We start from the raw sequence: 58,207 nt of genomic DNA, 5'->3' as shown, positions 1-58,207 counted from the left end.
CTGAATCATGGTCTTTTGGCAATGCCGGTGAGAAGGACTTGTAACTGGTTTCCTTTGGTGGTCACATTTCCTCCAGCCCTCCTTTGGCTCCAGCTGCCATCTCCAAGGATTTCCCTGCTTTTCTCATCACCCCTTTCTCAGCACCCGTCTTCCAGGAAGCCAGGGGCTTTTTCCAGTGTCCGGATAGTCCTGGCTTGCTGGCAAAGCTTTTCTCTGCAGGGATTTCTTTGTTTCCTGGTTTTGGGGATGCCAAGCTTTGACAAAGCTGGAGACAGGGAAATGTGATCCCATTTCCCCAGCAGAGCTTGGCCAACCCGCCAGATTAGGCACATCCTGAGCTGCTCCTGCATCCAAAAAGGTGAAGGAACAGGAGAAAAGGGTGATTACAGACACATTACTATGTGAGAAGAGACAGGAAATATTAGGACTGTTTAGTCTGGAGAGGAGACAGGTCCGTGGTGGCACGAGAACAGCCTGTGAGCCCTGCAGCATCGACAGTCCTCTGGTTTCTCCATTTCTCATCCCAAAAAAAGAAAAGGATGTGCAGACAAGAGCGGATGCAGGGGAAACATTCTCCCAGCACGGTGTGTGGGTCTCTACAGAGAGATTTGAAGGGAAATCCTATCCTTTTGGGGAGAAATCCCTCCTTTTGACTGGGGGAAAGCAGTATGAGACCATACATCCCAATTCATTGGGAGATGCCGAAAAATTCAAACCATCTCCAGAGCTGTGGGCTTCACGCAGGACGTTTGGAGCAGCACCAAACCCTGTTTTCTGTGACTTCATTCCCCCGTGGCAGAGCCCTGATGATGCAATGATGCCCCAGGCTGAGCAGCACACGTCACGAGCGCCAGTTCTCCCAGCTTTTCCCATGGGGAACAAGACTCCAGGGAACACAACCAAGAGGTCTCGGCTCCCTCACAGGGAAGAGGGACTTTGTGCAGATTAGGGTGAAAGTAGATGTTTTGCGTGACTGAAAACCCCATGCAATGGAAAGCAGCAGGAGCCAAGGAAGTGAGTGTAGCTGGCAATTATATAGATATATAGTTTGGAGAAGTGTTTTGACTAACCTGATAATAGAGCACAAAATAGCACGGCTCTGACATAAAAAAGGCCTAAGACCCTGGAGGTAGGGCCAAGATTTTTGATGGTGACTTGCCATCCTTCCCAGAGCACACAGCCAGGGGTAATTCTGGTTGGATGGCACCCCTGGAGGTCCCTGGTCCAACCTCTGTCTCCAAGCAGGGATAACTTTGAAATTACATCAGGTTGCTCAGGGCTGTGTCCAGGCGAACATTTGCTGTGGGCTTTTTCCTCTCAGGACATGGGGCTGCCTCCAGGGGACGCCTTCAAGAGCCTTGATGCTCCCCCAGCTTGGTGGTGCCAGCAGTGGGTGCAGACTTTCTGCTCCCCAGCTGCACCCTCCTGTCAGGGAGCTGGAGAGAGTGAAAAGGCCTTTTCCAACCCTAACAATCCCACGCTTCCGTGACCATCTCTGCAGCCACAAGCTGAGGCTGCTCCTTCCTCACAGATGTGCAAGCACAGCCAGTGCTACAAGAGATTAAAGGTGGCCTGGCAGTGTGTCAGCTGTGCCCCCGAATCAACCCCGTGTTCACAGCTCGGGGTGGAACCGGGGCGATTCCTGCGCAGGGAACGGACGCACGGAGGAGGAGCAGGGCAGCCAGGGCGATGCCACCGACCGCGAAGTGTTGGCTTCTGCTCGGGGGCTGCTGATCCAATTAAAAGGGTTAATCCCAGCAGTGCCCCGCCGGGAGAGCGGCCTCTCGGAGGGGAAGGAGGGCAGGCTCCTGGCCAGCCTGGGCTTGGGGTGTCACTGACACCACTGCAGGGATTGCTCACTGCCCACAGCCTGTCCCTCTGCCCCGTCGCAGCCACGTGTCACCAGCAGCGCTGGGACAGAGCTCAGTCACAGCCCATGTGGCCCTTGTGTGTCCCCAGTGCTCCCCGGATGGTCCTTTGCAGTCCTGGGGGACTTAGAGGGTTTCCCCTGGCCACGGAGCATCCGGCAGCATCCACCACCCTCCTAGCCACGGCAGAGGAGTTCTGTGTGTAAAGCCCTCAGCTCAGTTACACCCAAGAGGTCTGTCTGTGTCTGGGCTCAGTACAACCTTTCTGGTCTCAGCCTGTATGGGCTCAGCAGATCCCTTCAGGAAACCTCACCTGGCCTGGGCAGTGCAGAATTTGTGCTGGTTTCTCCCAGCCTTCTCCACGAACCCACCGGAGCAGCTGCATTCCAAACGCCTGCCACTCCTGGTAAATGAGCACAAATTGGCCCTCGGCTCAGCTCCAATGAGATCACGCAAGGGCCAGTTAATTAGGCTGGCAAGTGAGGGGTCAGGCTGTGCCCCAGGACTGGCAGCATCCCCCCTGCCCGCACGCAGCTACAGCCACGCAGGCAGCCGTGGGACAAGGAGGTGGCTCTGCCCCTCTCCCTTCACCTCACGCCATGGGGAGCATCCCTAATGCCCAAAGCACCACTGGGATGTTTTCCTGGGTAAACTTAGCCAGCTCAGCCCTGCTGTGTGGCCCTGGTGAGCAGTGCCAGCTCAGGGCTCGAGTCCTGAGCTCTGTTTCCAGCCCAAAGCCATGAGCAGACCATAAGCAAATGGGAAGAGGTGATCCCCTATTGCCAGACCCTCCCAGGGCCCCCCGAGCTTTTACACACCCTACAGGGAAAGGAGAACCACAACAGGAAGCTGAATCAAGAAGATATTTTAATCAGATTTGTCAGACATAGTTGGATCTCCAAATAAATAGATTTATCAAAACAGAATCAAACAAGAATCCAAGGATAAATACATGTACCAAAACAACCTGAAAATCCCCCAAAGCTATTTCCAAACAGGGGGAAGGTGATGCTGCTGCATGCCCTCCTCCCCTTGCTGCAGAAATGATCCTGTTCACCCTTTGGGAGATGCCCCTCCTGTGAGTACAGCCCAGTAGATATTATATAGGATAGATATAAATATATGGCATGATAAATGCTTAGTAGCGACCTTAGTGCAGTGCTCAGGGTCTCAGACCCTGCCAGCAGGTGGGTCCTCCCAAAACCTACATTTTCAAGCGACCTGCAAAGAAGGGAAAAGAATCGTCCCAGCTGGAAGAGAGGGAATTTTTCAAGAAACACCCTTTGAAGGGCATTCAGCCAAGAAACCCCTTTGCAGATTCCAGGGGCTCCGAGGAAAGAAAGATGGATGATTTTTCTTTCTTTGCAGGTCACCTTTGCACCGGCAGCTGGTAAGAAGCACGGTCATGTCCTGCTTTGCTGCTCGCTCCTGACTCCTGAGGAATGCTGGGGTGTCCGTGATGGATCCCACCTCCTCGTGTCGCACCAGGTCTCGCCCCTCCGCCGTCTCTCCCTCCTCCCTCTGCTCCTCCGACACCTTTGGGATAGCAGGAGATGACAGCCAACCTCCTGTGCTCTCCCACTGGAGAGAGGCACCAACGTGGCTGCTGCTTTGATGAGGATGGATTGGGATCGGTCTCTGGAGCTCCTGGAATTTCCACTAGTGTAACCTGTATTGCAGTGCCACTCTATTTAATAAGGCAGCTCTGGGGTTCGTATATATGTGTATGTGTGTCTGTGTGTAGATAATCAATAGTTACAGGAAAGTTCTTTGCTTTACAAGTTCTATGTTTCCTTCTCTGGGCTTTCTGTCATCCTCAGCTCCGATGTCTGGGCTCGAAAGATGTTCCAGTGACCTGGATGAGCAAAGACAAACACACATTAGCGAGAGCCTTGGAGCAGGAAAGCACAATTCCCCCATGTGTAGCACTCTTGGATTCTGCAGCCCCAATGTCATCACCCTGGGGGTGGAAGGAATATTTTCTATCTGTATTAATCTCCTGCTGTGAAGAAATCACTGGTCAGAGCTTTCCTAGAACTTGCATCCACAGCAATGGGATGGTTTCACAACAGGGTTATTCGTAAGGGGAAACTGAGGCAAGAAGAAGGAGACACATGCCAGAGACTCCACCAGGGTTTGAAGCCCAGCCTGGGAACAGGGACTGGAAAATTCCCCAGGGTTTGGACAAAAGATACTGTCTCAAACGGACTGGGGGTGAAAACAAGGGGCACTGGGAGTCCTGGTGTGCACCAGGCAGCGACACTGTTCCTGACTGACCCCATAACTGAGGGGTGCTGGACAGTGTGGGCACAGCTCTGATCCCAACCTATCCCCTCAAACTCCAGCCCAGCCCTGTGAGCAGGCAGCCAGCAGGAAACAGCGTGGCAGTTTTGCTCCACGCAGGCACTCCCGGCATGTGCGCCGGCATTCCTGCTCTTTGTAGTGTTTACGCACATCCCAGAGCATACAGAATGATCCTGTGAAATATTTCAATGGTTTATTTTTTTGCTAATCCCTTGCATCATTTTTTTTTCTCCCCCCACGCCCCCAGTAACACCAGATGGATTATATATAAAAATTAAACAGTTTTACGGGCTCTGGAGAGACAAAACCTCTGGATTTCACAAGAGTGCATCCACTTTTAGAAAGCTGGCTGCCCTTTCCGATATGATAAAGTGAAAATGTGGGTGTTAAGCAGGAGTGCTGCATATGGGTGTGAAGACAGGTCAGCCACAACCCAGCTATCCTTGCACAAGCATTTTCCCTATGGTTCAGCTCGCCACACTGTGCCGGGATTTACTCAGCCTTTTTGGAATGGCCAGAGCAGAGCAGGAAATCAAGAGGTTGTTTGGGGCAGGGAGTGCTGGAGGAGTGAGGAAATGGGATTTTTCTCTCCCTACCTTCATTTGTCCTAGTGATCAGCCTGAAGTTCTGTGCTTCCTGCTTGAATTCTTGTTTGCTGATCTTCTTGGTCTGGATCAGATGGAATATTCCTGCAGAGGGGTACACAGGGAATCAGACTCTGCGATGCCCAGTTCAAGGCTCACAAGGGTTTGGACTCTCTGTCCCCTCCTGACACTGTCTGCCTGGGGTCCTGGTTTGATGCAGGACCTGCTGCCAAAGCCTGGTGGGAGCTGGGAATGAATCCAGGGCTGGCCAAGGCCAGGAGACATCTCATTTGAGTATCAGATTAGGAGGTAGGAGATTAGGTATTAGGAGGAAATTCTTCCCTGTGAGGTGGTGAGGCCCTGGCACAGGGTGCCCAGAGAAGCTGTGGCTGCCCCTGGATTCCTGGAAATGTCCAAGGCCAGGTTGAAGCAACCTGGTCTAGTGGAAGGTGCCTTGTCCCCAGCAGGGGTGTGGAATGGGATGAGCTTTACAGTCACTTCCAACCCAAACATTTCCAAGATTCTATGGTTCTATGGAAACAGCCACTGCTGGTTAAATCAGGATGTTGCACCACAAAGCAGGTGAAAGCAATAGGATTTTGTTGCTCCAGAAAGCATCTTGCCCCAGAGGAGTTCCAGTGTCCCTTAAAATAATAAAAGAAACAAAGGTGAGAGCAAGGGGATGCTGTGATCCTTATCCCCTCTGCTCACTCTGGACTACCTCTGTTCCCTGATTGCAGAGACCCCTCCGTGCTCACATGATTTCCTTTCCTGGAAGCAGCTGGGGACCAAAGTTTTCTATCTCTTCATCAACAGCACTGAAACTCCTCCAGGACAGGAAAAAACACAAGTGAGCTCAGCAGAGGTTGATATTTCTGCCCCTGCCAGCATTGTCCCCTTAGTGGAGGTGCCTGACTCAGACATTTGACCCAGGCAAACCAGAACCTGCATTTAGCAATGGAAATGACCTTCCTGTGGGATTAGGGGTTACAGTATTCCCGCTCGCCTGCAAGGCATGACAAAGCAGGCAGGTATGCCTGGAATATCCTTCCCCACCTCTCAGGCTCCGGGAGCATCCAGCCTCTTGCTGCCAGCAGATGTGAGGGGCAATGTGGTCCCCCTTATTTGGTTAAGAGGCTTTCTGTGATTGCCAGCAGCAATTACACATAAAAGGAGTATGTAATGAGGGGGAAACGCCTCACAATCCATATAAATGAGATGTTATCAACTGTGGAAAATCAGTACAGGAAGTCAAAGGCATAGAAAGAAACAGATGGATATTTGGGGACTATTAATTAGTCCTTTCAGTGGCTTGGGTAAAGAGGTCCTACCAGTAACGAAAGAAGATACTGGATGGAGATAATAAAACAGTTATTGACGCAAGAAAGGCACAAGTGTTCAATAAATCCTTCTGGTCTATACTTAGCAAGGAGCAGGAGGGTGTGCTTACAGTCCCCAGGGCTGGTGAAGCACTTTCCAGCACATTAGTAACCAAGAGGATATTTTAAACAAGAGCTACAAGAGATAAACATCGTTTAACCAATGGACCCAGATAATGCTCCCTCAAGAGCTCTCAGAGAGCTGGCTGAGACCTTCAGCCCTCAGGATGGCTGCTTGTCAAAAACATCAGAAAGTCACTTTTCAAAACTCATGGTGATGTCCAGACCCCTAAAAAGACAGGGGTTGCCCACACTGCAACTCTTCTGGAGGCTGGTCATGTGCCACCAGCCAGCTGGTGTTTTGGCTGGCAGTTGGTGTTGGTTTCTCCTCCCAACTCCTGCTTTGTGGAGGAAACCATCCCAGCCCAGAAACAGATGAGCCCACGTAGGTATTGTGAGTCCATACAAAGGCAGATGGACGAGGTCCAGGTGTGACTTGCAGCCTCTTCAGTCCACACACGCTGCTCTGTCGGTGGAGTGATGGACCATGGAGAGGTGGAATCCATATGTGAGTGAGCTCATGCTCTTTCCCAATAATAACACTTCACTCTGCCAAGCAAAAGAGCTGTGTTGGCCTCAGGGACAAGGGCCTCCCCTGTCCCTGGCTGGCAGGGCTCAGGAGCTCCATGCAGACGTGAAGCTTTTGGCCTGGGAAGGTGCTGAGGAGGTTTGGGTGCTGCGCCGTGCCAAGGAGCTCGGGGAGGAAGCGGCGGGGCCCAGACAGCGTGGGCTCGGAGCTGTCCTCAGCCACAAGGTGCCATTGTGAGGAGCCCCACTGAGGTGGAGAGCAGGGCCAGGGGGGCACTGTGGGGCACGGAGGATGGCAGGGCCACGATGGAAACATGGTGGCAACCAGGGCTCTGTCTCTGGAGTTAATTCCTCGGGCTGCTGTCTGTGTGTGCCCAGTGTCAGCAGCTGGCTGAGGTCTCCCCAGGGAGTGATATGAAACATGGATGTACCAGAACACCTGGCTACGTGTCCAGCAGACCCAGGCTGAGGGTCACTGCACCCACAGGAAAGGTCCAACCAACCTCGAGCGCTCAAGTTGGTTTGGATAGAGCGTGTCCAGTAGAAACTCAGGACTGGGGCACTGGGATGCTTCCCTGGGCCCAAGAGAAACACAGCACAAATATCCACTGGACCAGGTGTCCCTGGACTCCTCTGGGCCACAGGAGCGAAGCTGAAGGCGTGGGGAGAGAGCAAGAGATTGGTGCCATTTGACAGCAGGTTTGCCTTGCTTTGACCCCTGGAGGACACACCAACAGGAGCATCCAAATCCACCCATCCCAAAAGTGGGCTGGGGACAATTCATCCCCCTTGCTGCCTTTGCAGCAGTTTTTCAAGCTGTAGGTGGACTGGGGTATAAAAAAAGAGCAAAAGCAAAACCACAGAATGACCAGAACATTTTTTTTGTTTGTTTTCTATGTGCATTTGGCATGAGAGCAGAGAGGTTTGGAGGAGCGGCCGCAAGCCCTTGTCTTCCTTGCCCATGTGCTGTGCCTCCAGATGGTGCTGCAGCTCGTGGTGAGGCATGGCGGGGCCAGAAGTGGTTTCCAGCCCCTGGTCTGCATGGAATGCAGGAAAAGTGTGTGAAATGGGGGAGTCAGAGAAGCCAGCCTGCTGTCAGCGCGTTTTGATTCACCACGCGAGGGGTGGAGCACCTCTAGAAAAGCCAGAAAAATCGAACAAAGCTTGGAAAGCATCAGGTTTCCACACACACCTCTTGCTCTGCTGGCTGCGTACATATTGGTGCTTACCTTTAATCAGCTTCCAGTTGTAGATTTCCACCTCTTCTGCCAGCTCCTTCTCGATGGCCATGGTCCTGAGGACCTCCTTGGAGGCCTCCGAGCGCGGTGGCACAAACATGTACACCAGGACACGGCTGGGGCTCTTGCCACACCGGGGAGTGACGATTTCATCCGTGGGTTTGACTCTGGTTTCTGAGCAAAAACAAGGACAGAGGTCATTAAACAGGGGCAGGAAGGATAATCTCAGCACCCAGGTCATGGAAAAGGCATGATGTGGCTTTGGTGCCACGTGGCGCAGTCACACCTGTCCCATGATCCAATCCCCAGCAGCAAAGGAGAGGTTAATACAGGACCTGTGCACCTCCTCATTCCCATGTTTTCCATTCCCCTGACCCTGTCAGCCTCTACACCAGCAGGGATGGGGAAGGGGGATTTTGTCCCTCTGGATTGCCCGCACTCTCCACAGTGACCTTGATGCCACCATCGCCACCAAGCACAGGCTGGATTCCCCACTTCCCACCTTGCTCCCACTGGAGCAGGAACATCGGGGGACCAAAGGGATGAGCCCACAGCAGAAGAGCCTGGGCACAGTGCCCGGCTCAGCCCCACAGGTGGGCTCAGCACCAGCCCCAGCACCCTACCCACTCGGGTTGCCACCACAAGGACATCCCCACTGGGCCCTACGTGACTTTTTCAGCATTCTTGGTAGAGGAGAGCTGCTAATTTTTACCTCTTTTTTTTTTTTTTTTTTTTAATGTATCTGGAGTAATTAAGAATCCCCCGTGGTTTTGGAAGGAGATTTATTGCCTTTGGTCGTGGTCCTTGGAACGCAGAGGAGCCCAGCTCTGCTGAATTTAGCCTTGTTCTCCCAGTCAGTTTGGATGCTGAAGCTTTTTACGCTACTCGAAAGAAAGTTTGGCTATAAATAGATGCCTGGGGTTTATTTTAGTAAGACAGTTATTTTAGGCCTGATTCTGCTCTCCCCCAGGCTTTCTGGGGTGGTCCTGAGCTCTTCTCTGAGAAGGGCTGGAAGTGCCAATTTAAAGGGAAGCAAAGCTTTTCAGCAAGCAGAGGAAAGGTGCTCAGCGCTGCAGGCTCAGCGTGAGGCAGAGGGGGCTGAGCACAGCCCAGCAGCCTCATCCATCCCTTTGGGGTCAGGGAGCAAGGAAACCTCTGTCCCACAGCCTTCAACGTCCCCTGCTCCAGGGCATTCACAGAAGCATGGAGTTGTTAAAGCTGGAAAAGCCTTTTAAGATCATGGAGTCCTTGATTAAAGCCTCACCTTCACAGCAGGAAAGGAACCCCAGGAATTCAACAGGAATTTAACAACCTGGGAGATTCACACCAGAGCCACTCAATTGCCCACAGCACTGGGGAGGAGGAGTAGCAACACAGAGGTTGTGGCCACCAGCTCTGCCCACAGCAGCTGCAGTGTTTCCCCATCCAAACAATGCAATTCCCAGGATCAGGATCCCTTTAGCAAAATCACCTAGTGTTCCCATCTAAGTTATGGGGTACAAAAGAGGAAGATGAGGACAGTCACAGAAAACACCTGGAAAAGTAAGCTGGGCAAAGCCTCCATGCAGTGAAGGGCAAGGATGTAACTTGGCTGGGCAATGTGTGTGTGTGTGATTGCTATCTGTGAGAACTGGAAAGCAAGAACAAAATCATTCTGGCTGCATCAGGGTGTTTAATTGGAAATAAAATGAATTCTAAACGGCAGACGAGAGATCCAAGCAGGGAAAGTTGTCGGCTTTAAACCAGAGAGACCCACTATAGTGGGAATGCAAGACTGAAAGGGCTCTGCTCAGTCATCACATCCCATTCCCACCAGGCACCACATCATAAATCCTGCCCATAAACATATCAAAAACCTTATTAAAACAAGCTGAGCTTCTGCCCTTCGCTCCCCCAGGGAGGCCATCCGAGAATCTCCTTGCTCAGGGGCTGGAAAGCCTTGCAAATCTCCACTCAAATGACTTTGCAGTCATTCCAAAATATGGCAGTGCCCTTTGCTTGTTCTCCTGGGTGAGACCCCTCCACAAAAACCCCTTGAAGATGCTGATCAGAGGAGATCCCGCAGAACCTGCTGCACCTGCAGCCAGGCTCAAACACACTCAGGTACCCTTCATCTCCCTAGGGAAGCAGTGGGTGGTCCATCAGCTGAACATCTCCTGATAAATGTCAGTACAGAGAGGTATAACCCACAAAACATTCTCCAGTGGGAGCGGGAGGAGACGTCACGCCCTGCCACATCTTTGCCAGGTCTGTGGTTTAAGGCAAACAGCTTTCCAAGCAGCAGCTGAGAGACCCTCAAAACACACTGAATGGGAAAGGAAAAGAGGTCTTCTCCACCATCCTGCCTCGAGCATCTTTCTCCAGACTTCATCCTCCCAACAGAGGGAACCTTTTGGAGGTCACTGCATCTTCCTTACCTTGGGAAAGTCCTGCTGCCCTCCATGACAAGCCAATGCTTCCATCAGTGCTTGCCCTGCTGAACTTGCCTGGTGTGAATCCCTACACGTCTGTCAGCCTGAGGCTTGAAACCAAGCTGAAGGAAGGAACTGGAAGGCAGCTACAGGAGCAGGTGGGATCCCACCTACCTGGACATACTTTACAGCATTTCCCATCTACTTTTTCTGGATATTCACACGGATACTCCTTGGGGCACGTGATCTTCTGGCAGTCCTGGACGCCGTCCCTGCACGTGCAGAGGATGCAGGGCAGGAGGCCATAGAGCCGGAACACAGGGTGCCACACTTCCCCGTGGGAATAGGTCTTCCCGTTGTAAACACAAGCTGGAGGAGAGAGAGACAAGAGCTGCTGGAGGAAATAAGTCCTCTTAGTAAACCCAAGGCTCGGCAGAGTCACTGCATTTCAGCACCTCAGCCATGGGTGGTCCTGCTGTGAGGAACGAGGTGCCCAAGCAGCGGATCCAGCAGCAGTGGGCACTGGGATGTCACAGCCACCACCCCCAGAGGTGCCATGGGACAGAGGGAGCAGGAGATGGATCTGCTGGGTTTGACCACCCTGGTGGGGACAGGGACGAGGGTGGGCAGGACCTCACCTGCCTCCCAACCTCTGGAAGCCCAGGGCCCCTCCGAGGCTGTCGCAGGAATGAAGCACAGTGAAGAGTGCCACCTGCTGACTCCTCCATGGAAATTTCTGGAGGTCCAAAATTTCCTCCAGGGCTTCATCTCCAAGGACCGGCAAGAGCCCTTCTGGAGGCACGATGGTGGGAGAGCCACCAAGAGGAGAAAGCACCTGTTATTCCCCACTTTGGATCAAGGGCCTTGCCTCCTCATCTCACTTCCCTAGTCTCTCCTCCAGGAGGAACACCTGGGACAGCACTGGGACAGCCCCAGCACTTGCACACAGCTACAAGGAGAATTATCCTTGTAACTGTCCTGGAGCTGTCCTGGAAGGTCCATGTGCAGTCTTCCAGCTGAGCTACTTCCTTCCCAAGTCCCAGATCTCCAAAACATTCCAGGGACCAATCTTCTTCCACCCCGCTTTGGAAAGAAATAGATTGCTGCAGTCAGGAGTTTGTGGGCACAAGGACTGAAATATGTGGGTGAGGCTGGCTGTGGAAGAGTGGGAAGCAGGACTTGCTGGTGGAAACCTGCTGCTGAATGAGATGCCCTGAAGAATTCCAAATTTTGGAGAAACCACGTCAAGCCACATACAGACCTCCTGGCCTCTCTGCCCCTTACCTTTCTTGTGCTTCTCTTTCAAGACGATCTTCACGGTGGTGCCACCTGCTCCCTTGGGTTTGAAGTTTCTGGGAATTAACTCCAGGGAAGAGCTGAGAACAGTGGACACAGTGGCTCCAGGTGGGTTCCTGCCCATCACCTCTCCCAAGCACTGGTCCTGTGAGTGTCTCTGTGAGCAGCCGGAGTAAAGAGGGGGTTCAGACCCAGGTAGTTAAGATGTTCTCACTCCAGAGCATGCTGGAAAAAGCCATGCAGTGTCCTGCACACCTTTCATCAGGAGTGGGAAGGGCAGAGACCACAGGGATAAGCAATGATCCACAAGCCATAGAAACACAGGAATCTTTAGGCTGGAACATTCCTCTGAGATCATGGATCCCAATCACTCCCTCAGCACTGCCATGGTCACCACTGCCCCATGTCCTCAAGTGCCACTCCACGCAGCTTTAAATCCATCCAGGGATGGGGACTCACCACTGCCCTGGGCAGCTGTGCCAGGGGTGGACAGCACTTGGGGGGAAGAAATTTTCTGTGACATCCAATCCAAGCCTCCCCTGGCTCAGCCTGAGGCTGTTCCCTCTCCTGTTCCCCAACACACACAGGGAAATGCGCTGCTCTTTCCCAGATGGCAAAATGAGGACTGGCACCTGTGAGACCCAAACAGGATCAGAAAGGTGAGAATGGGCCACATTCTGCTCTCCCACCTGGGAGGCACCAGGACAGCTGGCATGGGGCGGCTAGCCAGCAGGACTGAAATCCCAGGAACATCCCAGGAACATCCCAGGCTTCCAAGAGCAGAGTGCTGGGACAAGACACGCAGCACAAAGGGTCCCCTTGTGTCTATTTTGGAGGTTTTATAGGTGGTGGAGCAGTATGGAAAAGGGCAGAGCCAGGAGCTCAGTGACCTAATCCCGCAGAGCTGGCATGGCTGCCCAGCTCTGAAATGTCGCCATGAAGGAACCCTTGGCAGCCAGGGAGTCACTTTTTCCTTGCTGGGGCTGCTGATACAAACAGCCTGGGGAAGGCAGAGTGGTGGCCAGCTCCAGCACTGCCCTCCTAGGGGGAGGCAGGACACCTTCAAGCCCAAGGGGAGAGGAGACACCTTCTCCTGAAGGAAAAAACCCTCCCAAGAGAGATTTGGGCATCTGACTGTAGAAACAAGGGTCAGACCTGGCTGTTGGTCACCTCTGGGTCTGCTCTGACAATGTCCCTCGGCTGTTTAACCTGGCTGACACTGGCCAACAAGGGGGAGAAGTGTCCCAGATTTCCAGTCCCTGCAGGTCTTTTGCTCTTCCACAGATGTCATAGAATCACAGAATTGGAATCATTTAGGTTGGAAAAGTTCTCTAAGGTCATCGAGTCCAACGCTTTACCTGACAGTGCCGGGTCCACCACTAAACCATGTCCCTAAGATGCTTCAGAGGGAGTAGAAGAGCCTTTCCCTGGTGGCCTGAGGTCTCACCTAGGCTGACATCCCTCAGCTGGATTCAATTCCCTGGCGTGATTCACCTGCAAATAAGGTGTCCATGTGCTGTGCAAGGATCTGAGTTTCCTCCTACAACTGCTGGGGTGGTTTCTTTGCAGAGGACAATGTGCAAGGGCATTCTGTGAGCTGCTCAGGGGGCTGTGCTACAAGCAAGAATCGGAGTTTGAAAATGCAAATGTCACGTACAACACCTCTGTTTAACTGCAGCGGTTCCTCTTCTGTGGACTTCTCGTAGGAGCCATCTGCAAGGGAAAAACATTGTCCTGAGAGATGCTGTGGGGCTGAATGGAGATTTGCTGAAAGCAGCTCTCCTCCAGGTGCTGGATTCCCTGGGAGTCTGGAGAGACAGGAGCTTTGCACATGCAATTCATATGATCCACGGAAAAACCCAAGCCCTCAGTTTTCACTTCCTGGTGCAACCAAGAGGTAACAAGCAGCCTGATTTACAGCTCAGGCTTCCAAAATCCTGCTAAAGGATTTAAATGGCTCCTGCTGTTAGATGACAACCAGCTGGAGTGTCCCAGCCCTCAGTTGCAGCCCCATTACCTTTGCAGACCTGGCAGCAGGACTCTGGCACGGTTAAGGGAGAGGAGCACAGCAGCTCAGGGCAGGTCACCAAGCCACAGTAAATCTGGCCTTCCTGGGAGGGCAGGAAGGAAAAAACATTGTCAGTGTTATAAGGAGCTGCATGTCCCCCACGTTGGGCTGTCAGCACTTCAAACTGCAGATTAATCATTAATTATTGGGAAGGAATTCTTCCTTGTGACGGTGGGGAGGCCCTGGCACAGGGTGCCCAGAGAAGTTGTGGCTGTCCCTGGATCCCTGGCAGTGTCCAAGGCCAGGCTGGACAGGGCTTGGAGCAGCCTGGGATAGTGGAAGGTGTCCATGGCCAGGTGGCAATGGATGAGCTCTAAGGTCCCTTGACCTCAGTCCCACTTCAATCAATGAATTCGCACTGGTTTGTTGCAGCAATGAGTTTTTGCTACTTTGCTGAAGGGTAAAAAGGATGCTCAGCAGTCAGACCTTGACAGCAAAGTCCTCTTCTCCATGCGGCAAGTTTCTCTGGGGTACCCACAAGCTCCCAGTCAACCAAAACCAAGAGGTCAACTGAGGATATCCTTAGAAAACCAAACCACAGCTGCTTCTTCTCCCGCCAGGAAGCCAAAGCACTGTGCAAGGAGCATGAAGAGGATGGAGGAAGTTTGGTGAGGGACAGGATCTGGCGCAGATCACTGCAAACCAAGTCCTGCTCTCCACCTCGGGGAGGCCAGACCTGCCTCTTTCTTCCTTCTCCTCCTGACCAGCAGCTCACTGCAACGACCTGCCCCGGGCAGAAAGAGCCAGGGCCATAAAAAGCAGGATTCATCCCAGAGCCTCTGGTCTTGGGGCTGTTTTCAAAGAGGTTTAGACCAGCTGTTCACGCAGCTGTTCTAGCAGCTGACAACATCAGACACAGCCCAGGGAGATCCCCCCATCGAGGGCTCCACAGCCAGCCCTTTCTTTTCCCCTTCGTATCCAAGGCATTCCCCTGACAAATAAACAGAGCTGAGAGGGACACAGAGCTCCCTGGGCTCCTGGGGACAGTGGCAATGAGCACACACAGTCGGATCTGAGGGCACCATCCAGCTGGAGTCCCTGGGAGAGGAATCAGCCTCCAAAGCTGGGGAATTTCTACATGTCAGTTGTTCCTCGTGCCACCCAGCTCTGAGGTGTGCAAGCCCCAGAGGCTCGGAGCAGCTATTCCACTATCCCAGACATTGATATCACATATGCCCTGTCCAGCATCACCTGGTGCAACTCCTGTCTGTGTGCTCTCGGCATGACAGAGGGAGGTGGTTTGGGCTCTTTTGGCCCTTTTTTTTATTTCCTGGCCAAACTAGGTCCAACTGTTTGCTGCCAGCAAAACCCAGAGCTACAGAGCCTGGCCCATCCAAGGGCTGTGAGCCATGGGGGTGAAAGCCACATCTCCTTTTCCACGGCAGAGGCATCAGTGGGAACGAACAGCTCCCTGCTGAGTCTAAGTCCAGCGTCAGCACTTTCAATGCCCCTTCCTCACTCCATCTCGAGGAGGAGCAGAAGTTTATCGAGTTTATCTCCCGACCCTTGGCTCCTGGCACTCTGCACACCTCCCATCTCCCAAGCCCCGCAGCCCCAGTGCTTACGGAGCAGCTGCACTGCACACACTGGTTGGGCTGGCGGCCGGGGAAGAGCTCAGTGCTGCTGAACATCTCGCCCTGCTGGTAGGTCGTCCCGTTGTAGTGGCACGACTTGACAGGAGCACGGAGGCCAGACGGGGAATGTGGCTCTGGAAAAGAGGACGGGAAAGGAGAGGGATCAGAGGCAAATGAGTATATTGAGGTAAGCGGTAGTGGAGAGTTAAAGAAAACTTGTGGGTCAAAACTTGAGGTAAAGTGTACATTTTGGAGGAAAAATCTAAGGTAATCCACAGCACACGGAAAGAATATTTTGGTCAAAAATATCTGAGTTTTTCTGTGGGGGAGAGAACAAAGATTTTGAGGTAAAAATGAGGTAATGAGAAGTGGGAAAATAGTGAAAATTATGGTGGTAAAATCTTAGTAATCTGTAGCAGAGACAATGAACTTATGGAGGTAAAATGAGGCAATTAGTAGTGGTAAGGTAGAAAAGGTTCTGGGGCCAAAACTTGAGATAGTCTCCAGGGCAGAGAATGAAGTTGTTAAAAAGCTTCTATTTTTTTTTTTTATACAAGACATTTTGCTGGCAAACGACCAGATTAAAGTGCCAGCTCCTGTTTTGCCCTTGAAGTGTGAACTGACATTTTGTCCCTACAAAGCTCTTGGGATGAGGGGGACAAAGTGGTCTGGCAGAGAGTCCTTTTCCATCAAAATTACATTTTTGGAGGGAAAAACCACCTGAGCTCTGCAACCAGGGCCAGACCCAGCATCACTGCATTGCCACAAGCAGCAATGGTGGAGCTGCTGCCCTGTAGGACCATGGCCACCTTGTCACCCCATCCCTGAGGAATGTCCACCTACCAGGACAGCGCGGGCAGCACTGCTGAGGGTCTGTGACAGGGCTGGCACATGGCACAGCTGGGCACTGGATCCGGTAGCACCTGATGTTGGTGTTCTGGGGAGAGACAGAGGTGTGTTTAGTCCCCAGAGTGCATTCAGGTCACAGTTCAGCCCTGCAGGAGGAGGAAGATGTCCTCACCACAACATTATCACAACAAATGGTGCTGCTGTAACTCCCCGAGGATGTCTCCAACCCAGCCAGCTCATGGTCTCTCATCAGCAAAGACCACCTGACATCTAGCCACCTCCACCCACAGCCCACCAACCCACCAGAGGCAGAATCAGGGAATCACAGAATGATTTAGGGATGAAGGAATATCTAAAGATCTTGTTCCACATCCTGCTATGGGTGGGGACACCTTCCACTAGACCAGGCTGCTCCAACCTGGCCTCAAACACATCCAGGGACGGAGCAGCCACAACTTCAGCCTGTGCCAGGGCCTGCCCACCCTCCCAGGGAACAATTTCTTGGGATCATTTAATCTAAATCCCCCCAGGGACCCTGTGGACGCCTGGACGTGCCTCGGAGCAGCTGCAGCGGATGCAGTACATCAGCCCCTGGGGCTCCAGGTAGGGGTGCCAGCTCTCCCCCGGGCTGTACCTCTTGCCGTTGAAGTCACAGAACGTGTCTGGCCCTGAAAGTCAACAGGAGAAGCTATGTGAGGAAAGGGGCAGTCAGGTGATTTCAGGATGATGCTACAGGATGGAATTTCCCCCAGTGAGACCAGAATGGTTGGGAATGGTGACAGAGATGGGAGACCCTGACTTTGGGAGACATTTTCACTGTGACCCAAAAAAACCCCAAAACTGAAAAACAAAAAAAAAACCTAAAAGAAGAAAGGGGGGAAAAAACCCAAAACCAAAACCAAACAATTATGCGTAGAAGAACTTTCTGGCCTTTTGCTTTTTGCCATTCTGGCAAAAAAACCTTTTGCTCCCGCTAAAAGCTTCAGCTCATTCTCTCAAGGATCCATGGACAAGAATGGACTGGACTGCTTGTGCCATCCCACCTGTCTCAGCCCTTTGTCTTTACCTGGCTTTATGCAGCACTGGTCTGACTGAGTGACTGCTTTTTCATTTTTGGGGCTGTTCAGGGAGACAGCAAATCTACCTCATCCACTTTTCATCCCTAAAAGCACAAACATGTGCGTCTTTTCTTCCTTCTTGATCCTGTTATTGTGTCCCAGAAATGATCCAGGCATGGGTTTAACCTCACCGTGGCACAGGGATGAGATGGTGCCCAGCACGAGCAGTGAAGGAGATCCTCTTTGGACACGTCTGCCTTCCCCATATTTCAGCAGCTTCTTATCAATCTCCTTCATCCCCAAGTCCATAGTTACAAACCAATACTCTAGCAGGACAAGGCCAGCCTGCAACAAGAGCCTGTGGGAAAAGGCTTGGCCAGGATCACCATCAAACCCCTCAGGACTTTGGCCCAAAACCCAGTTCAGTCACCCTTAATGTTCACATCCACAAGCACCACGTAGTTCTGCAGGACTGAGCTCCAAACCTGGCTGGACCTGCAGGAACCCAGACCCTGTGACAGCCATGGTGCTGCTCCCACTTTCCCATGACGTGTCCTGAAGCCCTGACCCAGCAGAAAGTCACCCCAGCACCCAAGTTCTGTCTGAGCACACACCTGTCTGTGTGTGATTTTTGCATTTTACATGCTCACAGCCCCACTGAAAACTGAAGGCGATTTAAAAGGTTATGTCATCGAGGGAGTTTGAGGTAGTTTGGGTGATTGCATTGCCCGAAGGCAGTGGAGATATTTACAGTCCCTGAAGCATTTATGGGTCTTTTAAAACCTTGCAGCAGCCTGGGGATGCAGGAGAGGGGGAGAGCTGTTTTTCAAGGCATGGTGCCCACCTCCCACTGCATGAACTCAGGTGAGCCAGCAGGTGCTGACCCTGCTAGCATCCAAATTTCTGCTAGAGTGGGCTGCAGACCCTCCTCTAGCTCATGACCATCCTCAGGATGAACCCAGGTGATGCTCTACCATGGCCAGACCCTCTGGCCAGCAGAACAGGCAGCCCTGTGGGTCTACGAAGATCTTTATGGGTCTCTTCTAACTCAAGCCCTGCCAGCAGACTTGAGCCTCTCTCTGATGGCTTTAAGCACTTGATTCTCCAAGCTGTACCTTCACAAGTGGTGGCCACCAGCTGTGCAGACTGCCTGGCCCAGGCACAGTGGTGTGAGGCCACTGCTGAAACTGCAGAGGTGGAGGCTTGCAATAGCTTTGGCATGGATGCCACCAGAGGGACAGACTGAGGCATTTTCCTTCCTTTTCCCTCATTAGAACTTTGCATTGTCCCCACAGCTCCTGACAGGTCAGCAACTCCCTATTCCTGGCCATGCAGGTCAGGAGCTTACAGCAAACCACACAAAGCTGGTGAGCGTGTGGCTGGAAAATGCAGAAACCCAGAGGAGAGAGAAAACCCACAAAACTAAAAAAAAAAAAAATTAAAAAAAATCACAGTTTTGCAAAAGGGTGAGAAAATTACTTCATCTTTCCCTGCTTGCAGCATCCTCATGAATTATGCTGAGGGTGAAGAAATCGAGTTGCCTCGGTGTGACGCAGCCCCGCTCAGCCTGCAGGCTCCCATGCCAGTTGGCTGCTTCCTTCAAGCATTTAATCACAAGTGGAGCCCTGGTTTGGGTCCAGCCCTCGAAAGCAGCCTGATTCATGTCTGCAAAGGGCCTGCTGGTAAAATTAAAGCTGACTGGCAGCGCTGGGCAGCAGGAGATGCTTGTCAGCATCTCAGTAGTGCTACGCCGTGCTTTTGGCATGTTTGCTGGCATGTTTGGGCAAAAGCAAGCTGGAGATGGATGGATGGATGGATGGATGGATGGATGGATGGATGGATGGATGGATGGAAGAGGCTTAAAAGCTGGAGGCTCTAGACCATTTTTTCCCATGGCAGGCTAATAATTTCATTTTCAGAGGTCAAACTTTGGATATCTTCCCAATTCACTCGGACTGAAAAGCCACTTGTGGCAGTGAATTTCTCCTGTGCCGATCAGTCACCTTATTTACTGCACCTTTGGCAGCAGCACACTCAGAAAAGTTGTGTGGATTTACTTCTCACTGGATCTAGGGCAGGTCAAGAAGATGTGGGGGTGCATCTCATGGGTGGCTGATGTCTGAAGCTGCTGAGATACATCCTAAGGAGACATCCTCTGCTCATGGAGAGAGAGATGCATCCCAGGATGGGTTTCTCCACATCATTGTTTGTCCTCATGGACTGGTGTCTAAACCACCTTGTGAAGATGCTGCTCAGAGCTTCTGTGACAGCCTCTTGTGAGGTTTCAATTCCCTGGTAGCTGGACAGCTTCCCACAATACCTATCCAAAATCTCTAATGTCCTTTCCAACCCAAGCCATGTGACAGTCTCTGATTCTGTCTCTGGGAGTGTTTGGAGCAATTCGATGGCTCAACAAGAGGTTGTGGGATCTTGCTCATCTCCCCTCACTCCTCCCATTTCATCCCAAGGCTGAGGGGGGAAGGGTGGTCCTGCATCCCCAGATGGCAGCCCTGGAGCTCTCCTCAGAGCAGGGCAGGTCTGAGCTGGGCTGCCAGCCCCAGCAGCTCCTCTGGAGGTCACACACCTGCCAGCCGGGCATGCGGGAGGGAGCTCATGCAAACCAGTTTGTGACTTTTAAGAGCAGCCATAAATAAAGTGTAAAGAGCACTGTCTGGTACACAGAGTCCAGGCGCTCCTGTGACAGCTCTGTATTTATGAAGGGCTTAAAATGCAACTTAGCTGACTTTGAAGGGACTGGTTAAAACACACGGGGCCCTTGACATGCGGCATCCTAAAGACTCCACTCACATCCAGAGCGATCCCTACACTTGCCTGGCTCACTTCTGGGCTGGGAATATCTTCTTGGGACTTTGGGAGCCTGGAAAATTCTGTAGTTCTCAAAATGCAGCCTCATGAAGCATCTCTGAGTTCCTCAGGGTGGGGAAGCCAGGCAAGCTCCCACACTCAGAACATCTGCGAGCAGCAGACAGGGTCCTGCTTCCCCCACTCCTTCCCAAGGGAATGCTCCAGTACCTAGAGTGGGATGTGCAGCCCTCACCTCTCCCTTACCATGGATGTGGTAGCAGCTGTTTTTCATCGTGGTCCTTCCCATCTTCGAGCACCCAGTCCCTTCATCCTTGCTAGATCCAAATTTGTAGGACAGAGGGGTCCCAGGAACCCCCTTTCCTACAGCAACTATGTGAGACAATAATGAAACAGCCACCTCCAAGCTCCTGGGGAAAACCACTGCCCCACACTCTCCAGAGATGCTGGTGTTTAAATGCCTCAGCCAAAACATCATTGCATTCAACCATTGCCCCTGAATTACTCAGAATGCTGCACATTTGTCCCAGTAACCTGTGCCTCTGATATTTTTTTCAGCTGGGAGTGCAAATCCCCTAAAATAGCCTGTTTCTGTGGGCAAATTCTTCTTTTCTGACTTGCCTTCAAGCCCAAGCATTTCTGCTTCTCACCTATTTTTAGCCACGACACTGTAGGTCCCTTGGCTGATGAGCCTGCTCGTAACTAATTTATTCCTGTCTTCACTCTCCCTGAGCACTCAGCCCTGAGAAAAGTGTGAGGCTGCAGAGGTGGATGGTGGAGAGAAGTCCACAATTTGATGGTGACCCTGTCACCAAAACCACCCTGCCCTCAACTGTGGAGCAAGAGCTGGCCAAGCCCTCCACACGGTGAGATGTGCCCTGTGGCAAAGCTGAAGTGCTGCAGAGCTGGAGGATGATCCCAGACCTCCCTGCTCCAATCCTGCCTCTGTCCCAGAGCCACCAGCTCTTTATCAGCATTGCAAGTACTTCAAATGGGCCACAACACCCTCCCAAATCAGACAAATCCTTACTGCCCCCCATTCATCTTAGTTTCTGCCCAATTTAGGGGCTCTGTTGCCACCTTTGCAGAGAAACACCTCATCTAACACCTGTTTCACTTTCTGGAGATGTCCTTGTCCTGCTCCTAACCTGGGTACCACGGCAGCCCGGGTAGAGGCAGGGAGTCAGACCCACATCCCTTGCTCAAGAAACGGATGCTGTGGCCTGGGTTTGGTGGCTTTGGATGAGCCCAGGGAAGGAAAAGTAGCTGAATTCACTCAGATTTTGCTCTTCAGGGCTTTGCACAGCCCCATCCATCCGCCTGCCTTTTCCCCCCAGCACACCCCTCCGTCGGGATGAGCAATCCAGTGCTCATGTTTTGGGTCCACACTCCAGGAGGATGATTATTTGAGTGCCTAATGCACTGCTGGCAGCGAGCGAGTTGTAAATCACCCTGACGCAGCCACCGGCAGACTCCGCTGGGATTCCAGGAGATTAAAGGGAAGAATAAATGCGGGGACACAATAGGTCCCGCTGCAGTTTGCTCAGAGATCTGGCGGCTCTGCGGAGCCGCAGAAGTGCTCAGCACCCACTGGGGTCCCAGAGCTTTGCCCAAGCCAAACTCACCTCCTGGCTGAAACTAACACCTCCAGCACCCTCCAAGCTCCTGAACAGCTCTGGCCAAGTCCTTCAAGCCTTTTTGTGGGAAGTGCCAAATCTCTCTTCCCTATTCCAAACCCTCTCTGCCTCAGTCAGCCCGCTGGGAGTAAAAGTGGGAGACACTGAGGGATGAACTCGGAGATGGACAAGGGATGGACAGGGAGGAAAGCCCCCAGCTTTGTTTGGGGTGGAGGAGGCACTGTCCCTGTCCCTTTCCACCCTCGGAGGGGAGATGCGCCCGTGCAGGGTGGGATCTGTGCAGAGGAAGGTCTGTAAGGCAACCTCCTGCCCTGGGACATTTCTAGCCCATGAAAGGGGGTTCCAGAGCTTCCTGACACCCCTGGCAGACCCCGGAGCCCCCCAGCCCCTTCAGCATCGCGCAGTGCCGTGCTCAGTGCTGTCCAACCCTGCAGGGCAGTCGGGGACAGCAGCAGGTAGAAGGGGACACAGCCGCGTTCCCAACGGCGCAGGATGGGATGCCTGGCTGGTCGCATGGCCCGGGACATCTCAGCCGCGAAGGTCCAACACCTGCCGCGGCCAGGAGCCTCCCCGTGCCCCCAGCCATGCCCGCAAAGCACCACCGCCAATTCCCGGGGGCCGCGGCGGCGGGGAAACTGAGGCACGGAGGGGAGCGGCGCAGCCGTGACAGGAGCGGGGGACACTTACGAGCCCGGGCTCGGCTCTCGGAGGCGAAGAGGAGCAGGAGGCACCGGAGGAGGAAGGCGAGGGGACCCGACCCGGGAAGCATGGCAGCCCGGTGCTCGGCGCCCTGGGGCTTCGGTCCCGGTGCCCGGGCTGCGCTGCCCGACGTCGCGGCGATGTCTCGGAGTCTGTGCCGGCGGCTTCGCTGGTGCCCGGCGGGGCTGCGCTCTCGATAGCGGTGTCGGAGGACGGAGCGATGCCCGGAGGTGCCGGTGCCGGGGCTGTCGGTGCCGGGGCTGTCGGTGCCGGCTGCGCTCCGGTGCCGGTGGCAGGGCTGGCGGTGCCCGAGGTGCCCGTGCCCGGGGCTGGCGGTGCCCGAGGTGCCGCGGTGCCGATGCCGGCGGTGCCGGTGCCCGGGGCTGCCGCTGCCGGGGGTGCTGCCGTGCCGGCGGTGCCCGGGGGTGCCGGTGCCGGTGCCCGGCGGGGCTCGTATCGCTCCGATCAAAGGCGCCTCCTTTAGGGAGAGCCGAGGAGTTGTTTGTTGGTATTAAAGGCGGAGATGGGAGCGGGAGGGGGGATCCGGAGGGTGGGTATTTTATTTTCTTTTTATTATGATTATATTCCCACTTTTTTGGGGGGGTGTTTTAGGAAATTCCTCGGCGGCGGGAGGGCGGAGGGAGGGCGGGCGGGGAGGTGGTGCGGGACCGCAGGGTTAACCCCTGCAGCCCTGCAGCCCGGCCGGAGTTCTGCCGGGCTGGACCTCGTCCTGGGGGCGACGAACCAAGAGGTGACACTAATAAGCTGTATCACCTCCACAAACGAGGCCGGCCGCGCCCCTTCTCTCTGTCAAACGCTGCTTGGACGTCCGGCTCTCCCCACCAGCTGCTTGGCATTCCCTCGGCTGCACAAAGCCATTTAAATGGCCAGTGCAGCCCCTGCCTTCAGGACCCCCCCGGCCCCAGTCCGCAATCCCAAACGCTCCTCCTGCCGCCCCAGCAGCGTGGAGAGAGCAGTGCTCCCACCCAGCTGCCGTCCGGCTCTGCACGATGGACATGAAATGCCATCGCTTGCAAAGCCACTGGTCATGCAGTCAGCCCTGGAGAAGCCACCTGGCCTCCACACGACGCTGCTCCTGCTTCTGCTGCTCCCCAGATCCTGCATGAAGTGGTCCAGCTCTGGCTGCCAGCCCTTCTCTGCCTGTCTGGGGGGCTCAGCTTTCTACTCTCCAAGATCCACATGGAGAGGTTGGGCAGCACTGGATCCTCCCTCAGTGGCTGTGTCCCCTCAGCAGGGCCAGAGTAAGCCAGGGTTGCCAGTTCATTATGGAGGTGAATTCCTGCAGCCTCTTTAGACCAGATTTTCTGTGGTGTTTTACCCATTCTTCCTGTTCCACTGTCACAACTCACCAGGGTGCTCAGAGCAAGACACTCTTAGCACATGAAATACAGGCTTTAATGCAGAATGAACACCTTCATGCCCATGTTTCATCATTGGGAAGGTTTGCATGGAGGTCCCAGACCTTGCAGGAGCCCTAGGCTTCTTTGCAAATGCCTTCATGTCTACAACACAAGGTCTCTCTCTTTCCCCCATCTCCTTCATCTTCCTCACACCTGGGCAGGGTAAGACTGCCATCACATGTGATCCCTTTGGTCACTGGAGATCTCCTCCATCAGCCAAGCTGTTCTTTTTTTTTCTCTTAATTCAAGCTCAGCAGTGGGCTTTCCAGGGTGTGAGATCTTTGTGCCCCATGCTGCCCCATGCCACCCCAAGCACTTGTCTGCCAAGGTGTCCCCAAACCCCTTACCTGGTCACACCAGCAAGAGCCATGAGCAAACATGTTTGCAGGTGCCTGTTCCTGGAGCTGGATATGAGGGAAATCTTTGTAATAAGGAAGCTTTTAATATTGCTTTTAATATCACTTTAAATCACCAGCTTTTGTATTTTCTCTTTAAGCTGTGAGGAAAAGAAATCTAGATGCATTTCTGTGCCCTCATGTGCTGGACATATATTCTGGGAAGAAAGTGGGAAACACTGAATCCTGGTGCTGAAATGCAGGTGAGTCTTCACCCCACCTTGACTCTCCCCCCAGGGAATATCTGTGATCCCCCAGGAGCACAGCCTGGTGTGCAGGGCAGAAGACAGAGCTGAGACATCTGCAGGGATGGTCACAATCTGTTGTTTACCAGCTCCAACAACAATTTTACCACTCGGTATCCTCCCCTGGGAATTGTGAGTACAATTCTGCTGAACGACCCAGGAACTCCAGGGGATGTAGGAGCCCAGAATCCAGGGATGCTCTGAACATCATCTGGCACTGAGCCTCTACAGAAAGCACAAGCGGTGCTGTCGCATTCCAGGGCCAACCACAACCACAAAGGAGAATTTCTTCCCTGTGTTCCACCTAACCCTGCCCTTTGGCAGTGGGAAACCTTTCCCTGTATCCTGTCCCTCCAACCCTTGTCCCAAGGCCCTCTCCAGCTCTCCTGCAGCCCCTTTAGGCACTGGCAGGAGCTCTGAGGTCTCCCTGGATTCTTCTCCTCTCCAGATGAACACCTCCAGCTCTCCCAGCCTGGCTCCAGCCCTGGAGCAGCTCCATGGCTCCTCTGGACTCTCCAGCAGCTCCAGGTCCTTCTGCTGTTGGACCCAGAGCTGAAAGTTCTCACCACCTAATGCCGCTTCCCTTTTTTCACTGCTCCACTCCTTTCCAGCTCCCTGCAAGTTTTTCCAGCAATGCCCCTCTATTTTTCCCTCATGCCTGGATAAAGATATTTGAAGGGGTTTGGGTAAACACCAGGCTCCTTCCAGCTCCCACCAGGAAAAGCTGGTACCTCCTCTCCCAGCTCTTCCCTTGCACAGGGCAGACTTGAAAAGCCCATTTGTAGCACAGGTCTGTGGGCAAGTTATGAAAGTGCTTAGAAAAATGGGGGCACAAAGTCCAAGTCAATGAAGTTATTTTGTGCCTGTGCTGCAACAGCAACAGCTGAATTCAGGACTGTAGATCCTGGCCCCACATCAGGGCTAAAACTTATGGGAAAGTTCAGGCATGTCCTAAGTGCAGACCCAGGAAATAAAGGCAGGCCTTGTCAGGAGTAAGGTGCTGTGTTACATCTCTGTTGGGTCTCATAAAGAATACATTCACTCTTTGGCAAAACCGTGGCTCTTTATCTTCATCTGTGAAGGAATCTGTCTGACAGTTCAATACTGCCAACATCAATCCATCTGTGATCATGAATCAGGCTCCAAACACCATGGCATTGGCCTGCAAATAATAAAATGTGGGGTTTTTACTTGTCTTCTCGTTCCTGAGTCTATAGGTCAAACTAATTTCATGTTTTCTGGACAGTTGAGAAGACAAGACAATTCTTTTCCTTTTTTGAAATTTTTTTTATTTTGAGAATGAAAACAGAATCTCCGACAAACTACTGAGTAAACAGCATGGGCTCCAACAACATCCCCCACCTTGCAAGCCTTGTGGCAGGAGCATGAGCTGGCCAGGCTGTAAGCTGGAGGAGCTGGCTGCACATTGCACATTTCCTTGGAAGTTTGTAGCCCTGTGTCCCTGACATTTGATCCAGGGTGGGTGAGCAGAAATGCACACGAGAAGGCTGCCTGCTGTAGGCACTGGAGCTGGAAACCTGCAGGACTGTGAATTGCTGCAAGCTGGTCTAAAGAAATCTGACTGCAGGAGTAAGTCCTGTCGCAGGAGCAGAGGAGCTGCTGCCCTGCTTGTCCTTTATCTTTGGCCTGCATCTGAGGAGGAGTCACTGCATCCCACATCAGGTTGCCAGAGGTCCAAGCTACATCAGTGGAGTTGGAGATGGGCATTAAATGGAATGAGGCCTCTCTGCCATATTCCACAGGGTAGAGCTAAATCACACAAAATCCCTATTTTCTTCGTGCCATACCTTCACACAAGTCCCATCCAAAGCCTAAAGCCTCATGGGTTTCTTCTTCTCACCTGGGTATTTGAAAGCTAGAGGGCAGGGTTAGATGGGATATTGGGAAGGAATTCCTCCCCGTGAGGGTGGGGAGGCCCTGGCACAGGGTGCCCAGAGAAGCTGTGGCTGCCCCTGGATCCCTGGAAGTGTCCAAGGCCAGGCTGGACAGGGCTTGGAGCAACCTGGGATAGTGGAAGGTGTCCCTGCTCATGTCAAGGGGGTTAGAATGAGATGAGCTTTAATGCCCCTCCCAACACAAACAAGTCCATGATTTCCTGCTCCCATCCTGGTGGGTGATTAACACTGGCAACAGCTCTTCAGGGAGGTCTCCTAAAGGTGGCTGTATCTGGGGAATGTTCATTAGTGTTTCCCATGGAGCTCTTCCCAGTGTGTGAAACTCCACCTCTCTCGGGAGCTGGTGGGCTTTAAAGAGCTGTAAAGCCACAGCTTTTTGATTTTGGTTTAAGGCAGTCAGTGACTGGTGAGAATGAAAAAGATAATTTACCCGTGGAAGCCCTTAGTCCAACCTGGAATGGGAAATCTGGTCATTTTTTAAGACTCTGAGCATGTCACCAAGCACTATCATAAATACATAGTCTATAATCAGTACAAACCAGTGATACAGAGAGCACAGTGGGTAAGAGATTCTCCTCCAGGGATGGAGATCAGCAACCAAGTAAGTGTGAGGGGTGAAGAAAGGCTGGATAAAGCATGGGGAAAAGACAGAGAGGAAAAATGGGAGAGCACAGTGCCATGGGCCTGTCTGTATCCCCTGCATCTACCATGACACATCCCACCTGTACTCCATGGAAAGGATCTGTCTGGATAGGGCTCACATCAGCGCTGGGAGGACCATGAAGAGAAACGGTGGTGGCAAAACCCTGCCAGCTCCTCCAGAGAGGTGAGAAGCAGAGAAACATTCCCGGAGAGGCTGGGCAAGGCTGAGCTTTTGGCTGGGGATGGCAGGATTTGAGGCTGGAGCTTACACGGGCTTAGGATTCCCTCTGCAGGCCAGCGCTGAGCTCCGCACATCCCAAACTGTAGAACCACAGAGGGCTTCGGAGTGGAAGGGACCTTAAAGATCATCCAGTGCCACCCCTACCATGTGCAGGGACACCTTCCACCATCCCAGGTTGCTCCAAGTCCCATTCAACCTGATCTTGAACAGTTCCAGGGATGGGGCAGCCGCAGCTTCTCTGAGCAACCTGTGCCGTTTTTTTATGACCCGTATTGTAAAATGTTTCTTCCCAATATTCCATCTAACCCTGCTCTCTGGCAGTGTAAAACCACTGCCCCTTTTGGGGGTTTGGGTTGGAAGACAAGCTGGAGACACACAAACCAAGTTCTGTCCAGGGCAGGCTGGATGTGCAGAAGTAACTTGGGAGAACAGCTGGCAGAGATCCTTTTCCAAATCCGATGTCCCTAGGACTCCATAGAGAGCCAAAGCTCTGCACAGCTCTTTGTCCTACAAGTGGCTTTGGTGTGGAAGTGTTTCCTGTTTCCACATTCTCTGTCCCTCCCCGAGGGCTCCCCAGGGCCAAACTCTCAAGTCAGGCTGATCCCGGGGAGCAGCAGCTTTGTGGGGAGCTAGGGAATAACACACTGTCTGACTCAGGCCAGCAGCAGCATCTACAGGACAGACACACAAATTGCTGGACCAAGTCCAGTCCCAGCACCAAACCACTGCCATAATTCATCTTATTAGAGTCAGTACGAGTGTTTTGTTTCATGAGAAGGAACTTTTTTGTCAGCTGGCATTTCACGGAGCCCACAACAGCAGGGATCCACATACTGGTATCCTTTTAGTCGTTCAACAGCCAAAGACAACTAAAGATAGAAGTGTGGGTGAGATGGAAAGTTAATGATATCCCCCAGCAAGTTCCTGGCACATGTGCAGAGGCTGTTTCTCTTGGGCACGGATCATCCCTTCGTCTCTCCAGCCATGGAGAGAGGAGCCTCCTCAGGAAGGCTCAGAGGTGTAGGGCTTCACCTCTGTCTCTGCAGCCACATTTTCTTTTCTGGCAACCCAGTGTAGCTGAGACGCTTCATCAGAGAGAGAGGGTGCTAAAATATGATGAAAAGACAGATTGGTTTAGCGCCCCAGTAAAGAGATGAAAAGCAGAAGAGAAGCGCAAGAGATTTCCATAGCAACTGGTGCAGAGGCTCTGCCTCCTCTGGTTTGCTCTGAGTCACTGTCCGCGGTGGTTTAACTCTGGCTGGATGCCGAGTGCCCACCAAAGCCGCTCCATCACTCCCCTCCTCAGCTGGACAGCCGAGGGAAGACTGAAAAAAAGGCTGTTGGTCTGGATAAGGACGGAGAGACATCAGCCACCCACTGCAATCACGGGCTGTGAGAGCTGGTGGTGCTCACCAGGAGAAGGGAAGGATCCAGGGAGACCTGAGAGCTCCTTCCAGAGCCTAAAGGGGCTCCAGGAGAGCTGAGGAGGGACTGGGGACAAAGCATGGATGGACAGGACACAGGGAATGGCTTCCTACTGCCAGAGGGCAGGGTTAGTTGGGATATTGGGAAGGAATTCCTCTCGGAGAGGATGCTGACGCCCTGGCACAGGTTGCCCAGAGAAGCTGTGGCTGCCCCTGGATCCCTGGAAGTGTCCAAGGCCGGGTTGGACAGGGCTGGGAGCAGCCTGGGACAGTGGAAGGTGTCCCTGTCCCTGGTGGGACTGCACGAGCTGTAGGGTCTTTCCAACCCAAACCATCTGTGATTCCATGATTTGCCTTTCCTATCCGGACGCACGCCATCCCAGTCCCCACAAAGCGCGGGAAGCGATCCGGCGGCTCCTCCTTGTGCACACTAATGCATATTCATAAGGGGGCGTGGCCTGTGCGGAGGCGGGGCTCGCGCGCCTGCTCATTAATATGCACAGAGGGGGCGTGTCCCTCATGAATTATGTGGAGTGGGCGTGGCCGCCGGGGCCCTTCAAAGTGTGGGAAGATGGCGGCGGCGGCGGCGGGCGCCGGCGGCCGGGCCGCGGTGCGGGGGCGGCGGCGGCGGGGCCGGCCCGCGGCCGAGGAGGAGCAGGACGCGGTGGTGCTGGCGGTGGCGGAGTGCCCGGTGTGCCGGCAGGCGCTGGTGGAGGCGGTGACGCCGCCCTGCCGCCACTCGCTCTGCCTCGCCTGCTTCCAGCGCTGCCTGCAGGGCCCGGGCCTCTGCTGCCCGCTGTGCCGCAGCCGCCTCTCCACACGGGCCCGGCGGCAGCAGGCCGAGCCCGCAGCCACCACGGCCTCCGGAGCAGTAGGCGGGGAGCAGCGGCCGCCGGACCAAGGTGCGGCTGCGGCGGCGGCGGCGGCACCTGCGCCCCCCCCGCGCTGGAGCGGGAGGGGCTGAGGGGGGCGCGGGGCGGGGGCGTGGCCTCGGGAAGGGGCGTGGCCAGTGGTAGTCGCGGTGAGCGCGCGGGGGCTCAGCCGAGGGGGCGTGGCCAGCGCGGGGGCGTGGCCAGCGCGGGAGGTGCGATGAGTTTTCGGGGCTCAGCTGCCCCGAGTGCTGCGGGCCGGTGGGGCTGAGCCCACCCTGCTCTGCGGCACGGGGGATAGCATCATCCCCTGGAGGCGATGCCCGGCTGGGAGGAATGTTTCCCCACTTGCTCAGATGTTTTTGTGATAGGTTTGCCCCAAAAGTGAACGGTTCCGACAGTGCTGCCAGGAGTCGGGCGGGTTTGTGCTGCATCCAGACAGGAAGGGTTTTGCACCGTGGGAAGTCCTAGTCCCTTGTTGACATAAAAAAGGTCCATCGTCCCTGAGTTCGTGGCTTCTTGTCGCACGTTTCCTCCCTGCCTCCAAAGCTAGACTCTCTCCTCAACTCCTAGAAAACCGCTCCCTGTGTTTCCTTCAAAATAAATCCTCGTCTGAGACGGCGGCATTGCCCTTCCCTGATGGGAGCTGCTGGAGATGCCCACCTTGCCGCTGTCAGAACTCGGGATGCACCGGGATCTGTTGGTTGGAGAGGTGTTGCAGCAGTGCCCACTTTACCGACAGGGAACCCTGCAGAGCAGACAAGGATTTAAGCTACAGATAAACATCCTTTTAGCCCAACCCGTTCCTTTCCGAGCATGTTTCTGGTCTCCCGGTTCATGCTTGTGTCAGCACCCTCTAATTGGCTGCGGGAAGAATTGGCAGGATGAGCTTGCACAGCTTAAATTGGTGGTTTGAACTAACCCCGCTAACCTGGAAGAGGTTGAGGAAGCCTTCACGCAGAAGGATTTGCAGAATCAATGAACAGACGGGCTGTCCAGAGGGAGCCGCGCCAGAGGGCTGGGAGTGGTTCCTCCGGAGGAGGGACAGCGGGAACTCCCCGAGTCAATCTGTGCTCCAAGGCAGTGGGGTCAGTCATGCTTAAATGGACTCGGCATGGTCCAGGCAAGCTGGGATGAGAGCGTCCAGCCATGCTGCAGGAATGCTTGGGCAGTGTCTTAGTTGAAGAAGAGTGAGTTTTAATTCTCTGCTTCTTCTGAGATGTGTGTGGGACGAAGGGGAATGGCTTCCCACTGCCAGAGTGCAGGTTTAGATGGGATATTGGGGTGAAATTCTTGGCTGTGAGGGTGGTGAGGCCCTGGCACAGGGTGGCCAGAGAAGCTGTGGCTGCCCCTGGATCTCTGGAAGTGTCCAAGGCCAGGCTGGACGGACCTTGGAGCAACCTGGTCTAGAGGAGGGCTCATGGCAAGGGGTGGAATGAGATGGTCTGTGCAGTCCCTTCCAACCCAAACCATTCTATGATTTCATGACTCTGTTTGGCAGTAAGACACATAGTCATTGTGTTGGCTGTCATTTTCTGCCTGCCCAAACTCCCACTTGTGATGCAAGTTGGGCTCATACTGTGGGAATCAAAGGCAGATGATCCATGACAGACAGGGACCTACTACATGGAGAGAGAGAGCACTAGATGTGGTTTCTCCTGACATTAGTGAGCCTTATTGGAGGATGCCAGCATGGCTGAAGCTGGTAGGGAGACTCAAGCCCTGCTCAAAGCCCCCTGTCCTATTCTTCCATGATAGTGGGCTTAAGGAGCTCTTGGACCTTGGCCGAGGCTGAGGATTCTGCACTAGGTGCTGTCCAAATAGGTATAAAGTCAAAGTCTTTGTCATGACACTTGCCAAACAACACTGGATAGAAATCAGCAGAGGCACACACTCACCGCCTGCACTGTATCTTGGCGTGGGCTGGGTTTGCCTGACAGCTCCTGGGCATCTGATGCCCTTGGAGCTGCCCTCCTGCCTCCAGCCTGGCCCCAGCTGCTGCTCCAGAAGGATGCAGGTGGCCCACGGGTCCCACATCCTCTCTGTGGACATCTCCAAGTTCCACAGAGCACCTGGGAAGGCACCCTAGATGCTGGTGTGAGGCCAGACTTTGAGCTAAAGATGCAGTGCTGGCTGCAGTGCTTTGCTAAGGGAGGTTTCTTATATTAAAACAGTTGCTTGGTGAAAGTCTTGGACGGCAGAGAGGAGCAGCAGATGGGAGGCTTGGAGACTGCGGGTGTGTGTTTGAGGATTCAGTTGGCCGAGGAGAAGGAGCAGAACATGTTTGCAGCGAGGTGCTCAGCCTGATTTGTGAGAAAATAAGTGCATTCACATTTCAGAGAATCAGATTTCTTTTGTTTCTCCTCTGCCCAGTTGCGATGCACAGCAATCAATAACCGATGCTTGTGTGAGAGGGGTGGGGTGTTTTTGCCAGACTTGTAACTTGACTTCCCCCTCCTTCCTCCCAGTCTTTTTTTGGCAGTGGTTTTCCTCTTTCCCCGCTGGACCAGACCAGTCTAGTTCTTGAGCATTTCCTGGTGATTCCTTAATTTCCTGTCATTTCTGGTGTTCTGTACCCTGTCACTAGTTGTTTTTTTGTCTCGAGACCACAGTACTATGAGTTTGGAAACGGCAATCCTGCAGAAGCCTTTCCCTGCCTCGGGAAAAGGAGTGATTTGCTCCCCACATCAAACTGATTAAAGCTGACACCATCTCCTTTTTCCTCCTTGTCACAATGTTGTGTTGCTGTTGGGATGGGTTAAATTTAAGATTTCCTAGGAAGATAGGATAGGGTGCCTCCTTGGGATGCTGTGAGGCTGTCAGACGGCTTGCACCCCCATCCCTTTCCTCCTTGTCCTCTCTCCAGCCCTCCACAATACTTAAAGTATTTTTAATCTGCCACTCAAGCCATTTGTGAAAAACGTGATTTGGACCAGACCCAGAGCTAGCCCCAGTGGTCAGTGTGAGAGGCATGGCAGTGGATCATTAACTCTCGGAAAACAGTTTTCCAGCTGAATAGTGGTTATACCTGTGCTAGGGTCAGAAAATTCCCAACTTCTTGTTTTGTGTTTTGAAAACATTTAAGATTTCATCTTGAGCAGCTGCAAGTGTTAACTGCCAGGAGTTAAAAGGAAAAGTAGTGAAAGCCTCAAGGAAGCTGCAAAGTCTGCTGAAAGTTTCTGTGGCAGCTGGGGGCAAGGGGGATTCACTGCTGCCTGTGGCAGAGCTGAGATCTGCCAGATGGCATAGGTTTGGCAAAACGCAGGAGCCTCTGAACAACAGACAGGGAACCGAAGGGTTCTGAATCCCATTCAGCTTTACTTCTGCTCAGCCCCTGCTGCTGAATTTGCCAGATGGAGGTTTCTGAATCTTTTGCCAGTAAATATAAAATGTGCTGGTCAGGAGTGTGGCTCCACGGAGATGGTGTGTAAGATGCTTCCGAGCTGGCATGGAAAGGATGGAGTCCTTCAGGGGGATTGAGGCTGCAAGTCAGATGCCTCTTATAAAGAAAACCAGTGTTAAATAATTAAAAAATCTTTTGTCCTCTCAAATAGTGCAGAAATCAGTTGTTTTTTCCAAGACCGAGCACAATAGGATGCAACTCTTGTCTGCCAGTATAAAAAAGCAAGATGCCAGGTTTGATCCTGCCACTGCAATTGTTTTGGTGCTCTCACTGGGCCTGGAAGGAGCATCCTGGTGGCAGCCCTCCCAGCAGCCCTTCAGAGTCAGCTTCATTTAGAAACCAGCGCTGTTCACCCACGGATCACTTGAGAGGAAGGGCAAGCAGGAGATTTGCCACAAAATCAAGTAAAAAGCCTTTTCTCCCATGATTTTGCCTGCTTTGTGGTTGTCCTGGACTGTGGCACACATCAAACCAGCTGAGCAGCCTTGTCCTGCACCTGAACATCCAGAATTGGCATGGGGAGGTGTGATGCTCTGGACACCTGGTCTCTTCCTACCTGGCTGCATCCCAGTGTGAGGACTGGTCTGGTTCCACTTGGAGTGGTTCTGTGCTGACAGAAACATCCTTGGGTGCAGCATGGTTCTCCTCTGTCAGTGGAAGGGATCCTGCCCCTCTGCTCAGCCCTGGGGAGGCACACCTGGAGTGCTGTGTCCAGTTCTGGGCCCCTCAGCCCAGCAGGGACACGGAGCTCCTGCAGCAGATCCAGCAGAGGCTGTGGAGATGAGGAAGGGCCTGGAGCATCTCGGTGCCCAGGAAAGGCTGAGGGAGCTGGGGCTGCTCAGCCTCCAGAGGAGCCCAGCTGAGAGGAGCCTCAGCCCTGGGTGTCCCTGGGTGTCCCTGTGTGCAGGGAGGTCAGAGCAGGGCCAGGCTCTGCTCAGCAATGGCACCAGAGGAAAGGCAGGGAATGAGCCCAGGGAGCTCCAGCTGAACATGAGGAAGAACTTCTTTCCTGTGTGGTGACCAAGCACTGAACAGGCTGCCCACAGAGGGTGTGGAGTCTCCTCACTGGGATATTCCAGAGCCACATGGGCACAATGCTGTGCCCTGTACTCTGGGATGGCCCTGCTGGAGCAGAGAGGTGGTACCAGGTGACCCACAGTGGTCCTTTCCAGCCTGACCCATTCTGGAGTTCTGTGAAATGCAGATAGACAGCTGCACATACATTTTTGTTTTCATCTCTTTTACACAAATTGTTGGAACAGTTGGAAATGTGGGGTCTTATCTCTTTTTAACCCATCTGCAAAATATACAAGTTGGTACATAAACATACTATTGATAAAGTTGCCTCCACCTGGTGTTGGACCCCTTTAGCTAAACCACCACAACTTGACACATAAATGTTATTCCACTAATTCCACTAGTTAAAATTTCTTCCAGCTTGCTGAACCCAAGTGAGCAGTGAGAGTTGGCGTGGCTCGTCTTTCATGGTGCATGTTTCCCTCAGGTTAGCTCGCACCCCAGAGGGAAAAACTCCACCTTTTTAGCTCTGGAGACAAGCCTTAAACATTGAGAAGTAATTGAAGTTCGCTTCAGGCGAGTTACAGATTGCTGCTGCTCTTGGGACTGCTCTTGGTGGAAATTCAGCTTGATAAAGTTCACAAAGAGCTGGAACTGCTCAAGGACACAATTGAAAAAACATTTTGGGAAGCCAGTGGAAGGTTTCCAGCATGGCCGGTTGCAGGCGCAGAAGCAGGAGTGAGGAATGCAGCCTGGCCTCCCCAGCAGCAACATCGCTTGGGATTTGGATTTTTATCACATATGTAGGGACATTTGGGATGTTTTCCTTTAAAAACAAGCCTGGTTCGCACAGGCATGTGAGTAAGAGGGAATAGCAGCTTTTTAAATGAAAGAAAAGGCCTTGCAATCTATATGCTTAATGTTTGCTTACATGAGATTATTTTTCTGCCTTTGAAGCAAATATTAAAGAAATGCTTTGTGATTTGTCCAGCTCTGGCGCTGGCAGCATTCCCTTTTTAGAGCTCCAGAGGCTATGGAGTTCTCACTCACCCTCACCAGCAGGAGGGACTGAAGTTACAGGGCTCTCTAAGAACTTTCAAAGGGGAAACCAGGCGAAAGCAGCACAGGTGGAAAGGGGATTTCATCAGTCTGTAAATGGCATGTTTGGGCACTGGGGCTGTGACTGTCCCCATGGAGGAGGGAAATGTGGCTGTGAGCCAGAGGATGCCCAGAACAGTCGGCAGCTGGTCATTGGGTGTTTGATTCGCCCACCCTGCCGTGAGCCTTTCATTTTGAGCCAAATAAAAATGCTTCCTAAATAAGGAAAGTCCTATGAGGCGTGGCTGACAGAGATAGGGGGGAAAAGGAGAAAAGAAGGCTCGGGGGAACCTTTTCCCTCCAAGCTCCTCCTACTGAAGTGTGACTTGCCCAGACTTGCACTGCACAGAAGTGGGAGGAAGCTTTGAGGCTGATACAAGCAAGGGAGTCCTTTGGGAATAACAGGCTTAAGGGATGGAGGTTAAACTGTAACCCCGTGCCAGTGTGCTTTTGGTTTCTGAATTCCCGAGGGGAGAGGGAGGAAGTGGGAGCAGGACAGGGAATTTCTGCCAGACAGCATCCTGCCCGCCCAGCTTCAAAACACTGATCTGGGGAGTGCAGAGCAAGTGGAAAAAGGGCTGTGCTTGCTCCGGATCGGTGGGACAGCACTGCGAACGGCTGGAAGGGGATGTGGAGGGGAGATTCTCCAGAAAATAGGGAGTGTTCTCGATGCATTGGTGTCGATGGCAGAAGGGCAGGGGTGTAAATTCGCTGTGTGCCTGGGGTGTGTGGCTGCAGCAGCACCTAAATCCCAGGTTTATTGCTGGCACTCGAATTCCCTGTCCTTAAGGCCTGGGTTTATTCCTGGGACTCAGATTCCCTGTGACATCTCCGGGCTGTTACTTCACCCCTGTGTTTACATCCTCCCAGTGCTCCCTGATTGCTTAACTGCTTGTCAAGGACTCTCTCGAGAATCTCAAAGGAAACTCGGGAAGTGCAAAGTGGGATTACTTGGCCATCCTCCTCCCGATGTTTCTGTATGTTAAACAGAGCTGTGATAGCAGTGCTCGAATATAAACATCTGGGGTTGAAAAAAGTGCTGCAGAACCTCTGGTGCAGCCTGTGGAGATCTCACTCTTTTTGGGGAATAATGGCCATCACCAGTTATCCTGCCTGCACTAAAAAGTATTTCCTTTTTTCCCCTTCTCTTTCCAGACTTTATATTCAGAGCACCCATTAAATTAAGCAAACCCGGGGAACTCCGAGAAGAATATGAAAGCCAACTAAGGAAGGTCAGTATTCTGGGCATTTGTGTTTTTTCTTCCAACATAACTTGGATTTCCTGCAGGAATGCCATCCTACCTGTAGGGAAACCTGAAGGGCTCTTTTTTTCCTGTTCTGTAACAAAGGTCATTTATTCTCTTTATACTGTTCAGCCAGTTCAGGAAATGGCTGTAATTGAGCATGTAGAAGTCAAATTTTGCTGTCTTAGTCTACCTTCCAGAACATAGAAATGCACCTTCTTTGGAGTGACTTTTTGATTTTGGATATAATTCCATAAAGACTTTTGCAGCATAAGGCATCTCCTGCAATAACATCCTTCTCCTCAGAAACAAACTATTCCAAACTAGAGCTTTCTATTTATTTTTAGCCAAGAAAAAAAGTCATTTAAAGACCAGGAAAAAAAAAAAGAGAATAAAGGCTTTTCAGCTGGATTGGAATTAAAGTCCATGAAAATATTTTCTAGATTTTTGATCTTTGTGATCTTGTTTTCCCTTGAGATGGGTCCAACCCCTTGCTGATTATTTTACCTGCTGGTGAAAAGGAACCTGAGAGGTTTTTCACCATTGAAAAATTTTCATTGGGTTTTCACTTGTAGATCTCAACAAGTATAAAAAGGGCGGGAAAGCTGATTGATTTAGAAAAACAGTGTTTTCTGAGTAGGAAAATACTGCTTAGGTGATAGTTCAGGTAAATAACTAGTCTTGGAAACGTGTGTGTGTGAGGAGACAGTCAAAAAGCGTGGAAGGGTCTTCCCTGCTGCTTCTCTTTGTGTGGAATTAGCAGTGACACTCATGGGCAGTGTCACTGCAGGTTACTAAGATAACTTTGGCTGCCTGTTTCATTAACTGATCATAGGAATTGCAAACTCTTCTGCAATTCAGGTGCCTTGCCAGGGAGGCAAGGACACTTGGTGTGCAAAGTCGTGGGACTTGAAGCATTTTCAGCGAGGATTCTCTATGAAGTTTAAGGAATCACATTTGAAGCACGGTTAGGCTGCAGCTGAAGAGGTTTTTACACCTATAGCTTGACTTTAGCAAAATGATACCATGTGCAATCCAGTGCCAACACTTCTCCCTTCCCCACCAGTCAGAAGGAAATATTTTACCATGTTCCTGGCATTCTTGGCCTGGTTTTGTTTTGTTCTTGTTCAGCCTGCTGCCTTCCCCTTTTGCTCCCTGCCAGATGGGAGATAGGCTTCTTCTCTCTGCCAGCTTAAACTGGCTTTTTGTGAAGCTCAGCTGAAAGAGCTGTGTGGGAGGAGATTCTGTGAATCGTCATCTAAGAGGAAATGGCAGTGAAATTTTGCTGGTAAAATGACAACTGATGATGCAGCTACACTGTTTCCTTATTTGTAGAATCAGAATAGAATCACAGAATCATTTAGATGGGAAAAGCCCTCTGAGATGGAGTCCAACCATTTCCCCAGCACTGCCAAGGACACTGCTGTCCCATGTCCCCCAGGGCCACATCCACATGGCTTTTAAATCCCTCCAGGAGTGGGGGCTCCACTGGCCACCCTTTCAGAAAAGAAATTTTCCTTGATATCCAACCTAAACTTCCCCTGGTGCAACTTGAGCCTGTTTCCTCTTGTCCTGTCACTTGTTACCTGGAATGAGAGACTGACTCCCATCTGGCTCTGCCCTCCTGTCAGGAAGTTGTATGGAAGCAAAACTGTGACTGTTGCTGCTTATCGAGAGTTTCTTCATGTCTCAGAGCTTCTGAATTAGGCAGGAGGAGACAGGACCTCAGGTTTGGGAATCTGAGCATGTGTCTGATTGGGTTTCCATCCTTGTCTCAAGACACGGGGTTTCATCCCAGCTTCCCTGCCTGTGGAGTGGGGATAACCCAGGCTTTCCTCCAAACGGTTTTACATCTCCCAGATGTGAGTTGTTTTATCAGTCTGTACTCCTGACCTGCTTTGCAGCCTTTTGCAGTTGAAAACAAAGTGGTACCATAATTATGTACCAAATAAATTTTATTTGATGTGAATAATCTCACAATTTAATTTTTCTCAACTGGCTTTCAGAATGAGCTGAATATTTGCTGTCTGTGCAGGACAGCAAGATTGTTTTTTCCTCTTTTGTGCCCTTGGTGCTCTTGCATTTAATGTTTTTCCAGGGGAGGCTGTAATTTCTGTGTACTAAAACCCCAACTCATCCTGTCCAGCTGTCTTTCTATCACAAGCAAGTCTGTTGCTTGTAATCACACACAGTGGGAGGGAAACTCCTACCTGAGGCATGTGCTGACATGCAGCTTTGCAGAGCCAGGGCAGACGGAGCAGGCTCCAGGAGGGAGCAAACCTGGACAGTTTGTGGAGGGAAGAGAAGATACCAAACGTGAGTTTGCCAAACTTTCGGAAATAAATGTTAGTGTCAGGAATGATGGTCCTGAAATGGGCATTTCTTGAGTGAAAAATTACCGATTGCTTGTACAGCGTTTTTTTCTCCCTGCAGTTGCAGTGTCCAAAAAGGCTAAAATGTGTTTTCTGATAACTCTGCTGTTAATAGCAGCTGTTGATCCTGCAGCCAGTGTTTCAGAGATGTTACTCAGATAACATGAGGTCCTTCTCCCAAGGTGCATGTTTCACACTACGTTGTTTCAGTTTCTTGTCCTCCTGTCCCAGCACAGCATTGCCATGTCTGGAAGGAAATTTTCTGGGAGACATTTTACATTAAGGTTACTTCAAATTATTATTTTGTTCAATTAGTACAGATTTTATCATTAGATAAAATTCTGGACCTAAATTCTTTTTTGTATCCTATTAATTAGGATTGGGATCCTGTTGTTGCCTTTTTGACTTCACTGTCAGCAAAGCTCGGGTTGTCACCTCACACTAGTTGTGCCATGGGTTTGCCGAAAATCCTTAAATATTCCTGTGTGTTGTTACATATTCTTGTGTCTTTAGATCTGGGAATTGAGTATAATTTTATAATTTAGCCAGAAAAGTGAATATTTCCATGTAACTTCCTTCCACATGAGAAATACAGGAGGGACATGAGTGTTGGGTAGTATTTCAGCCAGCCAAAAAAAAAAATCTTTATGCTCAATCTTGATGTGAATTTGTTTTTCAGATGCTTCAGAAAAGGCAGAAACACTGTTGACATAGAGCAGACTATTCATCATGTCTGCATCATGTGGCCACAATCTATGTTAGTCAGACACTGTTGTAGTTATTGCTTGAGATTATTAATAGATGAGGAATTTAAAGATACATCTTAAAACAACTCTAAGCAAGGAGTCAAACCGGTCTTTGAAAATATTTGCTGAATACCCACAATCAGCCGAAGAGGAGAGTTTTTCCTACTTTGTTTTCCTCCTTGTTTCCCTCTTCCTCATCTCTGGGAGTTTGGATTCAGGTCTTCCCAATTTGAAAATCACAATGTGCTTTTCATGTAATGCCTAGTGAGCTCTGTTTTCTTTGTCATCCATATGTCCATGCTTTTGGGCTTTCCCCCTCCTCCATCAGGGGAGAAGAACGCTAAATATTTTTGGAAGAATGAGGAGTTGTTGCAACATCCCCCACTGCCTTTATGAGTTAGGGAGCCATGTAACACTGCAGCTTCTTGAGCACCTGAGATGCCTATGCCCAAATATGAGGAAAAACACAAGGATTTGAATTCCTGGTGCTGTGGTTGGTGAGCAGGATGAAGATGTGTCAATCAGACGTCTGGATAACTTCTGAACAGAGGGTGGATGGAGGAAGGAGGGAGGATCTGTTCTATATACAGATATATGCAGACTATTCCTGGGCTGTGTCTAAGTTGAGGAAGAGACAAGACACAAGCTGGGAACATGGCTGGGTGATAGAGGGAGAAGGGAGCTGGATGGTTTTATCCTGGGCAGGGACAATCAGATGGTGTTATCTGAAGTATGTTCTGCCGAGCCTGTTCATCAGGTGAACGTGGTGGAAAGGAGGAGAAAAGGGATGTTGTTGGTTTTGATAGCAGGTCTGAAAAAGAAAGGAAAAAAAAAAAAAAAAAAAAAGAGAGTCCTGACAGAAAAGGGGAGTTTGATTCCTTAGGTGAGGAGCAAAATAGTGCAGCAGGACAGGCAGCCCATCAGGGTCCATGTACCTTGTGTCCCAGATCCTGGCATTCCCTTGCATTTCTCATCCATGTTTGAAAATTAATTCAAGCTTTGAGCCTGGAGTCAACTGTCAGGGGTAAGGTGGCCTCCCTGGATCTTCTCCATCCCAACATGTTGGTGAAACAATGGGATTTCATCTCTCATGTAACTTTCAACATAGGAATTGCTGTATCTCACCTTTTATTTTAGGTAATGCTGCTTATGTGTCTGGAAATTGTGTGTGCTGTGTGTCAGGCCATTGGAAAGCTAAAATTGAAATATCACGCATTGCACAAAACTAGTTTGCACATTTTTATATGTAGTATGATCTTCTACAAGCAGAGAAAAGCTTTTGTCTCTCTATTTTAGAAAATGCAATGGCAAAGAAGGCTTTGTCCAGCCCTGGGCCTCATGGGTGCCTTTGTTGTTATGCAAAGAAGATAAAATCCATTATATTTGAGTAAAAAGCACAAATATGGTGTAGAAGCAAACCAATCTTCACATTTTGTGAGGGGGACAGTGCCTCTACCCTGAAGTAGAGAAATGAAGGCACAAAATTAAATTATGTAACCAGACTTTTGGTCTTGCCAGTCTGTAAGTGTAGGACTTTGAATTATAACTACTCTACCTCTTCTGTCATTATTCCAGCTGAGAGAAGAGAAACTACAAGAAGAAAAGACATCAGAGGATCTGGTGCACAAGTTCATTCTAGATGACATGGATGTAGGGAAAAGAAAAATGGAGGAACAGCAGAAAAAAGATGAATCTGCATTGCTGAAAGGGAATCAAGAGTGTGTAAGTAAGCTCATGCTTCTCCTTCCTGTCCACACATCCAGAATTTTCATTCTTTGGCTTTCCAGGATTCCTTGGATGAGTTTTTATAGTTTATGAAGGCTATGAGCTGGCAGATTATGAAGATCCATGTTAATGAGAACTGTCTTCTAAGGTTTGTTATGACTGCAGATGTTCTTGCAGAGGTTTCTGTCCCTCCTTTTGCCCTCTGCTACATGACTCTTCCAAACACAGCAGATCCCCTCAGCTTTGGGGATATCATTGGTGTTCAGGCTTGCATGCATTTCCATGAATCTTCTGCAGTGAGGTTGTACAACTGGAGTTGAACACATTCTTCATGCTGACTTTTGCCTATTTCCCATGTCATTTGGGAGACTCTGCAGGAAATGCTCTTAAAGTTTCCATTTGATAGGCTGACCCATGGGAGCTGAGTAACCAACACCCTGTAGTACCTTTGTTACAGAATTTTTCCCACATTTTCTTGATCAATAAATTGACTTTATTTGATGACTGACAGCTATATATAGGAGCTATGTGCTTATTTTTGTATTATTTATGCCTCATGCCCTCTCAATATAATCAGAAATGGGGGCTTTTGGCATCTTTAACACCTTTGCAAGAACAAGCTTTATTTTCCAAGTGATTCTTTTTGTTACACATCAGCTAACTCTTCCTTGATTGACTTCAGTTTCCTGAACGTCTGTCGGATTCCGAGAATGAGGAACCATTCCAGGGCAAGCAAACACATCGGTCAGCTTTTGTTTCCAAGACCAGTGCCTACTCCTTTGCTTTCCTTTCAGGGTAAGATGCTGAGACTTTGTTCAATGTTCTTTAAAGGTGGTCTTCTGATTTATTTTAAACACACTTGAGATGCTCTGATTCAAATGGTTGTTCCAATCTGAAATAAGTGGGTTTTTTTCTGGACTTCTGGAGCAGACTCATTGGTAGAACCTGGCGTCTGTCTGATTGCTTCCTGCCTGGGAGTTAAGGAAGTTAACATTCATCCCACAAAGGAGAAAAATCATTGCCTGTAGATTTAAACCATTAGTCAGAAATCAAAAGTCTGTAGGATGAACTCAAGAGTGCTGGTTCCTTCTCCAGCACAGATCTGAAGGGATAGCATCAGCCCCAAAGAGCTTTTTCCCTGGAAAGCTGTTGTTTGGCACAGTGGAAGCAGCTGAGTAACAAGGTGTGTTTCCACATGAGAAGGAAAGGGGTTTCCACAGCTTCCTCATTAGCATTGACCTTGATTAATTATGAGCTGTGGGCAGAGGTATCCATGTGTTCAGTGTGGAGTCCATGAACACAGACCAGGACTCTGCCACAAATCCGAGATTCCTGGATCCTTTTCCCCCGAGGGCATAGGAAGTACCTCTGCCAGCCAGGTGCTGCCAAGGCTGAGGCCTCTCCCACAGGTGGCTGCTGCCAGGGCTGTTGAGCTGGCTGTTCCTAAGGTCACAAACACTCTCCTCACCCTTCTGCTTTTCAGGAATTTAACCACCAAGGTGGAGAGGAGTCGGAGCTGCAATGACACCATTCAGGAGAGATCCAAGAGCAGGCAGAGGTCAGCCCCAGCCAACAAAACAAAGGTACAGGTGGCATCTGGAAACGGGTTCCTGTGTGTAAATGTTCTTATCTGAGGTTACACAGCACCAGTAATCTGTAGATATAAAATATAGCCTTTGTGGCACTGTGTTATCATCACAGGGCCAATCACTTCCCTGTGGCTCCCAATAAAACCTGCTGGGTTAGGAATTAGTAAGCAGAAAAGCAGACAGGTGTCAGAATTCTTGTGTAGCATTGGAGGCTAATTGGAAGTTGAAAGGGTTCTCATCAGGCTTTTGGTTTGTGATTCATTTTCTTTTTGAGGCTGAATCCCCAGCCAATTAAAGTTTAGGAAGATAATCCTCTCTTCCTTACCCTTTCCCTCCAAAGCTGTTTAAACAGAGCAAAACTCACTGCTTTCCTGACATCAGGGTACATTGGCACATTCATACTAAAGGAAGAGCCAAAAGCCTGGTCTTTATAGGATCATAGAATGGTTTGGGTTGGAAGGGAACTTAAAGCTCATCCAACCCCCTGCCCTGGGCAGGGACACCTTCGACTAGACAAGGCTTTTCCAACCCCATCCAGCCTAGCCTTGAACACTTCCAAGGATGGGGTAGCCATCCAGCTGCTCTTGCTAGGATGTTCCACCTTCTCACACTGACACCCCTCCTTCCTGAGCTCGGTTTCATCCCTGATGGAGGAGAGGGTTCAGTTCAGGAGATCCCATGAGGAACAGAAACCTGTGCAATCTGCCATCTGAGCTGATAGGAGCTGGACTGAGCCCAAAATTAGGATCCATAACTTACCTTCCCTCCCAAGACTTCCTTTTTTTTTTTTAAGTGGATGGCCTATAGACGTGACCAATTACAGTTGCAGTACAGGGTATTCCAAAAACTTAGTTTGACCTCAGAATAAGTGAGTAGAAAAAACTTTCTTTCCGACTAAGCAGGGAAAGACTGTCATTGTACAAACTAGCTGCTGGATAAAAATGTTCCATCTCAGTGCTAAGAATAAGACCATTTGCAGTTGTGTGTGTTCTTTTCTCTCTGACATAGTTGTGCCTGTATTGTGCCCAAGTGTAGCAGCATTAATGGACTGTCTTAGAGATGACAAGAAATGTTGCTCTTAATCACAGAAGCATCCAGGTTGCAAGTCCAACCATCAACCTACCACCAGTAAATGGGCTCATTTATCCAGGTAAAGAGGAAACACATTTCAAGGCCAGGTTGGACAGAGCTTGTAGGAATCTGGTCTAGTGGAAGGTGTGCCTGCCCATGCAGAGGGTGGAATGAGAAGGTCTTTAAAGTCCCTCCTCACCCAAACCATCCTGCAATGGTATGATTTTGCCATCGGAGTGCTTGTTACTCATGGCAAGAGCAGCTCTTAGACTGAAATAAATTTGACACCCAGGTCATGCAGGATTCCAGAGTCTCCTGCTCATGTCCCACATCAGCCATGGAAGGTGCTGTGCCCAGCAGGGGCTGTCAGGGGCAGCAGTGCACGGCAGCCATCCGTTCTCCTGTTCTCCTCTCGTGCTTGTCTGTTTGCTCCCCCGTGAGCAGCTGTCCCAGCTGTGCTGCCTTGCCTTGCAGGTGCTGCCTGTCACTGGTGCATCCACGCCGCTGCTCGGGGTCCTGTCATCCACGCAGAACCACCGCTGCCTGTCAGCCCCGGACCTGACGGCCGAGAAGCGCCTGCTGCTCAACGCCGTGTCCTCCCTGTCAGCCCTGCACAGGCCCGAGCGATCCATCAGCCCCGAGAGCAACGACAGCATCTCGGAGGAGCTCAACCACTTCAAGCCCATCGTCTGCTCCCCGTGCACTCCCCCAAAGAGGCTTCCTGATGGCAGAGTCCTGAGCCCCCTCATCATCAAATCCACCCCCAGAAACCTGAACCGGAGCCTGCAGAAGCCAACCACCTACGAGGCCAGTCCTAGAATACTGAAAAAATGGGAGCAGATATTTCAGGAGCGTCAGATCAAAAAGACTCTCTCGAAAGCGACCCTTACGTCCTTGGCTTCGGAGCCCACAGAAGACATCGTGGTTCCTGACATCACCAACTCCGGCAGTTGCACTAAAGAGCAGCCACAAGTGCAGGATGATCACCTTCTGCCTGACACAACGGGAGAGCCTCGCCCTGAGCTGGATTTCTTCCCTTCTGTCAGTGAAATGAAGCTGGGAAGAAGCAGTGAGAAGAACAGAGGTTCACAGGCCTTAACCTCAGATGACGGTGCTGCTGAACCAGACGTGAGACCGAGCGTAACCTCCCTAAACACACGAGTGGCTGAAGTCCCTGACCTAAAAGCGAATACATTCACGGACAAATCCTGCCTTAGTCTTGGCCCGAAAATACTGAGCAGAAGACTTATGGGTGTCAGCGCATCCCTGCCTGACAACAGCGCGCTCGCAGTCCCCGTCAAGCCATCGGGGAAAAAGCAGCTGAAATACCTGAACAACAGCGAGTTGATCAACGTGCAGAACAGCACGTGCAATTCCGTGGAGAACATCATCGGGGAGCAGCCGCCGCTGCTGCGCCGGGGCCGCAAGAGACGCTGCAAAACGAAGCACTTGGAGCACAACGGCTCCGTCAAAAGACTGAGGCACGCGGCAGGGGAGGTGGGCCTGCCTCCGGAGGTTCGGGACGTGGAGCAGAAGCTCCAGCAAGAGGAGGAGGACAGGAGGTTGGCCCTGCACCTGCAGCGGATTTTCGACAGCGAGAACAGGACAGTAGACAGGCGGAAAGTCCGTGTGGATCGGTATCTGCTGCGGTCCAAGAGCACTCTGGGTGCCAAGTAGTGCTGCTGGACGATGTTGCCTTTCTAGAGGACGATGAGGTTTATCAGATTATCTTATAGGAAAACTATTTTTTGCCCTACTTCCACCCACACAATTGTTTTCTCGTTTCGGTGGTAAGACATTTCTAGGTCCAGTTCTGGGAGAAGCCAGAGTCCTTTCAGACTTAAAAAAAAAAAAAGAGATAATGACAAAACAGATCCTCCGGTCCTCTCTGGTCCATTGGTCTGAAGGAATTGTCTGTCATCCCCGTGAATACACTGCAAGGCCTCCACACGCAGTCAGGAACACCTGGGATTCCCAGCTAGGAGGGTTGGGAATGTGGGGTATGAGGACCGTCCCTTGCCAAGGGAAGTCTGAGCTCTGCTCATGGAAATTGTCTGAGAGTGTTCTCCTCTCTGCCTGCCCCATTTTCTCCCCCAGGCTGCATCTGGTTGTGGGGTCAGGCTGTTATCCATGCTCTGTATTTCTCCTGGGAAGTTGTAAACAGAGCCCCCCAGTAATACTTCCAAATGAATGTATCCGACTGTCTGCACTAGCAGACAAGATAATTTGTCACTTTCTTGAAGCAGAAAGCCAAATGTAGTGAAAAGAAAGACCTAAAATAAGGATTTTACTGAAAAACCTGTCAGGGACTTGTAATATCATGTTAGTGACAGGACAGAGAGCTCAGGTGGAGCAGCTGGAGCCACACGCTGAGCCCTGGGACCCAGGGAGCTTTTCTCCCAGTCCTTTCCTAACCTAGCAGGTTTCCTGTTCTTCCCTCTAATACTGAAGAAAGGGAAATGCCAGCCAGGGAGTTTCAGGAATGTAATGTACCTTGCTCAGTGAAGAGCTCTCTCAGCACACCTAAGGCCTGTCCTTGCATGTCCCAGAGGAGGCACCCAAAAGTTCAGGCATTGCTGTGCTCTCCAGGCACCCTGTGGGACAGGAGCCCAGATGTCCTGGAGGGCTGCCCTGCCCCTGCTCCAGCTTCCTGCCTTCAGCTTCAAACCACTAAGAAAGCTCAGGTGAGCAATGCACTAAAAACTTCCACTTCCAGGCATGAAGTTGGGCCTGGAGCAGAGCTGGCTCACAGCCTGGGCTTGGTGGAGCACGTGTTCTCTGCCCAGACGTGGCAGGCCACCCTCTGAGTGTTTCTGACACTCATCCACAGATCAATTTCATGGATTATTTCCACTAACGTAGCTCAAAAAGCACTGTTCCAACTCTATCCATGGCAGCTGCCTTGCAGAGTATTCACTGGGACTCTTGGAGCCCACGGGACCTTTGTCCAGGGCGGGGGCTGTGGCATTACCCATCCTGCCCCACCAGGCAACAGGGGTGTTTTTGGGATGAGCACAGCGCTGGGGCAAACATCCCCATGGATGGTGGGAATTTATTTTTCGCATAAATAGGCAGATCTGACCTAAGACAACAGCATTGCCCAACTTCCTCTATCTGAACGTTGTTGCGTTTTCTCCCTCCATCTTAAATGGTCCAAAAGAAAACAGGAACTGGTTTTCACTGCAAGGACCCTGGCAGGTTTTTTTTTTCCCTAATTGAACTGGATTTAAAAAAAAAAAAAAAAGAAAAGAAAAGAAAAAAAAAAGAAATCTTATATTTTATTGGGTAAAATTTATATATTTTAAATACTATATTTCAACAGATTGACACTTTTGTTTTGAGAAATCTTATAGCAATGATTCCATAATATATATCTCTATCTCTGTATCTCCTTGCCACACAAACTACTGGATGGTTAAAATTGTACCTGGGGCTGGTGAGACCTGGCCTGCTCTGCCTTCCCGGCATTCCGGGCTCTCTCCTGCGCTGCAGCCTCAGCAGGTGCTGCTTGAAGCAGGCACTTTAGACCCAAACCGAATCCTGCTCCTCTTTCCAGCTGTGAATTAGGAGGAAATTAAGGAATTATGGCCTTGACTGGACCTAGAAGAACAGCGCAGAGAGAAGTAGTGATGGCCTGGATCTGACCTTGAAGCTCAGGAGGGAAAGCCACAGCTTTAACTTGGAATCCGTGCTGTTTTTCCCAACATTTTGAGCTAAAATATGCGCTTCCCAGGTGCATGTAGATTTAAGATTATTTTTACAGGCCCTCTTCTCTGCAGTTCATCCCTGGAGCCCCAAACAGACTTCCCTAAAGAGTTTCCTTTTTTCTCGTGGTGTTTGTGGGGGTTCAGCTGGGCCTGGGCTGCTTACGCCACAAAACAATAGATTAACACACTGAATGTATCTTTTCTTTCCCCTCTTAAACCAGATTTCACAGCCCAGTGCACCAGGCCAGTGTCTTAAATATCTTCTTTTGAAAAGATTTTATAAATATTTAGGGGGTTGTGCGTTAATTTCCTGATTCCAAATCCAAGCTAGACAGAAGTGCAGGAGGCAATGCCTGGGCTGGAGCTTGTCCCCAGCCAGAAAAAGCTGCATGGGACCCCTTGTGCTCCTGGCTGTCCCCAAAACAGAGATCCCAAGTCCCCAGGCATCGCACACAGGCCATGGCATCTGCGTCCGAGGAGACCTTTGGATGCGGAATCACAGTTGTGTCATGGAAGGGTTGCGGCGATGCAAAGCCAGGATGAATGTTTTATTGATTTAACACTCTCAAAGTTTGTATAAGCTTGCACAAAACAACAAATATTGTAAATAATTACACTCAAAAGAGCAGGAATTCCCAGCCTCTCCCCTGTAAAGGTCAGGAATGACGCTACCTTTGCCAGAAATCATGCCAGCTGAGAAGGAAAATACCTCCTGCTGAACGGTGGATTGCAGCACGAGATTAAACCAAGTACTTATTCACACTTCTCTGAAAGTCCTTTGTAACTCTCAGCCGCCTTCCCTCCAGGATGAAGGCTTCCCTTGCTGGCTGTGGGACAGCACGGGCGTGGGAGAGGAGTGTCCTCCCAAAATGTGAAGCTGTCTAATCTGGAGGGGCTGGGGGTGGTTCTGTGACAGAAGGACTGTGTCTGCCAAAGATGCCACCGACTCCTAGAAAGTTGCTCTCTGACCCCCTGGGGCTCTCTGCCGGGAAAAGCCGTACAGAAAGGTCCATGTTTGGAGTCAGCGAGATCAGATAAATGAAGGAAAAGTGCCAAAAGGGATCATGCCAGGTGATTGTATGATGTTGTTCTATATTGTCAGTATTTCTCTTCCAATGCTATTGTACATGCAGTGCACAGTAGTCATGAAGTGTAGCTTGAACAAGCGCTTCTTTGTATTTTCTCAGTGAAAGCAGAGGGGGAGATCGAAGCCTTAAAGACTCTCACTGATTTTAGAAAACAAGCCTTTAGCAATGCTCTGAGGGCAGGGCTCTGCCTGGGCCCTCCGACAGCCCTGTTCTGTCTCCCAGGTGTTCAGCAGAAGGTTGGCAAAGAGCTTGTCCAACGCGTGAGGGGAAGTGTTTCAGGAGAACCCTGAGCCCTCTCACCCGGCAGGGGACATGAGAGGAGAACTACCCACCGTCCACGACGGAGCCCCGCGGGATGTCCAGGGGTGGAAGCACAGCACGGAGGCTGGGATGATCCCCGCGTGTCGCACGTGCCTGACACAGCCCTGTCCCCTCCCCGTGGCTGCAAAACACCGCGACGCATCCGCTCTAGAGTTAGCCCTTCACTATGCAAACGGGAAAACCTTCGGCTGGGCACGGATGGGTGGTTTCCTTGGGATTTGCTGTCAAACTGTTCAAATCCAACCTAGATGTCGCTACACTTTTTCTCCAATAACGCTTTAAATCGTCGTGCTTTCGTGTTCTCCGCTCGCCAGCAGAGCACCGGCTGGCTACAGACTCTCGCGGTCGTTCTGGTCTCAGCTGAACCCCCGTGGCTTCACCTGAATGTGTTACAAAGCGATGGAAGGCACTGAAGGACCCTTGACTTGCATGTGTGAAATGTGTGAGTGGAATGACATGCAGGCGTCTGTCATGTTGTGGCTTCTGTTGTTTGAAACAGAGTAAACCCTGCTTGTGAAACAATTGTCACAAACCAGAAATATGCCAACAAATGTGTACAAATAACAGTGTACGTTTTAACAGCAACCAGGACTTGAACTGCAGGGCAAAGGCCGAGGTTCAAACAGAATAAAACCAGGTTCTGACAGTGAAACTCCCCGTCTCTTGCTGTGCTTGGAAACAAGCAGGATCCTACTGCTGCTTGTCCCAGACAGGTGAGGCTTGCCTCTGGCTGAAGGAGGTTGTGGAGTAATTGTAGAACCACAGAATCATTTGGTTGGAAAAGCCTCGAAGATCATTGAGTCCAGCCATTCCCCCAGCACTGCCAAGGCCACCACTGCCCCATGTCCCCAAGTGCCACATCCACACGGCTTTTAAATCCCTCCAGGGGTGGGGACTCAGCACTGCCCTGGGGCAGCTGTGCCAGGGCTGGACAACCCTTTTGGGGTTTTGCAGGGAAAGAAAGAAAAGGTGAAGGTGAGTACAAAGACACCTTTTCCACGTAGGGAAGCAGGCAGTAGTAGGCAGGGAAGATCCTCCACTTCTCCCCACCACTTGTCCAACCCCTCTGCTTCCAGGACAGATATTGGGTGGGGACAGATGAGCACACACCTTATTTTTCAGGAGCTGCAGAGCCTGGCAGCAAATAGCCATGGTTTTTATGTGCTGTTCGTGCAGCATTGTGGCTCTTTCAGTGCTTCCAAGTTGGAAGTTGCTGTCTGAAAACCTGAGATCAATCTTGTCCTGGAGGAAACTACATATTGTCCTCAGTGTTTGTGAGAGCAGAGGGAGCGAGAGAGGTTCAGGAACAAGTCCTTGAGCAGCCTCTGGCAGCATTCCCGGCCACACGGCGGTGCCAGCGGAGCTGGAAGTGGAGAAAGGACAGCTTGACTACATCCTGCTGCAGATGCCAGGGGTTCAGACAGGATGGGCGGGCAGCATCAGCCTCTCCCTGCCCACACTGAAACCACAGCTCAGCCACACACCAGGGCTGCTGCATCCTGTTGGAGATTATAGAACCAAGGTCATCGAACCCCCCAGCACTGCCAAGGCCACCACTAACCCGTGTCCCCAAGTGCCACATCCACACGGCTTTAAATCCCTCCAGGGATGGGCACTCCACCACTGCCCTGGGCAGCTGTGCCAGGGCTGGACAACCTTTTCGGGCTTGGAGCAGCCTGGTCTAGTGGAAGGTGTCCCTGCCTGTGGCAGGGGGTGGCACTGGATGGGTTTTGGGGTGGCTCCCAGCCCAAATCCTGCGATTCCATGACACGGACACCCTCTCCACGTTACCGGCATCGCGGGAGGGCGGACTGCATTTCCCAGCGTGCCGCGCGGCGCCGGGGGGGCGGGACTTCCGCCCGCGCGGCCAATCAGGGGCGCCCAGGTGTCGCGGGCGGGGCGGGGGCGGAGGCGGCGAGAAGATGGCGGCCAAAAGCGGCCGGAACGGGCTCCTGGACAAGGTACCGCGCGGGGGGCTCCCGAGCGCGCCCCGAGCCTCCCCCGCCCCCGCCGGGCCCCGGGCAGCGCCCTGCCAGCCCCGGGCATTCCCCCGCCAGCCCCGGGCATCCATCCTTGGCTGCTGGGCATCCCCCTCAGAGCGCCGGGCATCCCCGCCTCAGCCCCGGGCATCCATCCTTCACCCCAGGGCATCCTCCCCCTAGCCCCGGTCATCCTCATCCCTGAGTATCCTCAGCCCTGAGCATCCCACTCAGCCCTGAGCATCCCCTTCCAACTGCTGTAGATGCTTTCATGAGGAAAAATAAATAGCGGAAAGAATTTTGCCCTGTTCTCTTACGGCAAAGGGTTTGGCTTCCAATTACCACGTGTGCTAATAAACCCTGGAAGAAAACGCTTCAAAAAGCAGCCACCTAAAATATTTGGTACCGTGCACTGATGTGAGAGCTCTGTCCCAGTTCTCCATGATTTTTATATCCTTCTGGCCGCTGCTTTTGTGCCTCATAAACCTGGTGGACATGCAGTGACATTCACTGTGTACCTCGTAATTCCCACATGCCGAGCCTGGGGGATAATTGGGCTTTTCCCTGTGCGGCTGCAGAGAAAGCAGATCGAGTTTTACATCATATTTTAAAGTGGTTGTGTTCCTTCCAGAGGAGAGAGAGGAGCTCTTTGGACTGGTAATTAATCAGCCCAGCTTGGGAGCTTCCAGAGCAGGAAAATAATGTGAATGAAATTGATGATTCCTTTACTGACAGCTAAAATTCCAGCTCTAGTCACTCAACTGTTTGAAATAAGGGATGACTTAGGATACTCAGGGCTTGGACTTGATGTGTCACCAACAAATAATGTAGAATGTGGACCCCTTGGAAAAGCTGAGCTGTTGTGTCTGGGAATTGTTACTGGGGAGGGACCCATTCCTGGAGGAAAGTAGAATATGGAAGAGTGACAGAGTCCTTTGCTTTTGTTTTGACTGAAATCTCTTGTTTGTGCCTTTTAATTCTCCCCTTGCACACAGATAGTTGGGGGTTCTCGAAATTTTTCTCCATCCCCCCAGAGTCCATGTGTAGCAGTGTGGCTGGAGAGCAGGAATACATCCAAAGGCAGGAAGTCAGCCCAACTGTCACCTCCTGGGGATGGCAGCAGCAGCAGCAAATGTGGAAGCAAAATTAGAGTAAGCCTGATGTCAGAAACCACTTCAAACCTGTGACAAGTTGTATGAGCTGAAACCTGCCCAGGGAACGGGTATGGTGCTGCTCAGGCGACTTTTGGGTCCCAGTTCCCTCTGTGTCTGGCCAGGTTTTCCCAAACAGGCAGCAGCTTTCTGGTTTGCCCCCTATCTTGGTGCTCACAGCAGGAACAGGCACACTGGGATGAAATTCCCCTCACTCCCTTTGGTTTCATTGCAGTGGAAGATCGATGACAAGCCAGTAAAAATTGACAAATGGGATGGGTCAGCTGTGAAAAATTCCTTGGATGACTCCGCCAAAAAGGTACATTCTCTCTCTGCTGAGCTGCCCCTCTTGGGAAACTCTCTGATTTTCTTTTCTACATTTTGGGGGCTTTTTGTGCCCATATCCCATGCCGGGTCTGTGGCATCTCTTGTGATTCCCATGTGCTTGTGCTTGATCAGGATCCACTAACAGGATGTGTCTGACACAGACATTAATTCCCCATAAACTTTCTGCTCGGTTTACCTGTCCCACTGGGATTGTTTCCTTCAAACCCTTCCCAGAAACAGTGTGTCAAAACCCCACAGTGTTCCTGAAAAGTACGCAAGAGACTCAGCTGCCTGTTTCTCCCACAGGTCCTCCTGGAGAAGTACAAATACGTGGAAAATTTCCGTTTGATCGACGGCCGCCTCATCATCTGCACAATCTCTTGTCTCTTCGCGATTGTGGCTTTGATTTGGGATTACCTGCACCCTTTTCCTGAATCCAAACCTGTTCTTGCCTTTTGTGTTGTCTCATATCCTTTACAGATCTTGTTTTGGTTATACCAAAAGGGTTTGATTTTCCACATGAACAAAACCCTTGTGGATATTCCCATTTTCGGGCCTGTGGGAATTGGACTTCCTGTCGTGTGGAGATCAGCTGATAATCAGACAGTTTCATGTGATAGGAAAATTCCTGCGTGTCTGGGTGTGATGCCCCCAAATTTGGGTGATCTGAGGACAGATACTTTTTTTTTCTATCCATAGTCTGGTTACAGATATATTTGCTTTTCCCTAATAACCACAGGTCAGATGGTGAGAGGGGAAAGAGGAAATTCTTGCCAGCAGCTCTGTGCAGAGTGATCTGGACAGGCTGGAGGAATGGTGGATTTGGGGAATGGTTGGACTCACTGGTCTCGAGGACCTTTTCCAACCTAAACAATTCTGTGATCCTAAGGAATTTTGTTGCTCCAGGCTGTTCTGGGTGGTTTTCAGAACAAATGGGTGATTTATCTTGCAGCACTTGAAATTACTTCATGCCAAAAATGAGAAGGAGGAATTGCTTGGTCTGTGCTTAGGAGGAATGCCCAGCGACTCCTTCTGTGGCTTGTTCAGTCTCAGCTTTTCCCACTATCTCCCAGCAAATGTTAAGAGAATCCCAGACTGGTTTGGGTGGGAAGGGGCCTTAAAGCTCATCAGGTTCCACCCCCTGCCAGGCAGGGACACTTCCACTAGGCCAGGTTGCTCCAAGCCCTGTCCGACCTGGCCTTGGACATTTCCAGGGAGTTAATAATAAATTATCAGAGTTAAAATTTATTACTTAATTTCTCATGCTAATGAAGCATCAGCCTAACATCATCTTTGGATTTAAAATGTCACGAGAGGTGGTTAAACAACAATGTCTGAGGGGATCCAAGTGACTTCTCTGCCTAATTTCTGCTTTGCCCTGCACCTCCTTAATTTCCTTGACTTTCTCTGCATGTATTTTGTGATGATGGGCATCCTGACCATTTATACCTCATATAAAGAGAAGAGTATTTTCCTGGTGGCCCACAGGAAGGACCCGGCGGGGATGGATCCCGACGACGTCTGGCAGCTCTCCTCCAGCCTCAAACGGTACCGTTTGCTCCGGCAGCCCGTGCTTAGCCAGCAGGCAGAGCTTCCATCCCTCCCACACCTGAGGGTCACCCTAAATACTGCCTTTCCTTTTCAAACCTGCAAATCCATTCTGCTCCATCCAAATCCACGGCCCAATCTAGGAGTGGGAGCGGCTCCAAGTGGTATTCTGACACAAATGTTCACGTTTCGCTTCTCTTTAATGCAGAGTATAAAAGCATTTAATTGTGTTCATTGTAGTGCCCACTGGGGAGACCTCCAGTCCAGGAGGGTTTTCCCCTTAGACAAGAGGGGGATTTCTGTCCCGACTGGGATCCTGCTCTGAGGTGTGTCTGCCCTTGCTGCAGGTTCGATGACAAGTACACCCTGAAGCTGACGTTCATCAGCGGGAAAACCAAACAGCAGAGGGAAGCCGAGTTCACCAAATCCATCGCCAAGTTCTTCGACAACAATGGCACGTTAGTCATGGAGGCCTACGAGCCAGAGGTGTCCAAGCTGCACGACAGTCTGGCCCTGGAGAAGAAAACAAAGTGATTTCGGAGCCCGCCCGCCTCCCGGGAACGTGCTAAATTAACACCAATAAAGTCAAATGGCAAAGAAAGTGAATCATGGCCTCTGTTTTTGTCCTGAAGTCCTATTCCATTTTGGATAAGCAGGAATTTTAATCTCGGACCCAAGATTTGTTGAAGCTCACGGCTAAGCTTGGTGTGTGTGCCTGCCTTCCTGGCTCTGAGGTGGACCCCCAGGTTGGATTTTGGGGACCCCTGGGAGGGGAAACATCACCAATGCTGCCCCAGCTTCCTCTGCTTTACATGGCAGTGCTTTATCTCATGGCTCCATGTCCAGGGGGTTTTACCAATCCCACCTTTCTGTTTTGTGTTAGGAGTTCAGGACAAAACTCTTATGTGAAACAACCGTCCCCTCGCAAACGAGTTTGCTTTATTTTTGTATGTATCTAACTGGGGGTAGAGGATTGTTTTATATAAAGACCTTTTATGTGTTGGGGGGAAGAATCAGATGTGCTACTTCTGTGTGCTCAGCCACGAAGTTTCTCAGAAAGTGTAAAAGATTTTCCAAGCTCTGTCTGTCTGTCTGTGTCCAACGGTTCCCTTGTGGCATCTCCTGTTCCACGCGTCCCTTCTATGAACTGGCATTTTTTAAAAGAGTGATTTTTGGGGTTGTTTTTTCAATAAAAGGGAAGAACAGACATCAAACGTGTCCTGGAGCATCTCTGGGGTGTTTGGTGGCTGGGAGGGAATCCTGGTTCACAGAATCCTCGAGGCTGGGAGAGTCCAACCATTCCCCTGGCACCACCACAATCTTGTCACCTAAGTCACATCCCCAGGTGTCACACCAGGCACCAGCTTTTCCCCCAGCCAGCGGTGCACCCACCTGGGCCCAGGAACTCGTGGGTGACCATTTCCTCCAGGATATGGGGTGCTTCATTCATCTCCCCATAGCTGACTTCCAGCCACGGGAGCTGGGTATCCTGAGGTTTTGCTATTAAAGACTGAGGGAAGAAGGCACTGAGTACCTCAGCCTTTCCTCCACCCTGGACACTGTGCTGCCCTCTGTATCCAGCAAAACATGGAGACACTTCTGAGCTCTCTGTTCACTCTCAGTGGATTTAGAGACACCTTCTTCGTTGTCTTTAACCTCAGTTGCCAAATTAAGCTCCAGTTTGGCTGTGGCCCTTCTCATTTTCTCCCTATGTAACCTCACAGCATCCTCGTGGTCCCTCCAGATTTCCTGCCCTTCCTTCCAGAGCTGATACACTCTCTTTTTTCCCCTTAGCTCTATCCCAAGTTCCCTGTTTAACCAGGACAGGTTTTTTCCTATGCCACATGAACGCAGCCTTCTCCTGGAGCTTTAGAATTTCCTTCTTCAAGTATATCCAGCCTTCCTGGACTCCTTCACCCTTCAGGACTGACTCCTTTGTCATAGTCAACTCCATAGTCAAAAACCCCAAAATTCCACTGTTAGCACCAGCCTCTAGGCCCTGTGTTAATCAGGGTGGTTTTCCTGTTCCTTTCAGTATTCCCGCCTGGTACTGAAGGAGTTGAGGACATGACCTGTGCACCTGCTCCTTTGTCCAACTGTTGCCGTGCCCTGAAGTCCCTTTGGATTGTCCTGGGTCTTTTTCCTTCATCTCATCCCTGCCAAGCCAGACAACAACAGCAGGTAATAGTCAGAGGGCCGTACAGATCAGGGAGTTTCCTGTTGGTCTCCCTTCCCTGGGCCCCAGGGACGGAACAGACTTCCCTGTGGGATGGGTCTGGTCGGCTTATCATGACCTCCACTCCCCTCAGAAGGGAGTGGACGAAGATGACACCCCTTCTTTTTATCTTGTAGAGCTGGTTGGGCTAGGCTGGCTCACCTCAGGGAACCCCGTGATGAACCTTCACGGTTTTCCTGGCCCTTCCTCTCCACACCTCTTCCACAGGAGCACCTGAGAAGGTGAGTGCGGCCGGGAGGGGATTCTCCTGGCACCCCAAGCAGTGTCCTGCCTCCATCCCTCTCTTGGCTCCCTCCTTGCCTGCTGGGGAGAGGCTCGGGACCTCTGGGGAGCTGCTCCACCAGCCAATCTCTTCCTGACACCTCCGCTTTCCACCTCCCCCGCAGGAGCGCCGTACGCTGAGCGCATCACCGGCTCACACTGCACAGCTCCTGCCGCTGCTGCTCCCGGTACCGGCGCCAGGCTCCGCTGTCCCCGCCCGCCTCCTTGGCCCCGCCGCCCGCCTGATCCGCCCCCCGCCGGCTCCGGGAGCCGCAGGAAGAGGCGGAGCGGGGCAGCACCGGCGCGGCGGCGGCGGGAGGAGCGGGGTCCGCGGGGATGCGGGAATGCGGGGAGGGGGAATGCGGGGGGTCGCGGCACGGTGGGGATGGGAGCTCGGTGGGTGTCGGGGGTTTGTGCTGCGGGGGAGCGTAGGGACATGGGGCTTGCGGGATGGGATCCAGGCGGGAGGGGTGCAGGGGGAATGGAGGGGTGCGTGGGAACAGAGACTCTGGGCTAGCGACACTGGAGGGAGTGGGGGCTTGGGAGTTGTGTTGCGGGGCAGGAGGTGCAGAGCACTTGGAAACGGCCTGGAGGGTGGGCACTGTGGGCGAAGCGGGGGAACCTGTGCAGTGCAGTGGAACAGACGGACATGGGGACAGCACAGACAGGCAGCAAAGCGGGTGTGACCCCACCGAGGGGCTCCGCTCTCACCCCCATCTCCCACCCTGCTCAGGGCCCAGCGGGAACCTCAGGGAAGCCACCATGTCCCATGCCACCACCTGCCTCAAGGTGAGCCTTCATCCCTATCCCCTCTGTACAGGCCACCCTCCCCTTTTGCCACGATTTAACCCTTGGCATCTGACTTTCCCACGTTTCCAGGAGCAGGGGGATGGTGGGGAGAGCCCCCCGCCGCTGCCACCACCGCCTGGATCCCCGCACATCTTCCCTCCAGAGACGCTGTTCCGACAGGCAGGAGGGGTCACCTACCGCATCCCGGCTCTGCTCTACGTCCCCCCGGATGATTCCTTCCTGGCCTTCGCCGAGAAGCGCTCCTCGGCCCGGGACGAGGATGCCAAGTACCTGGTGCTGCGTCGGGGCCGCCGGCACGGCTCCTCGGTCAAGGTAAAATCCCCCCCGGGCTGTAGGAACAAGAGTTGGGCACGACGCCGGGTGGTTCCCGGGTGCAGCGGCACCGGTGCATCCCGTGGCTGAGCCCCGCTGTCCTCCTTGCCGGCAGTGGGGTCCCGCGGAGGAGCTGTCGGCGTTGGCGCTGCCCGGCCGCCGCACCATGAACCCCTGCCCTCTCTACGACGCCAGGAGCGGCACCGTCTTCCTCTTCTGCATCTGCGTGGAGCAGGGGAAGACGGAGCGATACCAAATCTGGAGCGGGTGCAGCGCCGCGCGCCTCTGCTTCGCCACCAGCGCCGACGGCGGCCGCGGCTGGACGGCGCTGCGGGACGTGACGGACGAGGCCATCGGAGCCGACCTGTCCCGCTGGGCCACCTTCGCCGTGGGGCCTGGCCACGGGGTGCAGCTGGACTCGGGGCGGCTGGTGGTGCCGGCCTACACCTACTACGCGCACGGATCCCTGTGCGGGGCCGTGCGGCTGCCGTGCTTCACCCGCCAGCACTCCCTCATCTTCTACAGCGACGACGGCGGGCGCCGCTGGCACAAGGGCGCCCTGCTGGGCGGAGAGCGGACGGGCGAGTGCCAAGTGGCCGAAATCCGCGGCGCCCCGCAGCCCCTGCTGTACTGCAGCGCCCGTGCGCCGCGGGGCTGCCGGGCCGTGGCGCTC

At 51.8% G+C, this 58,207-nt stretch overlaps 4 protein-coding genes across 8 annotated transcripts in view; 3 read left to right on the top strand and 1 right to left on the bottom strand.

Annotated features, from left to right (window-relative positions):
- Positions 1–2,718: 2,718 nt before the first annotated feature.
- CHRDL2 (chordin like 2) lies at positions 2,719–22,572 on the bottom strand. The gene is made up of 11 exons (XM_085077447.1): positions 22,365–22,572; positions 16,715–16,827; positions 16,154–16,247; positions 15,302–15,444; positions 13,686–13,779; positions 13,326–13,381; positions 11,657–11,825; positions 10,547–10,741; positions 7,953–8,135; positions 4,769–4,861; positions 2,719–3,723 (listed from the first exon to the last, which is right to left on the bottom strand). The coding sequence occupies exons 1-11, from the start codon at positions 22,444–22,446 to the stop codon at positions 3,653–3,655; spliced, it is 1,293 nt and encodes a 430-aa protein (XP_084933573.1). The 5' UTR covers positions 22,447–22,572; the 3' UTR covers positions 2,719–3,652.
- Positions 22,573–29,215: 6,643 nt separating this feature from the next.
- On the top strand, positions 29,216–49,562 carry RNF169 (ring finger protein 169). Its single transcript, XM_085077433.1, has 6 exons — positions 29,216–29,562; positions 36,203–36,279; positions 40,985–41,131; positions 41,817–41,929; positions 42,618–42,717; positions 44,269–49,562. The coding sequence occupies exons 1-6, from the start codon at positions 29,232–29,234 to the stop codon at positions 45,469–45,471; spliced, it is 1,971 nt and encodes a 656-aa protein (XP_084933559.1). The 5' UTR covers positions 29,216–29,231; the 3' UTR covers positions 45,472–49,562.
- A 1,201-nt stretch (positions 49,563–50,763) lies between these two features.
- On the top strand, positions 50,764–54,521 carry SPCS2 (signal peptidase complex subunit 2). Of its 3 annotated transcripts, none has more exons than XM_085077404.1 (6): positions 50,769–50,871; positions 51,885–52,040; positions 52,276–52,359; positions 52,674–52,834; positions 53,781–53,915; positions 54,263–54,521. In XM_085077404.1, exons 1-6 carry the CDS (start codon positions 50,833–50,835, stop codon positions 54,447–54,449), a joined length of 762 nt encoding a protein of 253 aa, XP_084933530.1. In that variant the 5' UTR covers positions 50,769–50,832; the 3' UTR covers positions 54,450–54,521. The 3 variants fall into 3 exon arrangements, with proteins under 3 accessions (XP_084933548.1, XP_084933530.1, XP_084933538.1); XM_085077412.1 differs by having other exon boundaries at positions 50,792–50,871; positions 51,924–52,040; XM_085077422.1 differs by lacking the exon at positions 51,885–52,040 and having other exon boundaries at positions 50,764–50,871.
- Positions 54,522–56,265: 1,744 nt separating this feature from the next.
- The window catches only part of NEU3 (neuraminidase 3), a 2,951-nt gene continuing 1,009 nt past the window's right edge, over positions 56,266–58,207 (top strand). The window contains exons 1-5 of one of the 3 annotated variants that reach the window (XM_085077385.1): positions 56,266–56,372; positions 56,538–56,600; positions 57,146–57,201; positions 57,292–57,534; positions 57,650–58,207. The exon at positions 57,650–58,207 is cut by the window's right edge and continues 1,009 nt beyond it. In XM_085077385.1, coding sequence (XP_084933511.1) covers positions 57,175–57,201; positions 57,292–57,534; positions 57,650–58,207 — 828 coding nt within the window. In that variant the 5' untranslated portion in view covers positions 56,266–56,372; positions 56,538–56,600; positions 57,146–57,174. The other 2 variants (XM_085077393.1, XM_085077383.1) reach the window with 2 other exon arrangements.

Source organism: Lichenostomus cassidix, chromosome 1, assembly GCF_008360975.1.
Source record: "Lichenostomus cassidix isolate B80296 chromosome 1, HeHo_3.0, whole genome shotgun sequence".
Taxonomy (NCBI): Eukaryota; Metazoa; Chordata; class Aves; order Passeriformes; family Meliphagidae; genus Lichenostomus; species Lichenostomus cassidix.
The sequence above is the reverse complement of the archived record's forward strand: the minus strand, read 5'-3'. Positions and strand labels throughout refer to the sequence as shown.

Excerpts from the sequence above, each read along its gene's own strand:
- CHRDL2 (XM_085077447.1), bottom strand. The coding sequence starts at position 22,446 with ATGCTTCCCGGGTCGGGTCCCCTCGCCTTCCTCCTCCGGTGCCTCCTG. Across the intron at positions 11,826-13,325 it reads TGCAGTTAAACAGAGGTGTT|AGACACTCACAGGACCAGTG; the intron begins GTACGTGACATT and ends GGCTGCTCACAG. Across the intron at positions 4,862-7,952 it reads CAACTGGAAGCTGATTAAAG|GAATATTCCATCTGATCCAG; the intron begins GTAAGCACCAAT and ends ACCCCTCTGCAG.
- RNF169 (XM_085077433.1), top strand. The coding sequence starts at position 29,232 with ATGGCGGCGGCGGCGGCGGGCGCCGGCGGCCGGGCCGCGGTGCGGGGG. Across the intron at positions 41,132-41,816 it reads TGAAAGGGAATCAAGAGTGT|TTTCCTGAACGTCTGTCGGA; the intron begins GTAAGTAAGCTC and ends GATTGACTTCAG. Across the intron at positions 41,930-42,617 it reads TCCTTTGCTTTCCTTTCAGG|GAATTTAACCACCAAGGTGG; the intron begins GTAAGATGCTGA and ends TCTGCTTTTCAG.
- SPCS2 (XM_085077404.1), top strand. The coding sequence starts at position 50,833 with ATGGCGGCCAAAAGCGGCCGGAACGGGCTCCTGGACAAG. Across the intron at positions 52,360-52,673 it reads TGGATGACTCCGCCAAAAAG|GTCCTCCTGGAGAAGTACAA; the intron begins GTACATTCTCTC and ends TTTCTCCCACAG. Across the intron at positions 53,916-54,262 it reads CTCTCCTCCAGCCTCAAACG|GTTCGATGACAAGTACACCC; the intron begins GTACCGTTTGCT and ends CCCTTGCTGCAG.